Source organism: Quercus robur, chromosome 7 (genome assembly GCF_932294415.1).
Source record: "Quercus robur chromosome 7, dhQueRobu3.1, whole genome shotgun sequence".
Taxonomy (NCBI): domain Eukaryota; kingdom Viridiplantae; phylum Streptophyta; class Magnoliopsida; order Fagales; family Fagaceae; genus Quercus; species Quercus robur.
The window spans coordinates 35,859,553-35,931,641 of NC_065540.1; the positions used below are offsets into that span (position 1 = coordinate 35,859,553).

The window sequence follows — 72,089 nt, forward strand, 5'->3', positions numbered from 1 at the left end:
AGGTTAATATCAAAGCCATGAAAAAAATAAAAACAGAAAATAAGTTTTAGCGACAAATTTCTCCGTCACAAATATAGCAACAAAAAATTGTTTTAGTGACAAAATATTTCGTCGCTAAATGTAGCAGAATTTTGTAAGAAATGGTTTTAGTGACAAAAATTTTCATTGTTATATGTGCCCAGATTTTCTTAAAAATAGTTTTTGTGACGAACTTTTTCGTCACTATATGTACCCTAAAATAGTTTTAGTGATGAAATTGTTTCACTAGATATGATTTAATAAACTAAAGTGTTTTTGGTAAGGAAATATTTTCGTCGTTGAATAGTGTTTTTAGCGAGGAAAACATTTAGTGACAAACGTTTTCATCGCTAAAAGTTTTTTTTTTTTTTTTAAACAAATCGGACTTTTAGTGACGAAATTTTTCATCGCCAGGACTTTCAACTACGGGGTTTTAGCAATGAAATGAGTTTCATCGCTAATTAGTAAATTTCGTTGCTAAAGGTTCTTAGAGCATCCGTGGTGGCCTAAGGTAAATGGTATACGTTGAGGAATTTCCAATTCAAAGTAAAAAACAAGCCAACATCAAGTCTTGTATCCTAAAAAAAAGTAGAATTGTGCTACAGTACCATCACAATTTTGTGATGGTACTGTAGCACAATTGTAAAAAGAAATAATATTTTTTTATTCAATCCTTTCTCCTCCCACTCTCTCATTGTGATGGTACTGTAGCACAATTGTAAAAAGAAATAATATTTTTTTATTCAATCCTTTCTCCTCCCACTCTCTCTCACGTCTCAATCTTTGTCTCTCTCTCTCTCTCTCTCTCTCTGTGTGTGTGCTGGCTTTTATTTATGTTTTGAAATACATTTTTTTATTGTGTAAATATATTATTTTAATGTGTTGTATTGTAAAATAAAAGTTGGGATGTTGAGAGTATTGTAAAATGGTATGATATAATTGATAAAGTAACTTTTTGAGATGGTAAAATAGAATAAGATAGCATTCACCATTGTGGATGCTCTTAGCGACGAAAAACTAGACTTTTAGTGACGAATATTTTTGTTATTGGAAATACATTTTGTAATAGTGAAATTTGTTCATTTGTGTTTTGGTGTCTTTGTAGCCGTTAAGGTTGAGATAAATGTTGAAATTTTAATTTATTGTGCTAAATTTTTTATTCGAATTTATTCAAGTGTGGATTATTTTAAGTGAGAAAAATAATTTGAAGTTGCTATAGTGTTCTCTAAATCAAGAGAACTACTGTAGCAACTTTAAAAAATAAAAAAATGGAAAAGTTTTGCTTTTAAAGAATTTGTTGGAGCTGGTTTGCCCTCCAAAAAATGACTTTAGCTAATCTATTAGAGATGCTCTAAGCTAGGTTTAAGCCCTACCTTAATATTTTAATAAAAAATGAATTTGTATCAAATACTATACATACATATATATCTATTTTAACTGCACCAAAACACAAAAAAGATGGCTGCCCAACAGTGTGGGCCAAAAAATTTGGCTTCTCTCAGCTACCTACCGTGTTCATCTAAAGAATATATTATTTTATTTTGTATTTACACTTATGGATTGAATATATATATATATATATATATATATTTTTTTTTTTTCTTTCTCCTCCTTCCCCACTTCTACCTGTTGCTCCTCTCTCCCCTCAGTCGGTCCTCACACTCTTCATTTCTTCCCGTTGCAAGCTTCAATTCCTCCACCCGCCGCCGAACCAAGCCCCTGGCCAGCGCCGACAACGCCGATTGATCTCTTCGTTCTCCGCCCCTATCTCTCTGCTATCTCATTTTTCCTCTATTCTGTCTCTCAATCTTTCTCCGTCTCAAACACCAAGGCCCATGATCGCCGATCGTGGTTGGCTTCGGTGCCGAAACGGTTTGTAATAATTTAGGCCCAGCCCATGGCGATTCCTACTTGAGTTTTCTTCCCCAAAACCAAAATTCATTCCTTGTTCCTGTTCAAGTAAGGTCGTAATTGTTTGTTTGTTTTGGTCGGTCATCGAGCTTCATTCAAACATGGCTTCAAAGCTCGTCAGGCATAGCCATCTCCGAGCCCTAAGCTCCTCCATCTCCATCAACAACTACATTCGCTCTCCTCACTTCTCTAACCCTAACCGAGCTCCCCTCAGCTTCAGCTATAGGCTCTTCTCCAATGCCTCCTCTTCTTCTTCCTCTACTGGAGGATTCCAACGGTCTTCCTCTTTGAAAGACCTCGAGCTCGCTAAATTCGCCTCCATTGCTGAAACCTGGTCAGCCTTTTTATTTCCTCTTTTTTTTTTTTTTTTTTTAATCCTCTGTTTGGTTGGTGAGAAAAAAAAAAAAAAAAAAAAAAGGAGAAGAGGAAAATGAAAGAAATTTCAACTTGAAATTTTGAATTAACTTAGCTTCGGTGTCATGAATAGGTGGGATTCTGAAGGGCCATTTAAGCCATTGCATGTGATGAATCCTACAAGACTTGCTTTCATTCGCTCCACTCTTTGTCGACATTTCGGGTAAATTTTTCTGCTTTACATTACATGTATTATGTATACAATTTTTTTACTCCACCAAGTTTCTGTTGGAAATATAAATTATTGGTTTTATATTGGGTTTTGTAGTTCATTGGGTACTCTTAGAGGTAGAGGAAGACTTAAAATCTAGGATGCACGGACACAGTATGGTACAATATGGCGACACGGGCAATTTTTGAAAAATTATAACATGATAAAATAGATAGGACACCGTTACTTCATGATAAAATAGTGTTGGTGCATCTAGCTTAAAATAACACTAGTCAAAGTGATATAAAAGGAACATGTTTATTAAGGAGGTTGTAGGAAGTATGATTTTTGATAGAATAGAATGGTGGAGATATATGTAGTCGAGCCTGATTAGTCTGTTGAGGATTTATTGCCGACACTAAAAGTTTTGGGACTAAGGTTTTGTTGTTGTTGTAGTTCATTGGGTATTCCTCGCCTCTTTATTCTCATATTTAGGTAGGCTTAATGGATTAGGTTCATCAATTACTTGTCTTGCTAGTTGTATGATTGCTTATTAAGCTGCAGTTTAAATTTGGGTATACAATGTGGTTATCCTGCAAATTGTTGTTTAAATGGTGACTGATGTGGGAGTTAAATTTATCTTATAAGCAAGGGGCAGAGGGTTTTAAATATGTAGAGAACCTATGCCATTGGGCTTTCGATAATTTACAATTTTAGTTATTGGAAACCTGGAGATACTGCATTAGTTCAATCAGCTTTTATTGTTTTTCTCTCTTCATCATGTCTTTGTTCTTTTCTAGCCCTTTTTTCACCCCTTCTTTTCGCAAATCTCTCACCTTCTTTTAATTGGACTAGGGTTTCTGAGAGAGGAATTTAGTTAATTCTTTTTTCTGTTTTAATTTTCCTATTATATCTCTATGTTTTATTCTTAAGTCCTACATTTGGATAAGAATATAGCGACCCTTGTTAGGACTGTATATGACTAGACTAGATAAAGTAAATGACCCTTATTAGGACATTTATAAAAAACCAGACCATAGAATCTGACGCTGATAGTTGTCATTTTAGTTTCATCTAGCATGTAAATTGCACTTATCTATGAGTATGCACTTTCACTGCAGCCTATAATAAAAGATTGTCCTTTAGCTTTTTATAAGTATTAAGATATTCATGCTAGGGCTTTCATTGGAAATATGCCGTCCTCCACAGCTCTCTCTTTTATTGTTATGCGTGTATGTAATGGTGCAACAACAATTTCACTTCCACCTCCCCCACAAATAAATTCTGATTAGTTTTCCTTGTTTCAGTAAGGATCCTAACAGTGCTAGGCCTTTTGAAGGGCTTAAAATAGTTGATGTTGGTTGTGGCGGTGGAATTCTCTCAGAGGTATTCTTACAATATTTTGAATGCTAACATGTCTATTTTGGTTGCACATCCTTGTTAGCTACCAGTATCATCTCAGAAGAAATTATGGATAAGGCCTATTTAAAATAACCATCTGTCATGGCCCTAAAGTTTTTTTAAGATCTATTCCTATATTTCATAATTAGCCTCCTCCCCCCACCACCCCCCCCCCCCCCCCAAAAAAAATGAAAATGAAAAAGAAAAAAGAGAGAGATAGAAGAATATGAATGTGTGTGAGTGTTAGCAGTCAAGTGTCAGGTCTCCGAGAGTCCAAGTTGGAATTTTACACTCTACTCCCTATAACAAAGCTTCAAAATACCTAGTACTTGAAATTGGCTTGAAGAATCTTTCTTTTCCATGCACTCTATACCTAGGCCATCATGTTGTCCTTCAATCATATGCCATCATGTTTCCATGCAACCTATATCTGGATGTATTCACCACTGCAATCAGAAAGTAGACACAATTGGAATGCAAATGTAATTGTACTAGTCGATGCATATTATGCTGCCTTACATTACTTGCATTTGTATATAGTGGCATTAGATTTCTGCTATATATATATATTAAAATTAGATGTAGTCTTCATCTCATATTTACTCTCTTCTCTTGCTTGTTCAGCCATTAGCTCGAATGGGAGCTACTGTAACAGGAGTTGATGCTGTGGAGAAAAATATCAAGATTGCACGCATTCATGCTGTATGGTCATTCTCTGATGTAAAATGTGATATCTTAGATTGGAATTGGATTTGAGAAGTATCAAATCATTGAATATTAGCGTTTCCTCTCTGGGGATAGCTCTTTAGCATTCTCTTATGTTAGGACTTTGTTCAGATTTGTTTTGGATCTTTTTCCCTTTAAATCTTCCGTCCAAATCACCAAACGTTAGCTGACTTTCATGCCCATAGGTGGGCATGAATTTGGAAAGCACCAAAGCACTCACTGATGCGTTGGCATTTCATAATTGATCAGAGAGAGAGAAAGAGAATAGTTCACCTGTTAGAAACTAGTATCTGGGGGCCCGTGGGAGGTAGTTATGATAGAGTTAGATATTAAGTATTTAGCTAAATTGTGAATTTTTTAGGAGAGGCTACCTTTTTCATTTTAGCTGCCAGAGTGGCAAGTTACCGGAGGTTTATTCCAGGACTTTTCTTTTCTGGAAATATTTGTGTATGGTATTTTTTTGACATCGCAATATGCACAAATTCTGAAATTATTTGATAATGTAAATATGGTTTCCAATTTTTGCAACGATCTCTTATAATCCACTGTATTGTTTTGTACTTATGTGGGCCATAGATGACTAGTAAAGATTTTTTCAATTTTTTTAACCCTTAATTCCCAACTAATTGAGGTCAGCTTGTCATCCCAGATTCTAAATCTATATTTTCTTGAAGCTTATGGCCTTTTTTTTTTTTGGATTTTAAATGGTGTATGAAATTTTTTTAGTGGATTGAGAATATCTTGAATGATTATTCTATAACGTTCGGAACTATCTTTTGGTGCTACCCTCTCTCTCTCTTTGCTTCTTTTTTCTTGTTGTGTATTCTTGAATTCTTCTGAGCAGAATATATTATGATAAAGTATTTCTGAATTATTTCCAATAATTTCCTGATTAATTCTTGGATTGCTAATTGCTAACAGAAATAACTTTTGGAGATCTTAACAACTTGGTTAAAATGTATCGTTCATCTATGAGAAAAATCTTAATAAATTGCAATTTGGGTTTTCAAGGATTACATTTATTTTGTTCTTCTAGATTGTATAGACTTTAACATGGAAATTTGTTAACACACAGGATTTGGATCCAGTGACTTCAACTATTGAGTACTGTTGCACAACAGCTGGTATGTGCCAATCTTGTTTACTACCTCTGTAGGACAGGCTTTATGGTAATGTCATTCCCATGGAGCATTCAGATTGCATTGCTTCTCTGTTGTAAGCTGTGGCATCTTTTACAATGGATGGTTACATCCCTTTTCAAGTGGGACTAAGTGGCTATGTGACATAGACTAAGTAACCTAATTGACATTGTTTTGTTGTGTCATATTATTGCAATCTGGTATAAAGTTTTTCTGAATTTGATTTTTGGACAGAAAAGCTAGTAGAGGAAGAGAGGAAGTTTGATGCTGTGATTGCTCTAGAAGTATGCTCTCTCTTTCTCTCTCTCATTCTTTCATATATGTGTACACATGCTTGTATTTATAAATATTATTATGTAGTTCGTTATTCATACTGATTACAGATACCCTATGTAATTGTCTTACTTATTTTATGTTGGATCTAAAATCAAGTTCGTTTTACCTAGCACATTTGCTTCTTTTTGAAACATTTAAGTGATATTGCATATTATGTATACTTCTACCATATATTTGCCCTGCTATAGTTATGATATGGCCAAATGATTGGTTGATATCCATTTATTTCTGGTTTTGCATATAATCTTGGACTTCTTCCCTTCATTTACTTATCATGATGAGCATACAAGAGTTTTGAAGTTGAAACTTGAAACTCAAAATTCATGAGTTGCTGGGTTCAAGAGATTTAAAAAATACAAAAATGAGATTTTGATATTAGATGGCAAAGTCCTCTCATAAGAACTTTTTTGTTGTTAAGTCTTCTCTCAAGACCTTTTGAAAGACTATTATGCTAGGATTCAAGTTATTAAAGGTGATTAAAGAATAAAGCAAAAGAATACTGTAAACAAATAGCAAGAGGATTTAAGATCTATTTCTTTTTTTCTTTTTTTTTGGACCATGCAATAGGATTTCTGGGATTCAAGAAAATAAGAACGCAAATCTGAAATTTTACCATTTGATGGAAAAGTTTCTGGAAAAAGACTCTTCAAAGACATCTCACCCCCCCCCCCCCCCCCCCTCTTGATTGGTAAGTTACTCACACACCTAATGGGTCTCGATCCCAAGGCCTCATCCACCATCTCATTATTATGGGAGGAAGAAGTGCCAGTTAAGCTATAGCTCATTGGCAACTCTTCAAAGACTATATATGCTACATTTTGAGATACTCCATGATACTAACCTTAATAGTTGATAGTGCTTGATACATATAGCCTTTTAACATTTGACCTTGAAGCTCAATAAACGTCAAGCTTGTAACATTATTCAATGCTTCTGCATTATCAAATTGGATCCCTTGAGTTTGGAAGTCCTCTGTAAATACAGGACAGTTAAACATAAATTACGCAAGATAAATTTAGATTTCCGCTAAAGATAATATGAGTATCCACCTATGAAATTGAAATTGAAGGAATATTTGTGATGATTAATGGAACGTTTTAACAAAGGTATAAATATAATGGTGTTCCCAAAACTTTGGGTTTTTCTCAGTACACTTTTCTTCATGCTTCTCTAGAGTGTATTCAAACTGTTTTTAAGTTACGTGTTACCTATTTTTGACCATATGCAATTTGTTTGCAATTGGAATTTTACTTAAGGTAATTGAGCACGTAGCAAATCCTGCTGAATTCTGCAAGTCTCTGGCAGCATTAACTGTTCCTGATGGAGCTACTATAATTTCAACAATTAACCGTTCTATGAGATCATATGCAACTGCCATTGTTGCAGCAGAGTACCTCCTCCATTGGGTATAGTTATTTCCATCATTCTACAGCTTAATATAGCTTCTTGATTATCTATGTAGCACCTCTTGCACTGCTGGATATGCCTTATTTTGAAACTTGGTGACATGCTTTGAAATTTACTTGTGTCTATTTGAGATCCAACCTTGATCTCTATATATGTTGATTATCTATTTCAGAAATAGGTGTTATCCTTAAATCATGCTACAGGATACATGCCATAGTGGTAAACTGGTTCTTTATACTTGGCAACAAGTTTGTTTTCCTTAAACAGTTGAGGTTTTGTTTTTAACAAGTTGGTTCACGTTGATATTTTTAAGTGTATTCTAGATGACAAGAACTCGATACATATGAGCGTAATGTGGATGATTCAATGAAATGAATCTTTTCTTCTAAAGATTTGAATATTTTCATACAAAGCGTTCTCATCTATGGGTCTGCTGAGGTCATCCACTTTTCAGTTTGATCTATATTAAGTTAGAATTGATCCATACTATTAAGGAATGTTACAATGCCCATGGAATTTAGATTGTTCCATTTTCATTGCCTTCACAGGAACAATTAATAGAATTTCAATTAGTCAAATCTGGAGGTGAACTCCACTTGCAAACGGAAAAGTAGATAATTTTTAGCTAGAATTGATAGTCCACTATCAGATTATCATGAATTTCATGTAATTTGGTTTTTCAAAAATAAGGCTAAGAAAACTATGAAGCATGTTTTCCTAATGCTGCAGAAACATTTCACGTAGACTATCTGTAAAAGTTTGAGATGCTTCTTGGGTTACCTTGGAACTGTGGTTACCTTATGAAATTGTTAGTACAGTCAAACGCTTTCAATATACATTGGTTTAATACCTTAGTTAACTGATCAAGTTATTTATATTTTAATTCTGGATTTTGCACCTATTAGCACCATTTTGATGAACTTTATATTTTACAGCTTCCTAAAGGTACACATGAATGGTCAAGTTTTCTCACTCCTGAAGAACTAGTCCTGATCCTTCAACGTGCCAATATAACTGTGAGTAAAATATGTTCATGATGTTTCATGAATATCTGCCTCATGTTTTAGCGTTACTAACCTCCGCACATTTTAGTAAAGCTTGTTTGCTGTCTGGTTGGCTTTTTGCAGGTCAGGGAAATGGCTGGATTTGTTTACAACCCCTTGACTGGAAGATGGTCTCTATCTGATGATATTAGTGTAAATTTCATTGCTTTTGGTACAAAAAACTGCCAATAGATAAGAATATACCATTATAATTTTCCTAGTTTGTTCTCTTCCTTCTTTTTTGGTTTTTTGTTTTGGTTTTGGTGGGGGATTGGATGAAATTTTTGTACTTGTTCATGCAAATAATGATGGGTAGATCCAACACATTTACGACAAATATTGATTTTTATATGGGCCATTATTTTATCATGAATAATACTAGAGATAATGCAAATATGTTCTTTGATTATAAATTTAGGGTGTTTCACATAACATATAAAAATAACACCTTGGTTTCTCTATGCCGATGAAAAAATTATAGCCAACATTCCAATAGCTCATACACAAATTTGGGCATAATATGAATTCACATAATGATCACATACTAATTAAATCAATTACTTATTACTTCACAACTCAATAGACAGTTCATTGAAGCATTTCATCAAACACATAATTTGCATTCCACAAATGAAAATAGAAATAGAAAATAAAGACAAATCCAAAACAAATATTTCAGTCATATAGCAATATTCAACAATACCCACAAAAAGAAAAAAAAAATCAAGAAAATTCCAAAACTTGCTTCAGAGGCTGCGTTAGATTGCTCATAGCTTCCTCGATGACATCGGCGGCATCTGAGTTTTGGGTTTTTGGGATTTGATTTTGGGGAAGGAGAGGGTTTTTGCTCATAGCTTCCTCGATGACACCGGCGGCATCTGAGTTTTGGGTTTTTGGGTTTTGATTTTGGGGAAGGAGAGGGTTTTGATTTTTGGGGAAGAAGAGGGTTGCATGAAAGAATCTGAAAAGAGAGTGGAGGGCATCGGGTATTTTGGGAGAAAAAAAGAGTACCAGATTTAGAAAAAATATATATATTACCGGTAGCGGTTTAGGCGGCCTGATGTTGATGAGCGACTGGGTTGCCGGTGGATGATAGTCTGACACTCCGACGATTCTTTCTCAATCTCCTTTTTTCTTTGTCTGTTCTGAGGAAGAAGATGTTTTGGTGAAAGAAAGGGTAGCGCATCGTGAAAGAGAAGGCAGAGCATTGGGGGTTTTAGAAAGGTTTTATTATATTTATATTTTTATTTTTTAATATTATGCTGATGTGGAAAATTGTGGGAGTTTCAAAAGTTTCGGTTTTATATTTTTTAATATTATGCTGATGTGGAAAATTGTGAGAGTTTCAAAAGTTTCGGTTTTATATATATATATATATATATAGATTATAATAAATAATAAGTTACCAATCATAATGAAGTGGCAATGCTAAGTATGTGAGTGAGGATGTGAAAAATTCAATACCCTAATAAAACTGTTTAAAAGAAAAAGATCCCTAAAAAATGGGACTTTAATAAATTTTATTTTTAGAAAACCTAAAAAAAGGGACTTGATCCATGTTATGTCTATAATATTTTTATAATAAATCATAGGTGGTTAATTATTAGTGGTTTTAATTTGAACCTACCACTGAAATTACTTTTCTATCCCACCAATAACAACCTGTTATATAAAATTTATTGTAAAAATATTGTGAAAATGTTGTAGACAGCTACCACTTTGTCACTAATTAGTATTACTAATTATCTATAACATTGATTGATTACAAAGATGTAGGAGTAGTATAATTAATTAATAATAAAAAGAAAAACCTTTCTTACAAAACTCCCACGTGGCTCACATTTTTCTCTCACTCCAATGCTCCATTGGACGAAGTGGACAGCTACCACCTTGTCACTAATTAGTATTACTAATTATCTATAACATTGATTGATTACAAAGATGTAAGAGTAGTATAATTAATTAATAATAAAAAGAACAACCTTTCTTACAAAACTCCCACGTGGCTCACATTATTCTCTCACTCCAATGCTCCATTGGACGAAAAGAAAGCCGCTTTTTTTTTTTTTTTATTAAAAGAGAATACTTATGGATTTCGATTATGGTTTAATCAGTTGAGCTAAAATTACTCTTTACCCATTAAACTTTAATATAAACATGAGAAATATAATGTACCTGTTTGTGAAACAAAAACCAAAAAAAGCAAAAACAAAAACAAAATACCACTGTTGAGGGCCGAGGTTGTTATTGTAATGTTGCTTCTATTTTCAGGGAAAAAAAATGGATAAAAATATATATAACATTGTTTAATCCTGAGCTCAAAATCCAATTCCAAACGAGCCATATTTAAATATAAATACTAATACTACTACCATATAAAAGTTTTCATCGCTCTTTTCTTCTTCTTCTTCTTCTTCTTGACTTTGATAACAGAAAGGCAAAAAAAATGTGAGGCGTGTCAGAGATATCGAGCGTGGTGGCGCGAGGGCGGTTGGCGGTGCTGACTGCGCACTTAATAACCGCCACCTCCTCCAATGAGCTCATTGAGGTGGCGCCATCTCTCGAGCCAAACAGCCTCTCAGCTCAGGTCTCACCTCCCGGAAACCTTGCAGGCTCCTTGACCGTCGTTGATGGAAGGACCGGCAAGAAGTACCAGGTACCGGTCTCTGAGGATGGCACTGTCAAAGCTACTGATCTTAAGAAGGTATGTCTTATGTTCTTACGTGAATTGTTTTTGCCTTTTGAAAAGCTCAACTGGGTTTGATTTGGTTTTGTTGTGTTTTGGTTTGTGATAGTTGTTTATGATCTGGGTTGTGGTTGTTGGGGAAATTTTTTTTCAGAACAGAGAAAAAAGATAGGATTTTGGAATTGGGTTTTGAATTATTGGTTATGTGGGCTAGTTTTTATTTATTTATTTTAAAGTTCTGATCCGATTAGCTTTTTGGGTTTCATTTGGACTTGTTTTGATTTGGGAGTGATTGAATTTTAATTTTGACGTGTTTTTGTTGAGAAAATCATAGATATAAAGGAGATTTATTAATTAAAGGATTTTTTTTTTTGAGAAAGTATTAATTAAAGGATTTGATATTAAGTTTCAATTCATCACGATAATTTTTAATGTTTGGCTGCTGGACATGGCATCAATATATGTTTGTTTGATGTGATTATTGGCATTGTATTTTGCTATGTTGATGAATTAACTTCAGGTGTACTGATTTTATTGTTTTCAATGAAATTTTAAATTTTGCAATTGCTCATGTGGATATACAGATTACAACTGGGAAAAATGACAAGGGGCTCAAAGTTTATGACCCAGGCTATCTGAATACAGCTCCTGTTCGGTTGTCGATTTGTTATATTGATGGTGATGAGGGTATCCTTAGGTATAGGGGCTACCCAATTGAGGAGTTGGCTGAGAATAGCACCGTTGTGGAAGTGGCCTACCTCTTAAGTAAGTTCTCTGTGGAGATTCCTATATTGTACTAGTTTCCTATATTGTACTAGTTTCTAATGACTAACAATCATTTATGTTATAATATGTTCTAATTTACTAGAATCATTTGTTGATAACTTTTTGATAATAAGCCAATGAGTCAATGAGCCCTACTCAAATAGCACTTCCTCATCTCACAAGTGTGGGTGGAGGATGAGGCCATGGGCTCAAAACCCACTTGGTGCATGTGTAATTACCAATAAAGAAAAGAATAATTGGTGGAGAAAATGAGGTTTGATAAAATAAATGAATTGGGATTTTAGAAGTACATACGTAAATCTTGTTGAAGGATTGTCTTCTTCTTCTCTCTCTCTTCCTCTTTCACACGCACACTGTATTGCCACTATAAGTATGAACAAGTATTATGCACTTTTATTTTCTGAAGGAAAATATGCCATTATATTGATATGTATGTGATGTGCTGGACATGCTAAAATGAAATTATGTTATAGTGATTAATTAAACCTGAGAATTTCTATAAAAAAGTTTTATTTAGTATAGAATTGTTTTGATTCCTCAAAAATTATATTTATACTGTTTGTATCTTTAATTATACAATGTTCATCTCTGTGTGTTTACTTGCACTCTTATGTCTACTTTCTTAATTCAATTTCTGTATCTGAAACTCTTTTTTTTTTTTTGCCCAGTGTATGGGAATTTGCCTTCTGAAAATCAGCTAGCAGACTGGGAATTTGCTATCTCTCAGCATTCAGCCATACCACAGGGAATTCTGGTATGCTTTACTTTCTTTCTCGTTTAAAAAAAAAAAAAAAAAAAGATAGTATGATCCTAAGTTCTGGTTTTGGTAAATTTGTTTTGTAGGATGTAATACAGGCGATGCCTCATGATGCTCACCCAATGGGTGTACTTGTCAGTGCAATGAGTGCTCTCTCCATTTTTCATCCTGATGCCAATCCTGCTCTCAGAGTAAGTTTGATAATTTTAGATTGATGTAGTGAGTTTTGTAGTACTCTTTTGATTAGCTAAAAGAAAATTCTTCTCTTTTTTATTTTTTATTTTTTATTTTTATCAGGTATCAATATTTTACAGGTACAAGTATCATGGCATAGGTTTTATATATGTACTGTTACCTGACACTTCTTCTATCTTGTGAAAAACTTTCCACACCCAATTTTTCACTAAATTTCAAGGAATATCTCTAATTTAACTTTTGGAAATAAAATTCTGGTATGAATTTCAAGCCACTTGATGAAGGGTTCCATTGATTGATAAAGAAAAAAAACAAAAACTGTTTTCTATCAGTTTATAGTCACTTGGTAATCGTCAAGGATTTTAACTCCACCACTTATTTTATCCTTGCAAGAAATACTTTGCCTTAAGTCTCATCCTACATTAATAGATTAATGTGTTGTTGGGAAAGTTGGGACAATTTTTCCTAAACTTTTTGTAAAGAGTAATGCTAGATCCACAAACTACTCTACAAACTTTTTACAAACTGCTGAAGGAGCATGGTACATGTCATCTAAAAATAATGAGCTGGACTAATTAGTCAGATTTTAAGTATAAAAATTCATTATAATTTTTAATTATACCAAAAACTTAAACAAATTCTGGTGACTGTTCAGCTCCTCCCTGAGTTCAGGCAAGTGGCAGCATGGTGACTGGCGCGTGGCGGTGTGTGGAGAAGAAAATTAAGATTTTTATCAACTTAGAAATTATAGGAGAAGAAAATAAGACTAAAAAAAAATTATAAAATAATAATGATGTGGCAAGCTCTAGAGAAGTCAACAAAAGTCAAAGATTTCAATTTTATATATAAAATATATAGATTATTTTTTTTTTTCTCACGTGTTCTATTCAATGTGCTACTTAGTACTTGCCAATCGGCTTTGATGGTCTCATGACCCTCATCGAAGGTACGATCATGGTGAAGTTTAGAAAAAGAAGAATGTATATATAATCATGGCGAAGTTTAGAAAAAGAAGAAGAAAAAAAAAAAGTTTGGAAGGTAAAATATCACTTTTGGCCCATATATATATATATATATAAAGCCCATGTGGACATCTAGGCGAATGGCTTGAGAGTTGAAACTGCTAGAAAATGTAGAGCAGATAATGAGTCAATGCACATAGTAATAGAGAACACAAATGCAAACAACCCGCCTTAGTCATGGTTGCCTAATACGTGACTATTACTTTGAACATGTGGATGTCACTTAATTTATAATTGTTCGAAAAATTTTATTAAAAAAAAGTTTTAAAATAAATAAAATTCTACCCATCTTAGTCAAAAGGTTATAATAGATTCTTTTTTTAATGAAAAAATATATGTATATACAAAATATATTCTCTTATATGTGTTTATTGTTGAACGGTTTTTTATGGGATGATAAATTGATTAGTATTTTTTTTTTCTATTTATCAACAAACAAAATAGGAAGATCTTTTCTATATATCAAGAATCAAATAATTTGGAATCAAAATATATAAAAGGGAATTAAAGGTTTGAAGAGAAAAAGATACCAAATAAAAGATCGTAACCATTTAAATTTGAAAAATGATAAATTTTTTTTGTTCATGAAACTTTATGTATAAATAATTAAATTAGTACTACTTCATATGTTTATTATTTAATTATTTTTAATTTATACAAATAGTAATTATTAGTGACATCAATGTATATGTATATTCTTTTAAAAAAAAATGTATGTGTATAAGTGCGTACACGTGCGTATACACACATATAATTATAAACTTTGTTCTTTATTCTTCCCCCCACCCACCCACCCCCCCCCCCCCCCCCCCCCCCTTGAGCCAAATCCTGACTTCGTTAAAGCTGTTTTTATATGTTTTCAATAATGTTGTTTTTGTATGTTATCTTACTAAATCATAACCATATAATCTTTTGATATGCAATCTCAACATTGTTATTGTACACAAATTTTATGCTTAAAAGTCACACAGTAACAAAAGCGTGCAACAAATAATCAATTTGTATTGACATTATATGAAAGTGTGTATAATTCTCTATATGATTCTTTGTAATAAAGGAATACTATAAATTTCTCTAATTCGATTTTTGCAATGCTTGATGATCCAAAGGACTATGAAGCTTGATCTTGGATTGTGTCTTAAAGTCTCCAAGTTGGGTGTGTAGCTTGAAATATTTGATTTAATATGGAACTAAATCAAATGGAAATTGTTGGGAAATTTCCTATTTTGATTGAGAGTAAGAATATGTCTTGATTTTGAATGAACAAGAGTGCTCTTTTGGACTTAGAGCTTTATTTCTTAGCAAAGCACTATTGTGATCTTTCTATCTTTGTCTTTTTTTCATATGGACGAGCAAGAAACAAAATTCCATATCTTTGTCCACTGTTGAAGCATAATACATTGTTGTAGGCAATTATTGCACTCAACTTCTTTGAATGATTATGACTATCCATTGTGACAATAGTGCCATTAACATTATCAAGAACCCTGTCCAATATTCTTGGACCAAGCACATCGATGTTCAATATTGTTTCATTAAAAATCTTTTAGAAAATCATGGTGTCTCTTTCATCCCAAAACATCACTCGGTGATTTTTTCAACAAACCACTCGATGGCCTTTGCATTGAGTGCCCCTTCGGAAGGTTATCAGTGTCTGTCCCATGATCTGCTAGTTCTTCTCCTAGGATGTGCATTCTTGTTCATCATTCATCCTAGGAGTTAGTGTTTATATACATTCATGCATTTCTTTTTAGCTTATTTTCATTAATTTAGCATTACGTTTTTGCTTTTATTATAAATTGAAAAACATCAAAGAAATGAAAGAGTGCAAAAAAAAAAAATCCAAAAATTGTGAAATATAGGAATAGATCTTAAAAAAACTTTAGGGCCTCGACAGATGGTTATTTTAAATAGGCCTTATCCATAATTTCTTCTGAGATGATACTGGTAGCTAACAAGGATGTGCAACCAAAATAGACATGTTAGCATTCAAAATATTGTAAGAATGCCTCTGAGAGAATTCCACCGCCACAACCAACATCAACTATTTTAAACCCTTCAAAACGCCTGGCACTGTTAGGATCCTTACTCAAACAAGGAAAACTAATCAGAATTTATTTGTGGGGGAGGTGGAAGTGAAATTGTTGTTGTACCATTACATACACGCTTAACAATAAAAGAGAGAGCTGTGGAGGACAGTATATATATTTCCAATGAAAGCCCTAGCATGAATATCTTAATACTTATAAAAAGCTAAAGGACAATCTTTTATTATAAGCTGCAGTGAAAGTGCATACTCATAGATAAGTGCAATTTATATGCTAGATGAAACTAAAATGACAACTATCAGCGTCAGATTGTATGGTCTGGTTTTTTTTATAAATATCCTAATAAGGGTCATTTACTTTATCTAGTCTAGTCATATACAGTCCTAACAACGGTCACTATATTCTTATTTAAATATAGGAATTAAGAATAAAATATAGAGATATAATAGGAAAATTATAACAGAAAATTAAAAGAATGAACTAAATTCCTCTCTCAGAAACCCTAGTCCAATTAAAAGAAGGTGAGACATTTGCGAAAAGAAGGGGTGAAAAAAGGGCTAGAAAAGAACAAAGACATGATGAAGAGAGAAAGACAATAAGAGCGGATTGAACTAATGCAGTATCTCCAGATTTCTAACTAAAATTGTAAATTATCCAAAGCCCAATGACACATGTTGTCCACATATTTAAAACCATCTGCCCCGTACTTATAAGATAAATTTAACTCCCACATCAGTCACCATTTAAACAACAATTTTCAGGGTAACCACATTGCATACCAAAATTTAAATTGCTGCTCAATAAGCAATCATACAATTAGCAATTCAAGACAAGTACTTGATGAACCTAATCCATTAAGCCTACCTAAATATGAGGATAGAGAGGCAAGGAATACCCAATGAACTACTACAACAACAAAACCTTAGTCCCAAAACTTTTAGTGTCGGCAATAAATCCTCAACAAACTAATCAGAGTCGACTACATATATCTCCACCATTCTATTCTATCAAAAATCATACTTTCTACAACCTCCTTAATAAACATGGTCCTTTTATATTATTTCTACTAGTGCTATTTTAAGCTAGATGCACCAACACTTCATTTGGAGTGCTGTAACCATGAAGTAACGGTGTCCTATCTATTTTATCATGTTATAATTTTTCAAAAATTGCCCATGTCGCCATAATGTACAATACTGTGTCCGTGCATCCTAGATTTTAAGTCTTCCTCTACCTCTAAGAGTACCCAATGAACTACAAAACCCAATATAAAACCAATAATTTATATTTCCAACAGAAACTTGGTGGAGTAAAAAAATTCTATACATAATCAATGTAATGTAAAGTAGAAAAATTTACCTGAAATGTTAACAAAGAGTGGAGTGAATGAAAGCAAGTCTTGTAGGATTCATCACATGCAATGGCTTAAATGGCCCTTCAGAATCCCACCTACTCATAAAACAAGTTAATTTAAAATTTCAAGTTGTAATTTCTTTCATTTTCCCTTTTTTTCCCTCACCAACCAAATAGAGGATTTAAAAAAAAAATAATTTGAGGAAATAAAAAGGCTGACTAGGTTTCGACAATGGAGGCGAATTTAGCGAGCTCGAGGCCTTTCAAAGAGGAAGCTCGTTGGAATCCTCTAGTAGAGGAAGAAGAAGAGGCATTGTAGAAAAGCCTATAGCTGAGGGAAGCTCGGTTAGGGTTAAGGATAGAGAAGTGAGGAGAGCGAATGTGGTTGTTGATGGAGATGGAGGAGATTAGGGCTCGAAGATGGCTATGCCTGACGAGCTTAGAAGCCATGTTTGAAGCTTGATACCGACCAAAACAAACAACGAGGAATGAGTTTTGGGTAGGAATGGCAACGGGTCGAGTTCGAATGAAAGCAAGTCCTGTAGGATTCATCACATGCAATGGCTTAAATGGCCCTTCTGAATCCCACCTACTCATAACACAAGTTAATTTAAAATTTCAAGTTGTAATTTCTTTCATTTTCCCTTTTTTTTCCCTCACCAACAAAATAGAGGGTTAAAAAAAAATGAGGAAATAAAAAGGCTGACCAGGTTTCGACAATGGAGGCAAAATTAGCGAGCTTGAGGTCTTTCAAAGAGGAAGCTCGTTGGAATCCTCCAGTAGAGGAAGAAGAAGCGGCATTGGAGAAGAGCCTATAGTTGAAGCTGAGGGGAGCTCGATTAGGGTTAGAGAAGTGAGGAGAGTGAATGTGGTTGTTGTTGGAGATGGAGGAGCTTAGGGCTCGGAGATGGCAATGCCTGACGAGCTTAGAAGCCATGTTTGAAGTTTGATGACAGACCAAAACAAATAACAAGGAATGAGTTTTGGGTAGGAATGGCAACGAGTCGGGTTCAAATGAAAGCAAGTATTGTAGGATTCATCACATGAAATTGCTTAAATGGCCCTTCAGAATCCCACCTATTCATAACATAAGTTAATTTAAAATTTCAAGTTGTAATTTCTTTCGTTTTCCCTTTAGTTTCCCTCACCAACCAAATAGAGGATTAAAAAAAAAAAAAAGGAAATAAAAAGGCTGACCAGGTTTCGAAAATGAAGGCAAATTTAGCAAGCTCTAGGTCTTTCAAAGAGGAAGCTCGTTGGAATCCTCTAGTAGAGGAAGAAGAAGAGGCATTGGAGAAGAGCCTATAATTGAAGGGAGCTCGGTTAGGGTTAGGGTTAGAGAAGTGAGGAGAACGAATGTGGTTGTTGATGGAGATGGAGGAGCTTAGGGCTCGGAGATGGCTATGCCTGACAAACTTAGAGGCCATGTTTGAAGCTTGATGACCAACCAAAACAAACTGCAAGGAATGAGTTTCAGGTAGGAATGGCAACAGGTCGGGTTCGATTGAAAGAAAGTCATGTGGGACTCATCACATGCAATGGCTTAAATGGCCCTTCAAAATCCCACCTATTCATAACACAAGTTAATTTAAAAATTGCAGTTGTAATTTCTATTTTTTCCCTTTTTTTTTTCCCTCACCAACCAAACAGAGGATAAAAAAAAATGAGGAATAAAAAGGTTGACCAAGTTTCGGCAATGGAGGCGAATTTTGTGAGCTTGAGGTCTTTCAAAGAGGAAGCACATTGGAATCCTCCAATAGAGGAAGAAGAAGAGGCATTGGAGAAGAGCCTATAGCTGAGGGGAGCTCGGTTAGGGTTAGGGTTAGAGAAGTGAGGAGAACAAATGTGGTTGTTGATGGAGATGAGGAGCTTAGGGCTCGGAGATGGCTATGCCCGACAAGCTTAGAAGCTATGTTTAAAGCTTGATGACAGACCAAAACAAACAACAAGGAATGAGTTTTGGGAAGGAAAGGCAACGGGTCGAGTTCGTATGAAAGCAAGTCCTGTAGGATTCATCACATGCAATGGCTTAAATGGCCCTTCTGAATCCCACCTACTCATAACACAAGTTAATTTAAAATTTCAAGTTGTAATTTCTTTCATTTTCCCTTTTTTTTCCCTCACCAACAAAATAGAGGGTTAAAAAAAAATGAGGAAATAAAAAGGCTGACCAGGTTTCGACAATGGAGGCAAAATTAGCGAGCTTGAGGTCTTTCAAAGAGGAAGCTCGTTGGAATCCTCCAGTAGAGGAAGAAGAAGCGGCATTGGAGAAGAGCCTATAGTTGAAGCTGAGGGGAGCTCGATTAGGGTTAGAGAAGTGAGGAGAGCGAATGTGGTTGTTGTTGGAGATGGAGGAGCTTAGGGCTCGGAGATGGCAATGCCTGACGAGCTTAGAAGCCATGTTTGAAGTTTGATGACAGACCAAAACAAATAACAAGGAATGAGTTTTGGGTAGGAATGGCAACGAGTCGGGTTCAAATGAAAGCAAGTATTGTAGGATTCATCACATGAAATTGCTTAAATGGCCCTTCAGAATCCCACCTATTCATAACATAAGTTAATTTAAAATTTCAAGTTGTAATTTCTTTCGTTTTCCCTTTAGTTTCCCTCACCAACCAAATAGAGGATTAAAAAAAAAAAAAAGGAAATAAAAAGGCTGACCAGGTTTCGAAAATGAAGGCAAATTTAGCAAGCTCTAGGTCTTTCAAAGAGGAAGCTCGTTGGAATCCTCTAGTAGAGGAAGAAGAAGAGGCATTGGAGAAGAGCCTATAGTTGAAGGGAGCTCGGTTAGGGTTAGGGTTAGAGAAGTGAGGAGAACGAATGTGGTTGTTGATGGAGATGGAGGAGCTTAGGGCTCGGAGATGGCTATGCCTGACAAACTTAGAGGCCATGTTTGAAGCTTGATGACCAACCAAAACAAACTGCAAGGAATGAGTTTCAGGTAGGAATGGCAACAGGTCGGGTTCGATTGAAAGAAAGTCATGTGGGACTCATCACATGCAATGGCTTAAATGGCCCTTCAAAATCCCACCTATTCATAACACAAGTTAATTTAAAAATTGCAGTTGTAATTTCTATTTTTTCCCTTTTTTTTTTTCCCTCACCAACCAAACAGAGGATAAAAAAAAATGAGGAATAAAAAGGTTGACCAAGTTTCGGCAATGGAGGCAAATTTTGTGAGCTTGAGGTCTTTCAAAGAGGAAGCACATTGGAATCCTCCAATAGAGGAAGAAGAAGAGGCATTGGAGAAGAGCCTATAGCTGAGGGGAGCTCGGTTAGGGTTAGGGTTAGAGAAGTGAGGAGAACAAATGTGGTTGTTGATGGAGATGAGGAGCTTAGGGCTCGGAGATGGCTATGCCCGACAAGCTTAGAAGCTATGTTTAAAGCTTGATGACAGACCAAAACAAACAACAAGGAATGAGTTTTGGGAAGGAAAGGCAATGGGTTGGGTTCAAATGAAAGCAAGTATTGTAGGAGTCATCACATGTAATGGCTTAAATGGCCTTTTAGAATCACGCCTATTCATAACACAAGTTAATTTAAAATTACAAGTTGTAATTACTTTCATTTTCCCCTTTTTTTCAACCACCAACCAAATAGAGGATTAAAAAAAAAAAATGAGGAAATAAAAAGGTTGACCAGGTTTCGGTAATGGAGGAGAATTTAGCGAGCTCGAGGTCTTTCAAAGAGGAAGCTTGTTCAAATCTTCCAGTAGAGGAAAAAGAAGAGGCACTGGAGAAGAGCCTATAGCTGAGGGGAGCTCAGTTAGGGTTAGGGTTAGAGAAGTGAGGAGAGCGAATGTGGATGTTGATGGAGATGGAAGAGCTTAGGGCTTGGAGATGGCTATGCTTGACGAGCTTAGAAGCCATGTCTGAAGCTCGATGACCGACCAAAACAAACAACAAGGAATGAGTTTTGGGTAGGAATGGCAAAGTGTTGGGTTCAAATGAAAGCAAGTCTTGTAGGATTCATCACATGAAACGGCTTAAATGGCCCTTCAGAATCCCACCTATTCATAACTCAAGTTAATTTAAAATTTCAAGTTGTAATTTCTTTCATTTTCCCTTTAGTTTCCCTCACCAACCAAATATAGGATTAAAAAAAAAAGGAAATAAAAAGGCTGACCAGGTTTCGGCAATGAAGGCGAATTTAGCGAGCTCTAGGTCATTCAAAGAGGAAGCTCATTGGAATCCTCTAGTAGAGGAAGAAGAAGAGGCATTGGAGAAGAGCCTATAGCTGAGGGGAGCTCGGTTAGGGTTAGGGTTAGAGAAGTGAGGAGAACGAATGTGGTTGTTGATGGAGATGGAGGAGCTTAAGGCTCGGAGATGGCTATGCCTGACGAGCTTAGAAGCCATGTTTGAAGCTTGATGACCGACCAAAACAAACAGCAAGGAATGAGTTTCGGGTAGGAATGACAACGGGTCGGGTTCGATTGAAAGCAAGTCATGTGGGATTCATCACATGCAATGGCTTAAATGGCCCTTCAGAATCCCACCTATTCATAACACAAGTTAATTTAAAAATTCCAGTTGTAATTTCTTTTATTTTCCCTTTTTTTCCCTCACCAACCAAATAGAGGATTCAAAAAAAAAAAAAAAAAATTAGGAAATAAAAAGGCTGACCAAGTTTCAGCAATGGAGGCGAATTTTGCGAGCTCGTGGTCTTTCAAAGAGGAAGCTTGTTGGAATCCTCTAGTAGAGGAAGAAGAAGAGGCATTGGAGAAGAGCCTATAGTTGAGGGGAGCTCAGTTAGGGTTAGGGTTAGAGAAGTGAGGAGAGCAAATGTGGTTGTTGATGGAGATGGAGCAACTTAGGGGTAGGAGATGACTATGCCTGACAAGCTTAGAAGCCATGTTTGAAGCTTAATGACAGACCAAAACAAACAACAAGGAATGAGTTTTGGGAAGGAATGGCAACGGGTCGGGTTCGAATGAAAGTAGGTCTTGTAGGATTTATCACAAGCAATGGCATAAATGGCCCTTCAGAATCCCACCTATTCATAACACAAGTTAATTTAAAATTTCAAGTTGTAATTTCTTTAATTTTACCTTTTTTTTCCTTCATCAACCAAATATAGGATTAAAAAAAAAATGAGGGAATAAAAAGGCTGACCAGGTTTTGGCAATGGAGGTGAATTTAGCAAGCACGAGGTCTTTCAAAGAGGAAGCTTGTTGGAATCCTCCAGTAGAGGAAGAAGAAAAGGCATTGGAGAAGAGCCTATAGCTGAAGTTGGGGGGAGCTCGGTTAGGGTTAGAGAAGTGAGGAGAGCGAATGTGGTTGTTGATGGAGATGGAGGGGCTTAAGGCTTTGAGATGGCTTTGCCCGACGAGCTTAGAAGCCATGTTTGAAGCTTGAAGACCGACCAAAACAAATAACAAGGAATGAGTTTTGGGTAGGAATGGCAACGGGTCAGGTTTAAATGAAAGCAAGTCTTATAAGATTCATCACATGCAATGGCTTTAATGGCCCTTCAGAATCCCACCTATTCATTACACAAGTTAATTTAAAATTACAAGTTGTAATTTCTTTCATTTTCCTTTTTTTTTCCACCACCAAATAAATAGAGGATTAAAAAAAAATGTGGAAATAAAAAGGCTAACCAGGTTTCGGCAATTGAGGCGAATTTGGTGAGCTCGAGGTCTTTCAAAGAGGAAGCTCATTGGAATCCTCCAGTAGAGGAAGAAGAAGAGGCATTGGAGAAGAGCCTATAGCTGAGGGGAACTCGGTTAGGGTTAGGGTCAGATAAGTGAGGAAAGCGAATGTGGTTGTTGATGGAGAGGGAGGAGCTTAGGGCACGAAGATGGCTATGCCTGACGAGCTTAGAAGTTAGAAGCCATTTTTGAATCTTGATGACTGACCAAAACAAACAACAAGGAATGACTTTTGGGTAGGAATGGCAACGGGTCAGGTTCAAATGAAAGCAAGTCTTGTAGGATTCATCACATGTAATGGCTTAATTGGCCTTTCAGAATCCCACCTATTCATAACACAAGTTAATTTAAAATTTTCAGTTGTAATTTCTTTCATTTTCCCTTTTTATTTTCTCACCAACCAAATAGAAGATTAAAAAAAAAAAAAAAGGAAATAGAAAGGCCGACCATGTTGACGCTGCTTATGCCGGAAGCGCCTGTATTTGTCCTGAGTTTCGGCACTTCATCGATGGTGTTGAGGGTGCAAACTCATTTAGTCTCAATGCACACAAATGGTTCTTAACCTCTTTGGATTGTTGCTGCCTTTGGGTAAAAGATCCGAGCGCCTTGATAAAGTCACTCTCAACCAACCCTGAGTTCTTGAGGAATAAAGCCTCGGATTCAAAGCAAGTGGTGGACTATAAAGACTGGCAGATAACCCTAAGCCGAAGATTTCGTTCCTTGAAATTATGGTTTGTGCTTAGAAGCTATGGTGTAGCTAACCTTAGGAGCTTAATGAGAAACCATGTGAAAATGGCCAACCTTATTGAAGGGTTTGTAGCTATGGATAAAAGGTTTGAAATCGTGGTACCTATAAATTTTGCCATGGTTTGTTTCAGGATTTTGCCATCGGCACTAAGTGAGACAGTATACAAAAATGGTAAGCTTGACATAGTAAGCGAGGAACTTGCGAATGAGGCAAACCGCAAATTGTTGGAGTCCATTAACATGTCGGGCTGTGTCTTCATGACTCATGCTGTGGTCGAGGGAGTATAAGTGATACTATTTGCCGTTGGTGCAACTCTAGTCGAGGAACGACACGTTATCACGGCTTGGAAAGTGGTGCAGGAGCATGCAAATGTCATACTAAGCACTTAATTAGTTCTTGTGTAAGCCTAGCTAGGCTGAATCTTCTTTGCATGCAGCCAGTAAAATATTTTTTTTTTCGTACAATAAATGGGGGTAAGGATTTGAAATCTAGTTCTTCCCATGAGAAGAATCAATCCCCTCCACCATTTGTTAAAATATTACCAATGTAATTTTGAATTTAAAAATAAAATCATGAATTTGCTAAGTGTGTTTGCGGAAAGATTATAAACTAGATTTTTATTTTGAGTATTGTTTGTGGTTCTATTATTACTTTTTGTATTAACTTTATTTCAATAATCAAATTTTCAATTTTTTGAAATATGCTAACTTTTAGTTTTTTGTCCCATATTATGCAAATAATCTATTGAAAATAAATAATTCACAAACGAACTTCCATTTGAGAACAACTTATCTATAACCTTTTGATGAAATCATTTGTTAAAAGTATTGTAGATAAAAGTTAACTTTTAGTTTAATTTTCAGTTTTTTAGAAATATACTAACTTTTAACTTTTTATCTCATATTATGCAAATAATCTATAAAAAATAAACAATTCACAAACGGACTTCCATTTGAGAACAACTTATTTATAGCTTTTTGGTGAAATCATTTGTTAACAATATTGTATATAAAAGTTAAAAACTCAATATAATAGGTTAATTGTTTATTTTTACTAAAAATACTCTAGCAAAAAGAGTTGAGTCAAACCCGCAATAATTAAAAAGTAACTAACATTTGTGCAAAAACTAGAGCATGAGACCTACAAACAATCAACTTTACCTTACTTTTTAAACAAAAGGTTATAGTGGGTCCCCCAATGTGCCAAGCCGTTGACTAATTAAGCTCACCTAAGCCAAAAAAAAAAAAAAAAAAAAAAATCTTTTTCTTTGCGGCACCGGCAAATAATAGAAGTAATAAGTAATAAGCTAGCAGTTTTAAGGGATAAAATGGGCTTTTGCCCTTTTCCACAAAACTAATTAGCCTTTTGCCCTTCTTCCCAAACTAAATAGGGAAATGCCCTTCTTTTGAAACTCGACTTTCTCAAAATCGAGTTAAAAAAAAAAAAAAAATTCTAAAGCCCTATAGTGACGTTTTTAAGGACCTATAGTGACGTTTGAAGAACCTATAGTAACGTTTTATAACTTGATATTCACAAAATCGAGTTATAGGCAATTTTATTGCCTATAACTCGATTTTATGGATATCAAGTTACAAAACGCCACTATAGGTCCTTAAAAACGTTACTATAGGTCCTTAAAAACGTCACTATAGGGTTTAACTCGATTTTGAAAAAGTCGAGTTTCAAAAGAGGGACATTTCCCTATTTAGTTTGAGAAGAAGGGCAAAAGGCTAATTAGTTTTGTGGAAAAGGGCAGAAGCCCATTTTGTCCCAGTTTTAAGCTATTTAAGTGCATCCCAAATGCACACTTAGAGCTTGGCAAAAACTTTTAGCTTTTTAATCAAGATCTATAGATAAAATTGCTCTTCTAATAAGCGAATAAGCAAGTTGGTTGCCCTCCTTTTTTACATGTCTAAAACTATATATATTTATGAAAAACCTTTGATAGAATCCAAATCTCTTCAATAACATGACCAAACATAGTTTTTGATGGCATCTGGTTGTTGATTGCTGTGACCAGACTCCTCGGTTGCACATCTCTAAGAGGTTTTCATTGCACATCAAGGAATTCATTGAGTAGTTCCTTAGCTTTAAATGCCACTTCTTTCAAAGCCCATGTTGGTTGCTTTTCTCTGATCCTATTTCTGCTTTGCCAAAGGCACCAGGTGATCATAGAAAATAATGCTATCGTGAGAGGAGGAGCTTGTTCAATCACTGTACTAGCCAATTCAAACACTTGGAACTTACCCAGCTCGATAAAGCTTGATCTTGTTAATGTTATGCGTATAATTCAGGGTTAATTATGGTTATAGGTTTCCCTTTGAATAAAGGAGAAATTGAGATCGACATGGTTTTGTTCCATCCACAAAACTGATTAAATTATGACTTTTCAAATAAGGGAGGAATTGGCAAGCCACAAAATATGATTTGTTTGATCAAGCTTGATCAACACAAGGTGAGAAAAATTGTTGCAAGACTTATTTTTTATATATATAAATTTTTTAGGGAAAGGGAGATTTGAGCTATGATATTCCCGTTAAAAATACCAACAATTATTAGTTAAACTATAAGACTCTTGGTATTGCAAGAGTTATTAGACTCTTACACCATGAAAGAAAAGTAACACAAGTTTTTTTTTTTTTTCTTTAATAATTCGATATTTACAATATAAGAGGGAATTGGAACCCTAGATGTTATGAACAAACTAAAAGATACCAAAAAGTTGAAATGCAAACTCTTGATAGTAACACAAGGTTTTAAAATGGGCTTTCAAGGTTTTAAAATGGGCTTTCAAGTTATAGAATACCTTCCCAAAGTATTTGTTTATATACAGAAAATAAATATTAGCAAATATTCAAATTTAAAATATAGAATTAAGTGTGATTATGTAACCGATTGCTTAACTTGCTATCATCATTAGATACTTGATTCTTGCTTAGAAGCTTTAATACCTTTATCCTTCCTATGATCTTGTTCTTTGTCAAAACGTTCAGTCGCAGTCCCTTTCTTCCTTATCATCCCAATCTTTGATTTAGTCTTCAATTTATAATTTAAGAGTAAGAAATTATACAGGGGTTAAGAACTAAGGGCTACGTCTAGGCCAAATAAGAAATGAGTGGAGCTATCATACTTGTTTGAGGTCCGCTTAATTTGTTCTTCTGGTTTTACAAGTAGTAGTTTTGCTTTATTTTCCCAATGTCAAGTTAACACACAATTTGCATTTAACAAGAAGACATAAATGTAAGAAGATATATATATATATATATATATATTTTTTTTTTTTTGGTATATAAGAAGAAATTTTATTTAAGAAACTGGAGAACCAGCAGTATAAAAAGAAATCAAGAGCTGACAATACTGCCAGCTGCAAAAACACCAACATAAATACTGACTAATTAGTTGATTTAAAGCAGAAGTTGACATTATTGTTGTCAAGTAGCAAGGGTTGTGACAACTGTTCTCCCTTCTTACCATTTTATACTTAAAGAATCCTTTATTTTAGCTAATGAATCCGCTTAATGAAGAAACTTTGAAATCATGTTCTAGCTACTAGGAGCTCTTTAACATTAAAGCCTGAAAGATGTAGTAGCATATGCAAGGAGCTCCTTGTCACATTCAAATTTGGCCATATCTTCCTCGTTCAAGTTTATCCATGCCTCTATTCCATCCCCAAGTTTGGTGTCTGAAAATGTCATTAGATTCTTGAAAGGTAAACTAACCCAACCAACCAAAAAAGGCTCTCCCCACCCAAAGTCAACGTCATATAAAGGAAACCCGCACAATGCAGTGAAATTTAATACAACATTATCTTGTGTCATGATTTTTCCACTCAGCTCTTTGAGGATCTCCAAGTGTTCACTACCTTGTAGTTTTTTCACGTAATCCTTGTCAATTTTTCCTTTTGCATCTCTCAACTTGACCACAATGCCATAACAATCTTCCCGGCTGGTTTCTTTAGACACGATGGCTATTGTGACTTGGAATAAATTTCCAAAAGAATAGTCAGATAATGGGGGATCCATTCTCGTTCTCAAATTCACTGCATGAAGAATTGTGGAGCCTTTCAATCTTAGACTTCAGTCGATCAGTGGCAACTACATATCGACTCCATATAAAAGCCAACAAGGCCTCAACACGGCTGGGGTATACCGGGTATTCTAAGCTTGAGCTTTCTACATATTTTGCTTTAAGTGCCTCAATTGAAGCAGAACTAAACACAAATCTCTTTAATACAAGCTTCTATTTTGTCATAATAGCTTTTGAACCAATTCCAGATAAAGAAGTTATAGGTGGGAAGAGAATGGATGATTGAAATTGTGAATATATCTCACACTCACCTCTAGATGTGGCTACCCAATTTTTCACAAATGTGCTAAAGGATGAGCCATCAGCAATCTTGCGGGAAATGCATGCACCAATGGCAATACCACCACAAGTGAAGTAGTTGACTTGAGCAGCAAACGCTAAATGGTGTGCGCCATCAATATCACATGGAAGAAATTTCTTCAACTTTGCAAGATTTGGATCAGCAGCAATATCTGAAAGCTGGCACTTGACTTGGGCTTCGAGATACAAGATGCCTTCATCGTTGCAGTCTACAATAAGATTGTCTTTAACGCAGCCAGTTAAAGGGTAGTAGCACTTTAAGACATCGGACAATGATTTCTTCAGCACACTAGATTTGGCAGTTTCACTGCTGAATTTTGAGTAAGCATCATTCTTATTGTAGAAGCAGATAGAAGAAATATACACCGAAGGCATTATTTGTGTTAGGATATATGTGAATCATGTTAGGAATATATGTCAATATTTTATATAATTGGCTAATTCTTTGACAAAACGTACTTTACTTGTAATTGGATAAATCTAAGATGTGTTTAATGTTTCAAGGAACAAGATTTCAAGTTCAAGTGTTAAAACCATGCAAGTCTGTCCAAGAAACAAGTGAAGAAATGCTGGATTTTAAAGCTCGACAGTTATTTCAACAGCTAGTATCTATCGAGGTTTAAAAGGCTGCTGAAGCCTGATGCTCGACAGCTTCTCGATAGATAGGGTATCTATCGAGATTTATGAAATTCAGTTTTTCAGAGCTAATTTCACTCTATTCCGTGAGTATGTGTTTATGCTTTCTTTTCTCACAACTCTAAACATATATAAGGATTATTTTTGTAAAGTTGTAATTTACAACTACGTGTTTTGTTGGCTTTAATTCCGTGCCAAATTTGATTGTAATTATGTTCAATCTTTTATACCCTGTATTTCATGTGGGATTTCATTGTAAGGGTTGTGTGTGAGAGAGTGTGTGTGAAGACTCAAGGCATGAAGACTAAATCTGTTTTCGCAGGTAGCTTACGACTAAGCATCCCGCGAAGTGATGCATGTGACTTGCACATGAATAAAATGCGAAGAGTCAGGACAGGATAGAGACAATTGGTTTTCGCAAGTATCTCGCGGGTAAGGCCTTCCTGCGAGACGTACCCATGAAACATTTTGTTTTACCAGACTGTCATTTCTGATACACACTTTCTGTGCCTACGCTATTTATAGCCACATACCCACAGATGTTAAGGAGTGCTTTTGAGAGAAAACCCTACCCACAAATCTTGAGAGTTAGAGATTATTATACCCACATTTCTCTACACAATTGCTTGTGGATTTTCCTCAACTCCTACCTCTCCATTTCCATACCATTGAGAGGTTGATAGTCCAAACACTTATCACATCCTTTTAGAGTGTCAAGTGAGGTTTTGGTGATGCTAGGCAACATTGGAAGAAGCCAGACTTTGGCGGATGCAATTGGGCGTATTGCGGGATCTGGAAAGTTAGACAAGACATGGTTCTGAGAAGCCTTGTTGGAGTAGGAGCTTGGAGGGCTTAGGTGTATCGGGTAGATTAGGCTTTGAGGGTTTCTTATTAACCCATGTATCCCAATTGATTGTCTAGTGGATTGATTACCGCTTGGAGGGCGGCGGAGAAATTTTTCGCCGAGTTCTTTGGTTTCCTCTTCGATAATACATCAGTGTGTTATCTTATGTTTGCATTATTCTTCCCTACTTTTTTACCTTTCATTTTACTGTTGCGTTATAATGATTATGGGTTAGAGTAGCTTGTTTGTTTATCCACTCGCATTTACTCTATTCCGCACTTAGTATTAAGTTAAAGTAAAATCTATCGAGCCGTAACTTTAATTTGAGGGTCTAAATAGCTCTTGTGTTTTTAACACATTTTCGAGCATTCAATTTTAAGGGCTGTCAAAGGTTGCGTGAGTGTGAAGCAAAGTTTTGTTCATGCAAATTGTGACTGGTGACAGAATTTGCTTTAGTTCATCTTTCTCTTGAAGAAGCTGTTGCATTTGTACGCCGTTGGGTTTTGTGATAAAGAATTTTGCAGCCAACATATTTCTCAAGTTGGTGATTAAGTCGCATACCGGGATTCGCGCATTTATTGGTTAGTCACGTATTGGGAGCCATGCATTACAAGGAGAGATAGTCACTACAGAACATGTCCAATTGGGTATTGGGATAAGGGTTCAACTGTAGGTTGGTATAACGTACTGAGATTCCTTTACTTGTAACGGCTTGTTGTGATAATAGTGGATTCTCGGGAGTAATGACCTTAAAATCACTTGGTGAGATTTTTGTCGTGTTGGTTTTCCCCATTCGTAAACAAATCATCGCGTCATTTAATTTCCACTGCATATTTAGTTATTTGGTGATTTGTTTGTGTTACCACACGATTTGCATGTTAATTAACTTAATTAAATTCACTTAGCTAAATTAATTGGTTAATTTATCACAAGAGGTCAATACATTCTTGGCTTGTCAAGTGGTATCAGAGCAAGCACACTCTGATTAGGTTTTAATCTTTGTTGTGAGATCCATTGACCCCTGTTTGTCATGGATAGAGGACAATTTCTTATTATACCTTATTTATTTGATGGCACTAACTATGCATACTAGAAAATACGCATGAGAGCTTTCTTACAGTCTTTAGATGAGAAGGTGTGACAAGCTATAGAGATTGGTTGGATTAAGCCAAAGGAAGTGCCGGTCGATTGGGATGATGCTAAGATCAAGGCGGAAAACTTCAACAATAGGGCATTGAATGCTTTGTTCAGTGCAGTGATTAATAAGGAGTTCAAAAAGATATCCTTCACTAAAACTACGAAGGAAGCATGAACCATTCTCTAGACAACCTATGAGGGAACCAAGGTTGTCAAGGATTCGAAGTTTTAGAGGCTCACTACAAGCTTCGCAGAAATCAAGATAGAGGAGGATGAGTCTTTTGATGAGTTCTATGCCATGCTCAAGGACATAGTGAACTCAGCCTTTAATCTTGGGGAAACCATTCCTAAACTCAAGATTGTTAGAAAGGTGCTTAGATCTCTACCCAAGAGATTCCATGCCAAGATCACTGCAATTGAGGAGTCAAAGGATATTGACAAAATTCCTTTGACAGAGCTGGTTGGTAATCTGTAGACCTATGGCACTGAAGTCCAAGAGCAGTGACACGAATGAGTCTTCAGATGATGAAGATTCTAAAATGAAGTCATACATCATGAGGCAATTCAAGAAGTTCATGAAAAATGCCAATGGGAAGGGCTTTGACAAGGACCGTTGGCAATCTAGTTCTTCTTAGTTTAAAAGACAAGACAAAGGGAAAAAGGATGCTAGGGATGGCGGTCAGTACACTGTTCCCTCAGGACCAAAGTGCTTTGGGTGTCAAGGTTTTGGTCACATGAAACAAGAGTGCCCAACATATCTCAAGACCATTGGGAAAAGAAAAGCACTTGTTGCTACATTGAGTGACACTGAGCTTGAGGATGACTCCGATAATGAGGATGATGGGATCCTAAATGCCTTCACTGCCATTGTAAATCCTACTGAGGGGATTGTTGAAGATGTGGATTGTAACGCCCCAGCCTAAGTCAAAAAAAAAAAAAAAAAGGTGGTCAGATTTTTGACTCACGTGAACCCCACCCACCTAACCCTTAATTCCCTACCACTCCTTTTTCTCTCAAAATTTCTCCCCTTTGGCCGGCTGGCTCTCCTCTCTTCTCACTTTGCTCTATTTTTCTATTTCATTTTGTCTCAAACACCCACAATCCTCTTTCACACTCCCTCACTCTCCCACCAGTGCATCAATCCACCGCCTCCACCATTATCTTCTGGCGAAAAAGCTCCATAAAAACCTCTTAAGCTCCTACATCTCATCTTATTTAAGGTAAGAGCTTTTATACTTTTTGTGGGTTTTCATATTTTGCTAGAGGTTTTTTGTAATCTAAGTTTTGAAAGTGATATTCTTGTGATAATGTTTATGGGTTTTGCTTTGGTGGACCTATTTGGGTGAATGGTTGTGGATTTTGTACAATGGTAGCCATTTGAGATTTACCCATAGTAAAGATTTGGGGGTTTTGACTTTCTAATGTGAAACAATTGATGAATCTAATTTTTATTGTTTATTTGGAGCTAGTGGATGATTTACATTTGGGGTTTGTAATAGTGGATATGGTTATATATGTTGTTGTTTTGTGGATCTCTTGAAAATGACATGTATGTTGAGGAAGAAATTCATATAGTGTTGGGATCTCTTATGGTAAAGAAAAGGCTTTGAATGATATGATTATAAATTGGAGTCTAAGCCTTGTAAATGAAATTGTTGATAAACTTTGGAAGTGAAATACATTATTTGTGAGGTTAAGTACTTAGGCTTGCCTAATTAATTTCTTATCTAGCGATTTATAATTCGTAGCTAGATAAAATGTCAAACTTTATGCTTATTGTGATAGGTTTGTTTGGTATTGTTTAGGTTCTAACTAATCTCCTTTGGAGTTTTGGAACTAAGCTTTTTGCGGGTTGCAAGGTAAGTAGCTTTTAATGGGATTTTTGGAAAATAACCATGTTGTATAAACATTGTTTTCGGGTCAAACACATTTTGGAAAATTAATGGTGGAACTATGTTTTTCTAAAAAGTGTTATGTTGTGACCCTACTATATATGATTATATATGAAAGTGCATATTTTTATTGCATATGGGGAATTGCATGATTTGTTAGCATGGAAAAGACTAGCATCTTTGATTGAATTTTTGAGAATGCGTTTTATGGATTCATTGCATTATTTGCAAATTCTAAAGATGCTTTATCTTAGCTTGTATTATTTGGGAAATTTACACAAAATATTTATGTCAAGAAATAGTTTAGAGGACTTTGAGAATATTATGGCTATTTGGTTATTGAAATATTTTATAAAACTACTTGGAAGTGAACTGTGTATTTTAAATACATTAACTTGTGAGCTTTTGACATGGTTTTGTCATTGTGCCATGATATTGGTGATTATCCTGTCTGTGTGACGACCCGTTTGTGTGACGACCCCATCTGTGTGATGATCCCGTCTATGTGACGAACTGTTTGTGTGACAACTCGTCTTTGTGACGACTCGTCGGTGTGACAACCTTGTCATGTGGCCTTGGGTGTGGTTTCTGGATTTGAAATGGTATTGGATATTTTATGGCTCACAATGAATAATATGTAGTTTCATAATTACTTTGAGAAGCTTGGTGCTACAATATGTCTATTATTCTTGTCATGATGTTAAGGAAATTTATTTTGCAGAATTCAAATGGAAATTCCCAAATTTTAGCATGTCTGTAAAATGTTCATTGTTATGAAACTTGCATTTCCCCCACCCCTATTAATTATGCTACTTACTGGACTCTGTCTTATCCCATTATTTTATAAACTTTTCAGAGTAGGCAACAATCTTTTGAGACAGCTTTTTGGTGGCTAACAGTAGTTAGACCAACTACTGATGGAGGTTGAACTTTTGTAATGGGTATATTAGATGGTGTACATCTTAGAATGGACTTGACTCATTCTTTTGTATATTATAGTGGTTGTGACGTTATTTCCATTGATGGGACAAGCTGATGATATATAATTAATTATTTAGACCTCTATTCTTCTGTGGCCAATGGTCCTTGTAATTTTTGCTTAGAGCTCTGATTTACTTTGAGAGTATATTCAATGGAATTATTATAATAATTCTTGATGTTGGTACTTGATATGATTTTTGTGGATTAAATTGTTAAAAAGGAAGGAAAAAAAAAATCTACAGGTACTTTGAGACATGTTTCTCATGCTTTGGACCCTTTAGGGTTTGGGGCGTGACATGGATGATGAAGAGGACTTGTTGGACTCTAAGTTCGAGAAAATGGAAGATCAAGATGATATTCATACAACCTATGAAAAGTTTTATAAAGTTTTTGAGACGCATGAGAAACTTTATAGGCTGGCTATCAAGAAGTTGAGTGATTTGGAACTTGATTGAGAAGAGCTTTCCACAAAGTTTAATGAAGCCAATCAGACCATTGGAGCATTGTGATTTGAGAACAACTTCTTGGCGGAAAAGACTAAAAAGCTTGAGGCAAAGTTGTTCCAAGTTAGAGCTTAGCTAGAGAGGGCTTCAAGAGCAAAGCTTGATGAAATGCTTAGTCTACAGAAATCTGCTTCTGATAAAATCAGTTTAGGGTATGATTTCTCTTCTCCTAGTATTGCTTCTACTAGTACTCTTGTTTTTGTCTCTCCTACTAATAATGTTGTTTCTGAGAACAATGATGTCAAAACTATTTTAGTTAGTGAGAACACAGACAAAGGTAAATCTATCTTAGGAGCACCCCTTAAACTTGTTAAGAAAGAGAATAAAAACCCTAAGGCTAAGAAGGGTACTGCCCAAAAGCCTAAACAGAAGAAGTAGCATCTCTGTTATCATTGTGGAGCAGCTGGACATACTCGACCAAATTGCTATAAGTGGTTAGCCACTCAACAGAGCAACGGTATGATCTCATTGGGAAATCAGAATCAGTTCTCATCCTCCTTTGCTCCTCTTGAAGATCTTCTCAAAGCTCTTATGTTCCTTTCGAACTTGAACGGTTTCAATTCTTTCCCCTCACCGCAAGTTCAAGGGCTCGCGCAAAGGAAAGGTTCTTCCAAGGTGTGGAAGGAAAAAGGCTCAAAGTGATTTAGTCACTTTTTATCTCTCTCCCCTTCTTGCTTTCGTTTTGCATTACTTATGTGTTTTGCTTTCTTGTTTTGAGTCAGTCTAGTTTTATGCATTGCTTTGTTTAACATGTTTTTGTTTGTTCAATTTTCAGTTTTGCTTTATTTTGTTTTTCATAAAAATAAAAAAAAAGGGAAAAATTGAAAAATACAAAAACAATGTGTGTTTGTGTACATTGGTACTTGTGTACCTTGGATGACCATTGAAACAAAGTTTTCTAAACTTTGTATCTTTTGTAGCTTAGATGAGCATTTCTATGCACAACTAAGCAATTGAGTTTTGTGGCTCGTGTTTGTGATGAGTAAGATTAAATTATCTCTTGTACTTAACACTTGTATCACTCTTTTTGACGGGAAGGATTGGAAAATTCTAAGAGAAAGGCATAAATAACCATCTCACCATTGTTGCCCGCCAATCATGAAAAGACATTTGTATGCTTGAGCATAACAAAAGTGCAATGTCAAAAGCTTAACATCATTGGGTATTTCTTTTCTCTCTCTTATATGCCCATGCATGATATGCTTTATAAAAGAAATAATATGCAAAGAAAAATAAAAGCAAAAAGAATAAAATGCTTCATATATGATTGCAAGCATGTCTTCTAGGAGATGTGGAAGTTATAGAATGTACCTCGAAGGTGATAGTCCCCATCAAACAGTTATGATTGTGTGTGAGTTTAAGTGATATTCTCATATCTCAAATCGTCATAACATGTAGACACTTATGCAATCTTGCGATGTTTTTCACACACAACACGCAATATTCTTTGCTACTCTTGATACACGTGCAGGTACAATGTGATTTGGTCATCACAAAAAATACATGTGTTAATGTATGATCACTAAATTGTCTTAACTCTTTTTTGAAATATAAAAATTGGTTAGACTTGTTTAGTGTATGTTAGGACATATGTGATTTAATGTTATGAACATATGTCACTATTTTATGTAATTGGCTAATTTTTTGACAAAACGCACTTTACTTGTAATTGGGTAGATCTAGGATGTGTTTAATGCTTCAAGAAATAAGGTTTCAAGTTCAAGTGCTAAAACCATGCAAGTCTGTCCAAAAATCAAGTGAAGAAGTGTTGGATTTTAAAGCTCGATAGTTATTTCGACAGCTAGTATCTATCGAGGTTTAAAAAAGCTGTTTCAGCCCAAGGCTTGACAGATAGGGTATCTATTGAGATTTATGAAGTTCAAATTTTCATCCAATCCGTGAATGTATGTTTGGGTTTTCTTTTCTCACAACCCTAAACATATATAAGGATTATTTTGAGAGTCGTAAAAGGTTACGCACAGTTTCACAAGAGTACAATTCCACAAGTGTGAAGAAAAGTGTGACCAGAAATCTAGTTTGTCCTAATTCTTCTTTCTCTTGAAGAAGCTGTTGTGTTTGTATACTACAGGGTTTTGTGACCAAGCAACTTCATGATTTTCATCGTGTGATGAACAGAAGAACTTTGCAGCCAACATTCTTCTCTAGTTGGTGATCAAGTCACGTACTGGGAGCCGTGCATTGAAAATGGGAGATTGTCATTACAGAACAAGTCCAATTAGGTATTGGAGTAAAGGTTCAACTATAGGGTGATATAAGGTACTGGGATTCCTTTACTTGTAACTTCTTGTTTTGATAATAGTAGATTTTCGGGAGTGGTGACTTTAAAATCACTCGGTGGGGTTTTTGCCGTGTAGGTTTTCCCTATTCATAAACAAATCACCATGTCAATTTATTTTCTACTGCATACTTTAGATAATTGGTGATTTGTTTATGCTACTACGCATTTTGCATGTTAATTTGATTAATTAATAAACTTGGCTAATTAATCAATTAATATATCACAAGGGCTCAATACATTCTTGGCCTATCAAGTGGTATCAAAGTAGGCACACTCTGATTAGGTTATAATTTTTGCTGTGTGATCCATTGATCCCTGTTGTTATGGTTGCAACTGGCTTGAAGAGATCTTTGTTTTCAAATACATCTTATTTTTCTAATCTCTACTTGTTTGAGTGTATCAGAAAATGCAAGTCTAAAAGTTATTTGAATTCTATTATGATGACTATTGGAAAAGATCTCAGTTTGACAAAGAAGAAACTAGACTGTCTTAGAATGAAAATGTGCAAATGAGTTTGTTTGAGAAGAGTGAAAGTTAAAGTTTTAGTTCATTAAAGGCAGATGAGAGAAAACACCATTCCCACTGATCTGTCATCTAAGCATGAAGTGTGCTTCATGATGAAGTCCGCATTTAAGGTTATGAACACGTGTTTGTGGTACCTTGACAGCGATTGCTCAAGACACATGACTGGAGACCGATCTCTCTTCAAGGTTTTCGAGTCTAAGAAAAGTGGTAATGTCACTTTTGGTGATGGGAGCAAGTCACAGATTAAAGGAAAGGGAATCATATCTCTACCTGGACTGCCAGACATTGCAAATGTTCTATATGTAGAAGGTCTGAGAGTGAACCTGTTGAGCATAAGTCAAATATGTGATCAAGACTTCATGGTATTATTCTCAAAGGGAAAATGCCTTGTCATGGATGAGTCTAGAAAGAAGCTCATAAGTGGTGTTCGCACTCTAGACAACTATTATGGCTTGGTTCTTGATGCTGAAATTGTGTGCAATAACATTCGTTTACCAAATGAAGATCTATGGCATCAAAGGATGGGACATGATAGTTTTAAACATCTTTCAATTGTATCTAAGCATGAGTCAGTTTTGGGGATACCAAAGCTCAGTAGAGTGAGAAATGTGGTGTGTGGACCATGTCAGCTTGGGAAGCGGACAAAAGCTAAACATCCGGGCACTCAGACATCTGCTACATCCAGACCATTGGAGTTACTACATCTGGATCTCATGGGTCCAACCAGAACCAAGTCTCTTGGTGGAAAGAGATATATCATGGTTGTGGTAGACGACTTCACTAGGTACACTTGGGTCATTCTTCTACAATCCAAGTCTGATGCTCCTGAGCACATTGAAGCTTTGTGCACAAGATTGCAGAATGAAAAGAGCCTAAAGATTGATCGAATTTGATGTGATCATGGTAAAGAATTTGAGAACTCATATATGGGGAAAAAATTGCCAAATGCCCTTTTCGGGAAAAAATAGCAGCTCTTTGCCCCCTTTCCTAAACTAATTAGGGAAATACCCCTCTTTTGAAACTCGATTTGTGATAAATCGAGTTAGGCCTTATAGCGGCGTTTTTAAGGAGCCTATAGTGACGTTTTCAGGACCTATAGTGGCATTTTGTAACTCGACCTCTATGAAATCAAGTTATAGGTAAAAAAAATTTTAAAAATTGCCTATAACTCGATTTCATGTAGGTCAAGTTAAAAAACGCCACTATAGGTTCTTAAAACGTCACTGTAGGTCCTTAAAAACGCTGCTATAGGGCTCTAGAAATTTTTTTTTTAAAACTCGATTTATCTCAAATCGAGTTACAAAAGAGGGGCATTTCCCTAATTAGTTTGGAAAAGGGGGCAAAATGCTGCTTAGTTTGGGAGAAAAGAGCATTTGCCCATTTTCTCCTCATATATGGAGTCCTTTAGTACAAGATTAGGAATATCTCAAGAATTCTCTACTCCTATTACTCCTCAGCAAAATGGTGTAGTAGAAAGGAAGAACAAGGTTATTTAAGAGATGGCTAGAGCCATGTTACACAACAAGGATGTGGCTAGAAACTTGTGGGGAGAAGCCGTCAACACTGCTTGTCATACGGTTAATAGGGTGTATTTTAGACTCTGTACCAAGAAGACTCCATTTGATTTAGGGAAGGGAAGGAAGCCAAATTTCAGAATCTTTGGAAGTACTCGTTTCATTCTCAAGGATAGAGAGAATGTGGAAAAATTTGACTACCGAAGTGATGAAGGAATATTTCTAAGATACTCCTCTACAAGCAAGGCTTATCGGGCATACAACAAAAGAACCATGAAGGTAATGGAAATAGTAAATGTTGTTATTGATGAATCTTCAGATTCCGGTTCTGAGAAATTTGGTGAAGAAATCCCCAAAGAGATTCTTCCTCTTGAGCCCAGGGAAGTTCAAGAAATTGTTGAACAAGAGCCTCCATCTCCTAGTACTCCAGATACTCCAAGTGTTGTAGAAGATTCAGCAGACTTATCTACTTCACTTGATTTTGAAACCCATGAAGAGAAAGGACCTTCTTCTAGGATCAAATTGAATCATCCTCCTGAAGTCATTGTGGGAAACATGAATGAACTTACACTAAGGAAGCGTACAATTGATAAATGTGTTGCTAACTTTGTGTCTTATGCTTGTTACTTGTCGCGGGTTAAACCCACTAAAGTTGAGGAAGCTCTTCAGGATGAAAGCTAGGTTGAAGCTATGCATGATGAACTGCTTCAATTTCAGAGGAATGATGTCTGGACTTTGGTACCTAGATCGGAGGGTGAGCACATTATTGGCACAAAGTGAATATTCTACAATAAAATTGATGAGGAGGGTAATGTGATCCGTAACAAGGCTCGTCTTGTAGCTCAAGGATACTCACAAATGGAAGGAGTAGACTATGATGAGACATTTGCTCCGGTAGCCCTTATGGATTCCATCAGAATTCTCCTAGCCTTGGCATGTCACTTGAGGTTTAAGCTCTATCAAATGGACGTGAAGACTGCATTCTTGAATGGGCTGCTTAAAGAAGATGTCTATATGGCTCAACCAAAAGGATTCATTAATCCACACTTTTCGAATCATGTGCTATACCTCAAGAATACATTTTATGGGTTAAAGCAAGCCCTTAGAGCTTGGTATGATCGACTCACACAATACCTGGTGTCACATGGGTTCACTAGAGGAAAAGCAAATCAAACTCTCCTTATAAAGAGGGAAGATGACGAGTTGATAGTTGCTCAAGTATATGTTGATGATATCATCTTTGGGTCAACTAAGGCTGAACTTGCTCATAGCTTCTCAAAACTCATGCAGGCCAAGTTCGAGATGAGCATGAAAGTTCAATAAGTGTATAAAATACCTTGAATGTTTAGACCCCTAATTTACAAATTACCAATTCAAGCTTAATATTAAATAATTAATGTGCGGAAAATGAACATAAGCTTAATACAGAATTGATAAACAATCTAAACCAAATAAATTCACATTCACAACATAAATTAAATGGAGAAGATTAAGGGAAGAGAGATGCAAACACAAGGACAACACTCGATGTGTTATCGAAGAGGAAATCGAAGCCCTCGGCGTAAAACCTCTCTGCCGCCTAAAAGCGTATTCTAAATAACTAAAATATCCAAGTATCCATAACACAAAGTATCCAAGTATTTTAAAAACAAAATACTAAAGCCATAGAGTACTAAAACAAAGTGCTATGAAAACCATAATAAAAACCATAAACCATAAACCATAACATCCATAGGCTAAAAACCAACTAGCAACCAATGCTGTTTACTCCTCCTCAATATAAGCTCCCCCTCAAGAGCTACCATACTACTGCCCCTTTTTGACCAAAATAGCCAAAGGGCTAAGGCTGGTGAGTAAAGTTGTCAAACTTAGCTGCCAACACATTGATTTGGTTCTGGATAGCTTCAAGTTTGTTGGAATGCTCATCTGCTGCATCCCAAAGACCTTCAATCCTCTCAAGTATAATCTAAAAAGCATCGGGAGGAACTAAAGATGAAGATGATGCTCCTCTCCTACGTCGACCACCACCATGTGTTGGAAGATGTTGTTGTCCTTCCACTTCGGTCTCTGTATCAGCAGGAGGTGCTTCTTCAGTCTCTTCAGCATGTTCATCTCCAGGAATTCGAATCCTACTTCTTAGGATTGATTGAGAGTCAATGAGAGAAGTTGGAGTCATTAGGCCTATGTGTTATGGAGTCTCCACACCTTTGTTATGAAGAATCCTCATTATAAAATTTAGGACAACAAGCTTTGATCTTGAGGTCGTCTTTGTGGACTCTACAATGATGTTGTACAAGTGTGCACTAATGTTAATGTAGGTGTTCTCATGAAGCTCCATGAGGAATATGGCTCTAACATTGTTGATGGTTGACAACTTCTTGATCAGATACAAGTTGAACATCATGATATATGCTAGGCATCTCAAGTTCGGGGGAAAGGAGGTTGTGTTGAGGCTTCTTCCTTCCTTATAGCCACCAAGGAAAAGTTGCACAGATTCTAGAGATATCATTCTATCCTTGAATGGAGTGAACCCTTCATGATTTTGTTCTTCAAATTCAAGCATAGCGTCAATGTCAAGAGTGAACTCATGACCTCTAACCCAGCACTCTATGTGTTCCTCTTTAAGTGATGCATTAGCGTAAAACTCTCTGATCAAAGGATCACAAATCATGGGGAATTCACCAAGAAGTTTATCCCAGCCCCGTCCTTTAAAACAACTAGGAATGAAGGAATCCTTAAGATCATTAAGATACACTTGTCTCTCCTGAATGATTGGAGCTGTTTTGAATTAAAGAGCATATCTCTCAAAATGTTGAGGGAAGTGAAACAAACTGCCATCATAGCACTTTCTCTTGTCACCACATTGAGCAATAGATTTTTGTGGAGCTATCTACAAAACATGGTAGCAAAGACTACAAAAACAGAACACAATGAATGGCAACAAACTCGGTTAGACACAAATTAGTACCAAAAACAAAAGCTACGAATTAAACCCTAAAAACTGAAATTTAAAGAGCAATTAAAAAAAAATGACATGTGAAGATGCTAAACATCAAAGCATGATATAATCATGGCATTAGACATACAACATGTCAAAAATTTTGTGTGTGTGCATCACATGGAAAAGTGTGCATATAAGAGGCATGAAATCATGCAAGGGGCAAAGTGTGAAACACATAACCATTAGTTGTTCCAAACATGAAAACATGATTATTCCTAAATTTTGTACTCGACAGAGTCCAAAATTACACACAAAAACATCTAAATAGACATTTTATCAATAAAAATGTATGCACACCACAACACAAAACATAGTATAATGCATGAGCATGTAATAATCTTGACAAAAACATGAAAAACAAGCATTATACCATCATTCTCAACAAAACCCATATATCAATTTCATCAAAAACTACAAAAACCCATGTTCTTCAACAATATTTCAATATCTCAACAAAGCCAACAAATCCATGAAATAGAATGCTTTAAAATTGAAATAAAGTAAAACGGAGTGAAAAACCATACATTTTCTTGGATTTGGAGTGAAGATTGATGAGAACAATGGAGGTTTTTGGAGTGAAAATGGTGGTTTTGAGAGAGGGAGAGACGGAGAAGACTAAGTGACAAACACGTGATGCAAGGGAAAGTGAAAAGTTTTGAACTGACTTTTAACCTTATTTTTGCAAAACACACGTTTTTTGTGACTCAACTAACTCGCGAATGAGTTGCCAAGTGAGTCACCAAAAACCCTTAAACCTAGATTTTGAAAAAATTTCTAAGTCTATTTCGCGACTCGCCAACCACTCGTGAGTAAGTCGCGAATGCCTCGGGTTGGAAAAACTAAAAAATCAATTTTTTTGAAAAATTTAAAAATTTTTCTAAGTTTTTTTCGAGACTTGAGTAGACCACTCGCGAGTGAGTCGTGATTGAGTTGCAAAAATGCAGAGTTACAAATTTTCGGATTTTTGTGAAACTTTTCAAATCAAAATACTTTCCAAAAACAACTAAAACACTCAAAATTTTTTTTGAGTTTGATCAATAGATGTTTGAGCATGTACATCACATTTTAATCAAGTACAATCACACAAATTAATAAAGCATTCATTGAACATAGACATGTGTGATGTGGGTGGGTTTCAATAATGAGATAGTCCTTAGTCTAATGTGAAGTTTCAATGATCGATTCAACCAAGTCATACACAACTAGCACTAAGTAGAGTGACCTTTCTCAATTGTAGAAATGAACATACATTGAGTTAGAAGCTTTTTAGTTTGCTTCTTTTCTTTTGATAACATTTGATCATTTTGATCTTTACATCTCTTTTTGAGATCGATGCCTGAAATTTTAGATATTTTAATTTGATGAGTAAGTCTTTGGCTTTTGGCACCATACATTTGTAAATACATGTCGCTTTCCCTTTTTCCTAGTCAAATACTAGTTTGTGCGACGGCTTTTTCAGCTCATTATCTCTTTTCGAGATTTGACATTGGTTGAGCTTTTAAAAAAAATGAGTGGGAAGACATATAGGCACAAGTCTACGCATGTCTCAAGATCAACAAAACTATTGACTAATCATTCATGACAAGTTCGAAGATCTATTTACAACAATCACATAGATGTCAAGATATTTCTCACAAAGATACAAGTGCATAGAGAACAAGCTAAACTCATTAATGCACAAAGCCATTAGTATAGAGGTACAAGGCTAAACATGCATGTGACAATGCACAACACTACCGATCAAACTTTTTGGATTTTATACTTTTTATGTGTTTTTGGATTTTTTACACAAAACAAAGTAAAGAATGATAAAAAACAACAAACAATCAAAGCTTTCAAACATCAAAAACAATTAAAAATATGCTAGAATATAAAAGAAACAAGGAAACAACAATGTCACATTATATAGAAAGAATTAATGCATGGACATGTTATAATGCTTATACATGAGTACCCTTCTTCACCTTTACGGCACATGCGTTCGGGGTGATATCCTTTGAGGATTGGGTACTTGAGTCATGATTCTCAAACTTTAAGGTGAAGTTGGCCAAACATGAGGTGATGGTGTCAATCATCTTCATCACATCACTCATAATAGGTTCTCCTTCTTGCCCTTTTGGTTGCTTGGGTTTCCCATGGCCTTTTCCTTGACTTCTTGGATTTTGAAGATCTGCAGTCTTCAATGCTTGGAGCTTGTATCAATTTGGTCTAGTGTGCCCTTGGATTCCACAATGATGGCAATAGTGTTGTGTTTGTGGACCTCTTTGTCTCTTAGGAAGAGACTTTCCTCTTGCCTTGGGCTTAGCCATAATTGGCTTGGGATACTTCGTCAACACCATTTGATTCACCACATTTGGCTTCTTTTCATATTTTACATTTTCAACAAGAGGAGTTGATGCTTCTTTAGCCTTGACAAACTTCATTTCCTTTGACACTTTAGAGTTTGAGATACCTTCTCCGGTATACCCTAAGCCACTTCTATCTGAAGAGGGCTTTTGATAGGCAAGCACTTCATCAAGTTTCTTGGAAGCAACACGCTCCACTTTGGCATTTGCTTGAATAACTTCAAGCTCAAGAAACTTTATCTTGGAATAGGCATTGTTTAGTTCTTCATTTAACCCTTCAACTTCACACTTGGTCTCTTTGTACTGTGTGAGGACGCTTTTATAGTTCTCTTCAACTTTCTTCATCTTTCTAATGGCTGCCTTAGCCACTCTTGCATATTCTCCACTCTTTTCAAGAAGTGCACTATAGGATTCTTACAATCTGTTTGTTCTTTCATAAATGCACTCTTCATCATCATCATGGGATTCATCTCCAACACCAATAGATTCCACTTCAGTATGCTCACCAAGCTCTTCCTTCAGAGTACTTAAATCTTTCGAAAAATCTACAGGTGCTATGGCCATGAAAGCGGAGTAGTTTCCTTCCCCATCACAGCTTTCTTTAGAATCGGACTTTGAGCTATTTGAATCACTAAGGGTTGTAGCAAGAGCTCTACCCTTTCCCTTCAAATAGGTAAGGCATTCTTTCTTCAAATGACCATGCCTGTTGCACTCGTAACAAGTGATTCCTTGAGAAGGGGAAGATTCTTTGGAATCCTTCCTTTTGAAGTCCTTCTTGTCTTTCTTGAAATTGGAGAATTTTCTTTTCTCAAACGACTTCCCATCCTTTTTGAACTTCAAGAACTTGTGAAAGTTCTTTGCAAGGAATGCCACCTTTTTTTCAACATCATCCTCTTCCGAGGAATCTTGAGCTTTAATTCTCTCATTGATCATCTTAAGAGCAAGGGATTTGCTCTTCCTTTAAGATGGTAGAGTGAGCTCATATGTTTGAAGAGAGCTGATAAGTTCTTGGACCTTTATCTCATCAAGATCCTTGCTCTCCTCAATGGCGGTCACCTTGGCTCGAAAGCTCTCTGGCAATGATCTAAGGATCTTTCTTACTATTTTGGAGTCTTCCATCTTCTCACCCAAGTTCAATTTCCTGATTACCACTTCGTTCAACTTTCCATAGAAAGAGTCGAATGATTCATCTTCGCACATCTTCAATTCTTCAAACCAAATGGTAAGCATTTGAAGCTTGGTATCCTTCACCTTCTTGGTGCCTTCGTAGGTAGTTTCCAAAATTTGCCATGCCTCCTTGGCAATTGACACATGAGAATTCTTGTGAAATTCATCCGGTGAGACACCACAAAATATAACATTAAGTGCTTTGCTATTAGCATTAGCTGCTGTGAGAGCTGTCTTATCCCAAGTGGATTTGATAGCCTCTAGCCTTGCCTAACCAATTTCTACAGCATCCCACACACTCTCATTAATGGAGCACAAAAATGCACACATACGCACTTTCCAAAATGCATAATTACTCCCATCAAAGAAGGGAGGTGCATTAAGGGATTGAGATCAATCCATCCTAGGGGTTAAGGATCACACTAAGGATATAGAAATTCGACAATGTGTACTTGCTATGATACCAATTGAAAACTCACTTAGTGTATAAAACACTAGACTCCCAAATACAAATTTTCCAATATAAGCTTATATTTGAACAATATATGTGCAGAATATGATATATATGCAATACCTAAATTACCAAACTACTCTAAACCATTAATTAATCACAACCAACAGAAATTAAAAGCTAAGAGTAAGGCAAAGAGAGATGCAAACACAAGATAATACCGGCACGTGTTTTCGAAGAGGAAACTAAAGAACTCGGTGAAAAACCACTCCGCCGCCCTTCAAGTGATATATGATCCACTAGAAAAACAGTTGGGATATATGAATAGCAATAGACCTTCCAAGCCTAATCTACCTAATGCACCTAAACCCTCCAAGCTTCTTGCTCCAACAAGGTTACGCCGAATCGTGTCTTCTCTAACTTTCTAGATCCCGCAATTAGCTCATTGAATCAAACAATATGAATTGTTTCTCTCTTGAACTACTTCCCAAACACCAAGAACCTTCTCACTACTCTGAATTTGGTGAGGTAAGGATTTGGTTTATGATCCTTTCATGGGTATGACAATGGAGAGGGTGAGAGTAGAGGAATTTGGAAAATCAAATGTATAAGATTGTGGATAAATCAATCTTGTTTTTCTCTCTCAAAATTTTCTCTTGAAACTCTCTACATTTCATGGGTATAAAGGTATTTATAGTAGGGTATGAGATGGAATGTGAAAAGTTATTTTTTAGCAAAACAGGGTGCACTAGCGAGTCACTTCGTGACTGGGATGAGTTGCAAGTTCCAGTCGCTAGTTACTAGCCTAGGCCAGACTGTACATATTATCCTATAGTGATCCAGCTGGCCTAATTCTTCATCTTCCTGCATGCTTCACATGTGTGCTTCATTTTGGCAAGTCACCACTCGCGAGTTAGTCGCGAGTCCAGTCGTGAGTCACCTTCTTATTGCACACTCTTGATCAAATCTTCACACTCTCTCACACATATCACTTACATTATTCCCACCTAAATACAGGGTTTCTAAATGCTGACTTACAAGCAAATTTGGCTCGAAATAAAGTCAACACATAATTGAATAAATTCAACTTTACAACCTAAACTTTAATTCATGCTCATAAGGTGTATGAAAAAAACAGAGATTTTATAACATAATTTTTTTTAAAAAAAAAAAAACTGAGATATTATTTAATCTAAACTTTAATTTATGCTCATAAGGTGTATAAAAAAAATAGAGATTTTATAATATAAAAAAAAAATCAAAAAACTGAGCTATTCTTTCAATTTTTCATTGGTTCATTCTTTATTAGCAATTATGCATTTGTTGAATTGGATTCATGACGTCAGGTGATTTATATATATTATTTTGGCAAAAACACTATTTTGGTCCCTACATTTTGATAACGGTCAATTTGTTCCCCGTTATTTTTAACTTATAGTCAATTTGGTCTTTATCGTCAATTCACTAACGGAAAATACTCACATGGCTAACGGTGTGCATAGTTGGTACACTTCATGCCTATGTGGCTTATAAAATATTGTTAAAAAGTTCCATGCAAGCATTAAAATTGAAAAAAAAAAACAAAAAAAAATTATTTATGTGTTTAAAAGATAGAAAAACAAAAATGAAAGATCAATCCCAAATTTTCTTACAATTTCTTGCTAACCAAACACAAAAACAAAAAACTCAAACTGAGATTTGGACTTGATTTGAACAAACTCAGCAATTAACAGTCACTCTTGTATGTTTTGCTCAAACAAATACACAACCAATCAAATTTAACACTAAAACAAATTAAATTTATAAATCTCAGAAATGAAAATCAACCAGCAACTAAATCAAATTTACCAAAAACACAAGAAATTTTGAACAAAGCCATATCTATCCAACTAGGTTCGTCTTTAACTAGGGAAAGAAAGTTTGTCTTCTTCTTTGTTAGGCATAAGCACAGATGGCTTCCCTCTAACGCATCTCTCTCAAACCCTTCGTAAAAGCTATATATTCTAAAACGGATGACATCCCACCACTGTTGGGTTCAAATCTTTGACTTGCTTGGTGAGCTCCGGACCATGTAGAGATCGAGATTGAGAGGGTGAGAAACAAAGAAGGGAAGAGAGTGAGTAAGGACTTTGGCTATGGTGTTTTTGCCTATTATTTTAAACTTTAATTCATGATACATTTTACCCTTTGAAATTTAAAATAATTGTTTTCATTATTTAAAAAGCATAAACTAATGATTTTATTCTCAAACATGTCTAATTGAGCTATGACATGTGAATTTAGTTTGGCTATATATGTCATTCTTCCCTTAGAGATATTTAATCATATGGATGAGTTTGGTGGGCATTTTTGTGTCTTGGGCTGAATTGTCCCTGCTATACTACATCCCTATGATTCTAGGGTAGGAGAGTCAGGACTGGCCTAACTGAAGCACACCTTAGGCCATCTTGTGCGCAAGTTGGGCCTTTCTCGTGCCAACGCGCCCTAGCAGGAGTCTTGAGTGTGTCACATGCTCACGACAAGAAATACTATTACAAAATGTTATAGATGTAGGAAAAACACAATATGGCAAGATGAGTATAACATTTTAACTAAAATATTTTTTGCTAACAACAATAATACATGAATAATTCCACAAAGGAAAAGTATCACAACATGATTATGGCAAGAAGTCACGTTAGTCCTTAATCAATCATGGGAAAAGAAAAGAAGGTTAGTCTACTAAAGGAATGGGCTTGAGTCTTCAGCATATTCAAGTCCAAAAAAGGAGAACCAATCTCCAATGTGGGTAATCTCAGAGGGAAATCCTGTTGTAGAAGTTACTCACTTTGGAAAATGGACCTAAATGGCTTAATCTCAAATTTTTGACTTGTTAGAGAGTGGGCTATTGAGAGGGAGAGAAATGGGTAGCCTATTGATGCATGCTTTTATTCCTATCACTCATACTTTCCTTCATTACTCTTGGTTTTTTGTTTTTCTTTTTATTCTCTTACTCGTTTTTCTTTGTTTTCTTTCTTTTCCTTCTCCCTTTTTCCTCTCTCATCGTGTCCCCTTTTATTGTGCACGACTATGGCCTTTTTATACTATCTGTCGTGACAAGATTTGCCATTTTTACCCCTTAACAGCTTTTGGCCTTTTGTGGGTGTCCTTCCAGGACTACCCATTGGTCTGCCAACTGTCTAGCCACCACCACTACACTGTGTTGGCCGTGCCACTCCTCATTCCCAGACAAAAGTGGTTTTTTTTTTTTTAACTCCCCTTAACACTCCCATTCGAATAAGGGCTAGACTTCTCCCTTACCAACCTCTATAGCATGCACCTAGTGATTCCAACTTATGTTTACCTCTTTTTGGTGAGATGTCATCCCAATAGGACATTTCCCCCAAATGACCTTGAGCGGGAACCCCAAAATAGGCTTCCCCTTCTCCCCACCATCAGACCACACCCTCTCTTACCTCTAACTCCTAGACCACCTCCCCATGTATTGGCTGGGTATAGGTAGGTGGTGCTTGGGCCTTTGTGTGTATGCTCCACTTCCATATGAGTCTATTGCTTTTCTGGCACTCATGCGTTTGCCATTGCCTAGTAGTTTGTCTAACTCTGTTGCAGGCTCTGGTGCTTGTTTAACTCTTGCAGCGTGAATGAATTCTTGAGTCTTCATTCTTTGCATCTCATTTCTTCTTTGGGCTGGGCATTGCTTGGGTTTGGGCTTTCCTTTATTTAATTCTGCCCATGTCCCCTTTTCCTCCTTTGTCCATGGGCTAGCTGGTGTTTCTGCCATGCCACTACATTATTCCTACTATGATATCATTCACCCTTGTTTGCCTTTTGTTACTTCTAGGCCTGCAGGCTAAAGTGCTTGTCATGCCAATTTCTCATATTATTCCTTCTTTTAGTCTTTACTGCCCAACATTCCTACTGGGCCAGTTCATTCAACACCTTGGGCTTCCTCAGCTCATTTCATTCTTTGGGCATCCTTGGCCCATTTCATTCTTTCTTGCCTCTTTCATTCCCATGGGCTTTTGCTAAATCCTTTGAGCTTCCCTGGCGCAATTACCACATCCCTCGCCTTTGGGTTTATTGGCCTTCAAACCAATCCCATTTACCAATTCCTTTCTTTGGGCTCCTCCGGCCCATTTTTGCTTTCTTTCTATTTCTTATGATTCTCATGGGCTTACTACTTCATTCTTTAGAGCTTCCTCAACTCGTTTGCTTTCTTTGGGGCCACTTATTATTTTGTGGGCCTATGGACCATTATTCGTGCCATTCTGGCCCAATGGTCTTTACTTTGCTGCTTTCTTTCTCCACATTTTTTCATGTTGTTGGGCTTCTTCTGCCTTTTGGCCCTTTTGTCAAAATATGGGCATCAACAATTAGAAGTTATCATTTTATGTAAATTAGGGACTAAAAATGTCCACTTCAAACTTCAACTTCTTTAAATGGCTATTGTAATAATAAAAAGATGCCACCTTTCCCTCGTTTCTATATCATATTGAACCTGTGTTTCTCTCTATCTCTCAATTGGTTTAGGTTTAGTCTACATGACTACATGTGTGTCACATGAGTGATGTTAGTTAATTTAAATGGCTAACTAATAGATTCCTCAATTTAGCACATGTATGAAGTTTAGAGAATAAATTAGCTAAAATAAAAATTCAAGGGTAATAATCACTTTTCCAAAGTTTAGTGGGTATGTCTTGGCATTTTTCCTTGGTATATATCAAGAAAATTTTGTTTTGGTAAAATAAAATTACTAGATCCTATCATTAGTATTTCCTAAAAATTAAAAAAATAATAATAATAAAAAGATCCTATCATTAGTACACTTAAAACTTCCACACACAAAAAAAAAAAAAAAAAAAGTACACTTATAACTTAACTAAGCCTTAGTCCCTACTAATTGGGAATAGTTACATGGATCATTTTAAGCCACTTGAACCTATCTAGGGCCATTTCCACTCTTGAATTAACTCTTTTTTTTTTAAATGATTCTAATATTCAAGGCTTTAACTGCAATATACAGTCGTAGTCTTTTTACTATTTATTTTGCTACTATTCATGGGCCCCATTGCACTTTTTGGTACTATTCTTGGGTCCCCCTGTACTATTTCAGCTAACTTTTACCTTTATCTACAGTACTTTCAACAAAAAGTTTTTAGTATCAGCAAAATAAGTGAATCCCAAATAAACCTTAATATGGAATGATAAGGGAGAGGTCATGGTAGCAATGATGTAGATAACACGGTTACTTTCATTAGTGGAATGTGTGGAAGCACTGCTACAAGAAGAGCAGTCGTGATCATTAAGGAATTGGGGATGGATAGAGCAGTGTTCGAAGGTGACTCGGCTGTTATTAAAAAAGTTCTATCCAAACCATAGCCTAACCAATTTAGCTATGGATATGTTATTCGAGAAACAACAGTCTTAGTAGCAACAATGGGTTAGCATCATTTTAGTCATGTTAAATGCCAAGGCAATGTTGTGGCCCATGAACTGGCTCTTGATTTAATTGTATGGAAGGACCTTCCATCATAGTATTACCATGTACTGATGTTTGGTTTGATTACAATGAAATTGACTTGCCTTTTAAAAAAATTTAGGTCTATCCTATTGTAAGGGGGTGGGCTGTGCTAGTGGTGTTGGGCTACCTCCTGCTGCACTAAGCCCAAGTTTTCTGGATAAAAGAGTTGAGACCGGCTTAGCTTCAGCTTAAGTTGGTTCGGCTTGTGCGTAAACTAGGCTTAGTTTTCTAGGGACGTGTTCACAGTAGGCGAAACTGTTTCGAACAAATCGTGGCAAGCAGACATAATAATAATAAAATAAACAAAAAATATCTAGCCACTTAATGGGGAATTGACCAAACAGCCCTTAAAATCAATTACAACATTAATACTAATTGTTTTCTTTTTTGCGGAAGAGAAAAAGCATAACAAAGGATATCAAATGTTAATGCGCATGGGTTAGTCAGAATATTAGGGAAGATCGATCAAAAATCCAATCTGTAGGAGCAGAGCCACAAAGGGAAGAACGTTCCTTCTCAATGCAGTCAATCTCTTAGGAAAGAATCTTGCCGTGGAGAGTAACCACCCTGAGGGAAACGGGTCTGAGTGATTTTTCTGCGTAGATACTCTCGAGGTTTTCATAGAGGACCAGATTTCATGAGGGAGAGAAGGGACCAATCTACCGGTGCATGCCCACTATTCTAATTCTCACTATTCCTTTCTTTCTTCTCACTCGTTTTCTTTGCTATTTCTTTTAAGTTTTCTATTTCTTAGTCAAAGTTTCCGTTGTTCCTCCTCCCTTCTGTTCACGGCAAGACCCTTCTTTTATAATGCCTGCCGTGACCAGATTTTACTATTTTAGCCCTTAACTCCCTTTGTCTGGTCTGGGTGTACTGGCTGACCATCACTGTTCCGTCTGTGTGTCGCCTTCCCATCGCCAGACAAGGAAGAGTATTTTGTTTGCTAGTCTGCTATGACACCCTTTCCTGCTACGGTTTGGGCTATTTCTCTCTCCTTATCCCTCATGGCATGCACCTAATGGTTCCAACTCAGCTTGCCTATTTTGGATAGTAAGCCATCCCAGCAGGACACCTCCCTGAAAGAGCCTGAGCCGAAACCTTCAAAATAGATTTTTCCCCTCTCCCCACCACCAAACCATGCCCTCTGAATCTCTGACACTCTGGCCTCACCATGCTCTGTATTGGTTGGGTACAGGTTGGTGGTGCCTGGGCCTTGCACGTGCCTTCATTCCATATGTGTCCAAAACTTGCCTACTGCCCATTCGTCTGCTGTGGTCTAGAGGCTCGCCGTCCTTATTTTTTGACCTCTTATGTGGGCTGCTTTTTGTTTTTCCGCTCCTTTCAAGAGCTGGGCTTTATTTGGTGATGGGCCTTACATTTCTTTGGCCCATTCCTTGGTTTCTCTTATTTCTTGCAATGTTGTTCTATTATTCCTACTGTAATAATTTAATCCTGCTGGGCCTCTTTTAGACCGGCCATTTATTCCTTCTTCTAGTGGCTTAGCATGGCCACTGGTTTGCTTTTATTTATGGGCTCCTATATCCCTTTTGGCTTTCCCTTGGGCATCCTTGGCCCGTTTGCTTTCTTTGGGCTTCCTCGGCCCTTTTGCTAATTCTGCATTCCCATGGGCTTTTTACTAACTTCATTGGGCTTCCTCGGCCCAATAACCTTATTTTCATCATTGGGGTTTATGGGTCTGCCATAAACCCCTTACTTTCATAGTTTGCATTACTTTGGGCCTGCGGCGGCTCTTTCTCTCTTTTCTACCTCATACACTACCCATGGGATGCTATTTCTCTCTTTCCGGGCTTCTTCAAGCCCACTTGTCTTTTCAAGACCCATTTGTTTATTTCTTGGGCCTGTGACCCAATATTCCTGCCGGTTGGACCTAATGGTTTTGCTATCAATTCTTTGTTGCCCTTGTTATTGGGCTTTCTTTCTTTCCACCTGGATTCTTACAAATGGCCCTCAACACTTATATTATACCCAAACAACGACCATTCATTGTTCTCACAAGTCCCAACCAGGCAAAGCATAAGCTTCAATTGCTCTAACTTTTGCTAATTTGTAGTTAATCATCCTTTTTTTCCCCCTTTTTCTTTTTCAATTTTCGAACATTAGAAACCTTTCAATGCAATTTGGATTTCTTTAGATGGAATTTTTAATTTAGGACCATTAAGTATTTAGGTTTTGCAATGTAAGCCAACAACTGCATCTCCTAAACCATGGCAATTACAGCCACCTGTTTCTCCTCATCTTAAGGTGAATATGGCACTAGCCTTTTTCAAAACCACCAATTCTACAGGTTTGGGCATTATTGTTAGAGATATTCATAGTTCTCTTATTATAGTCCATACTGAATTAATTCCTTGCCAAGGAGACCCACTGTGACCACGATCTGTTGAGAGAGCTACACTTCTATCATGAACTGGGGGAGTTTGCCAACTCATAGTTGTTGGCATTAATTCACTTGGAGGAACCATGCTTGAAGGAGATTTCAGATGTATTAGACTAAATAGTGTTTTAAATTAGCATATGCTCTAGCTAATCATGCCAAGGAGTTAAGGGAAATCTCAACTTGGATCGAGGGATATCCATCTTTTCTCCTCTTTATTGTACACTTGGATTCTTTTAGGAGTAAAGATAGACTACCACGCACCTTTGGTGTGGTGGTCACTCTACAAGTATAAATGCTTATGGAGTGTCGGGGGCAAGGGCCGGGGTTCAAGTTTCTAGGAGGAAGCTTCACACACATATATACTTAGATTAGGCTAAAGTAGAAATTCTATTTTGTAAGAAAAAAAAAAAAAAAGGAGTAAAGACAGATATGGAAATTCAAAAAATAAGGGATAATAAATGATATGGTAATTAGCGTTAATGGGTTCATATTTTTTACCGTTAGATCTACTTAAATCTAACGGTGAAGAAAATGTATTACTCTAAAGAGTTACATCAAATTAAACAATATTAAAATTAAACAAAATTAGAGAGTTTTACATGATTCCATCACAAGACTTATATTTATGGGACAAGAACCCCAAAGTTTCATAATTTAAATTTTATCCCCTGAAATTATATTTTGTTTGCACTAGTAATCCCTCATTCTATATTTTTCATTGAGTGCCACATAAGCCTGTTACAAGTATTTAATTCTTCCAATAAAATGATGTCACATCATTTTTTTTTTTTTTTTTTTTTCTGTTGGCGACCTAGCTGTGGAGGTGGAAGAGCCGTGGAGGAGATAGAGAGAGATACTTGCAAAGAGAAAGAGAGAGAGATGTGCATGGAGAGAGAAAGAGTCAAACGTATAATTTTTTTTGGGTTTAGAAATAAGTATGGAATGTATTAAATAAGGGATAATAAATAAGATCAATTAGAATATTTGCATTAATGATTTTTTTTTTTTTTACTGTTGGATTTACTTAAATCCAATGGTTTTAAAAAAGTGTAACTCTTTAGAGTAAAGAGTTACACCAGGTGTAACTTGAACCCATCTCTATATATATGTGATTGGTGGAACAAAAAATGGAATACAAAATGTGGTACAAAGGATTTGTATTACATCTTATATTTCTAGTTTGCTACATTTTTGGAGATATTTTAGTGCACTATTTATATATTGAGGTTGAGGTTGACAAAGTAAATATCGATCAGTTTAGTCATGTACTTGAACTTATGTGGTTTGGGCTGTTTGGGTTTGGGTTTGTGTTTGTGTTTGACAAGATCTACTTGTGTCAAATTTATTAAAAAATATATAAAAAATAGAAAAGCCCAACAAAGCTAGCGGTTAAGGAAACTCTCCAACTGTTTATAAGGCAAATAAAATTTATAGCTATATACCACTAAGATTTATACTTATAAGTTAGTGAGTAAAAATTATAAATTACAAGTAAGATTTTAAAACTAAAGATAATAAATAGAAAATAAAATAACTCTATAATTATCTTTTAAAGTTCATTAAATTTTTTCTTCTTCATGAAAATTTTTTATAAACATTTAAATCTAATTAATTAACATATATATTAGCAATTTTTGTTTCTATTATTCGTTAATTATTGAATCTAATTAGCTAGTTTGTGTATAAGCATATGTTATGTTTATGTTTATGTTTTGTCTCCATTTATATTTATTTTTAGTTGCGTCTTTGTGCATGCATGTGTGCGCTCCTATATATTTGCACATACTTTTTGACACTAACATTTATTTTAAACTAGAAACAAAAAAAACCACCCAGATGACCATCACCTTGAGACTATTAGTCCATCTTCCATTTATATCAACATCAAAGTCATTGTCTATTTAAAGCAAAGTTACATGAATTATCTCTACCCCAAATTAGTATATAATAAAATTTACCAATACAATAATTTTAATTTTTTTTGAAAAATGATGACAAATTAAGAAAGGTAAAGGAGATGATCCAAAATTATGGTAACCCCTATTGCTAATTATAATAATAATACTTATTGACATCCAAAATTAAGGTAAATACAAGTCGTCATGGTTATCCTCCAATTATACAGTATTAAATATATTGATTGAAAAGAATAATTTTTGTAGATTATGGCGCTCACATGTATTTTTTTTTTTTTTTTAATGACTGAAATAGCAATAGCCTTGCTCATTTCAATTGAGAAGGATAAATGATTGAGTGCCTTCTAAATAGTAAATCTTCTTTTTCATTAAATCATAAGATATTTATCTCTGTATATGTTAGCATCACATTGAGAAGATTGGTAAACAGTAATATTTTCAAGATAATATCAACGACAATGTCATTCAAACTATTTTATTAGCTTTAATGCTTTATCTTTATTTCATTTCAAACTTATTTAGTGTTTTTCCAATTCAAGTTATAATTTTTTTTTTCCAATCACAATTGTAGGATTTTTCTGCTAAAACATTAGTCATTCACTAACATTTAGGGTCTGTTTGGATACCGCTTATTGCTGAAAACTGAAAAAAGAAAACATTGTAGCAAAATAATTTTTAAACGTGTAAATAGTGCCATGGGACCTAGTTTTAAAGTTGATTTTGTCAAATTCTGTACTTGCGGGTCCCGTGAACAATGTATGGGACCCACAGAAAACGCAAATGCAAGCTATTTCAACTGTATCCAAACTCTCTCTTATACATATAAGTTGGTGGGTAGAAAATGATATAAATAAGTAGTGTTATAAATCAAAAACAAAAGTGCAAAATAAAATAACTTTATAATTTCCTATTAAAACCTATTAAATCTATTCTTCTTTATTAATTTTTGTATGTAAACATTTAAATTTATGTTCTTAAAGTATATTGTTACTCAATTAGTTGTTTTTTGTTTCTCTAAATTATTAATTGTTGATTTAGTTTGTTAGTTTTTGTATATGTATAAGTTTTTGTTTTTGTTTTGTTCATGTTTTGGTGTGTTTGTGGACTCTTGCTTTAGCTCTGTCTTTATTCTAAACTACTCGTGAACCTTCTCAATGTGCGGGTAAGTCTCAACTCATTCGATTAGATTTTGACAATTTTTATTTGTAATTTTTATCTTTCGAAGTTTTCATTATGGTTGGGTATGTGAAGCTCTCCTTTAGTAAAATAAAATAAAATAAATAATAAATATATAAATATATTGTTATGTTCCCAAGTTTCTAGACATATAGCTAGTTTTTAGTTTAAGCATTTCCTTCTATGATTCTTGAAAAATACTAATCAACGAAGAGTGGGGAACCTCTAGCTGGTTTTTGTTTAGCAAAAAAGAAACAAAATGTTTGATAATTTTACTATTAAGTTGCACAAATAAAAAACTTCATCAAGAACATGTTAAATAATGATTGCAATCAAGTTATGATCTAGACAAAAATATAATGATGAACTTATCAAGTTGATATTACTTATGGATGAAACAACGTTATTTAAAACATATAAAAAAAAAAAAACATTATTTAAATAATGTTTCTTTAAGTTCAATATAAATCTCCAAGAACACATGTAATGTGACTAAAAAAGGAGAAAGAGACATGAATGTTACATTGTGTTAGCCAAAAAAAAACTCTAGTCAATTTATATCATTCTCTAGTGTTGCATGCTCAAGTCTTAGTTTGTCAAAATAAATAAATGGAGTCTTTAAGATTTTCAAACCATAAAATATAAAATTTTAAAAAAATAATCCCAAGATTTTTCTCTTGCTATATAAGCACTAAAAAAATTACACTATTAATAGAATTTCTTCTTGCGAAATGGAAGTCCTCCGTTTTCCCAATCAGCAAGCATATTTGGTAATTCATCTTATTTTTTTTGGTAATTTCATCTTTAAGATAGAAGCAACAGAGAATAAGAGCATTCACTTTAAGATAGGAGCAATCGAGAATATTGAAATACAAAATTTGTTAGTACTCCTGTTATAACTTATAAATATAAAGCCGTTATATAGCAATATTTGGTAATTCATCTTATTTTTTTTGGCAATTTCATCTTTAAGATAGAAGCAACCGAGAATAAGCATTCACTTTAAGATAGGAGCAACCGAGAATATGAAATACAAAATTTTTTAGTACTCCTGTTATAAATATAAAGCCGTTATATATATAAAATTTTAAAATATATAGCAATATTAATTTTTTTTAGTGAGAATTATAGTAATTTACTATAACCAAGTTTATAGTCAAATTTTCTCAATACAAAAATGATAATTTTGATATCCTAATTAAGTGACGAGGAACATGCTAATTAGCTTAATTGTTTTTCATAACTTAAAAACTTCCAAAAATATGTTCTCATTTTCGGTGACTCAAATTCAAAATTTAGAGCTTTGAGTTATAAAGACTGAAAACAAAAATTCAGCCAAAAATATGTTCTCATTTCCAAATTCATTGAAGATTTGGCAGTGGGTTAGTTGTAGGACTTTAGAATTGGTGGAGTGACACGTTTATCATGGCCTGGAAAGTGGTGCAGGAACATGCAAAGGTTGTACACTTGTACTAAACCCCAGGCTGGAAAGTTGTGGAGTTAGTACCAATGCTGGTGTGGCTAGGAATTTATCTTTGGGGGCTATCTATAAAATTTTTTGTATATATATGAAATCTAAAATAGTAATATACAATATTTCATAACTTAATATGTGCTATAAACAATAATTAAATACATGTTAATATTTTTTGAAGTGCTAAATACATGTTAATATAATAGTATATGCTTTATATTTTAATCAAACTAATCAAGTACATTTATAAATTATATTGCCATACGGTATATAATATATTAATTATTATAATAACAAATAATGTATTATAAGGAATAAAAAAAAAAAAAAAGCAAATGAAAAGTAAAGTATAGAAATCAAAAAAACACAAATGAAAAGTAAAGTAACATGCACAGGAGCATTATACATGGGTAAGGGGTCTACAGAAGCTTCAAACTTGTCTTTCACTATTTCTTGTCTAGTTTGAGAGAATTTCAGCCTATGGTCACGCTGAACTTTTACTTTTTATGCTGTAAACACAAAACTGTAGTAGCATTAATATTACTTTTTCATTTACCAATTACTATTCATCACATCAGCCATTTGTAATATTTTTTGTAAAATAGTTTGTATCTCTAGTATTATTTTTCTATTTAAATGAGAGTTATGTTTATTTTTAGACTTTCTTAAATATATATGTATATTATTGGGTATAGGAACCAAAATGATAAGGTTCTTTTAAAAATTTTCAAATTATTTATGATAATTCAAAAAAAAAAAAAAAATCATTCATTTTTTTCAAAAAATTGGGGGGGGGGGGGGGGGGGGGGGGGAGGGCGGCCAAGGCCCCTTCAGTCCTTGTGATGTCCGCCACTGGTTAGTACAAATGTGACACGTTTAATTAATGTTTGCTAGACTGATAGTTGTGGAATTAAATTTTTTGTCAGTCAAGTGATAGCTTTAGGATTCAATTATACATTTGGTTGCTCAGTGCTTGTAGCTCTAGCATTTAAAAAAAAAAAAATATATATTTAGTACTTATTTTATCATAAAATAATTGAGTTATTTGGTGTAATTGTGTAACCACGAGATAAAGTAAATATTTTAATAAATAGTAAGTCACGTAATAAGTTATCTATTGTACATCATGTAACACATGCGTTTTGTCATTGGCACAATCACAATTTCTAAAGCGTAACTTTTATTATATTTATATAGTATATCACAAAAAATTTGATAAGTTACATTTTAGGATTTAAGATTTAAAAATGTCCTAATCAAGTTAGTAATTCTGTAATTTTACCATTATAACTTATAATTCTTATTTGTGAGACAAAATTTGGCATGGTCACATAAATGCTCCATCTTAACAAGCTCAAAGAATTTGATTCTCACTCAAAAAACAAAAAAAAACAAAACAAGCAGGCCTAAAGAAAATATCATATTGTATGGTCTCTTTTGGTTGATAATTGTAATTGTATGTAACAGTATTGTAACTACATTTTGGTCTTGGAATGTGGAGCTGATCAATGGCTTTTCTCGTGAAGGCAACTGTTGAGCTAACCTTTTAACTCTAGCCGAGGGCAACAGCAACAACTGGAAAACATACTGGCCGACCTTTTTGGATTCATCCCACTGGTGCGCCCAATGACGTATGAATCAAAATTTAATTGAGCGGTTTGGCATGAACTGGGGGAGTTTGCCAACTCATAGTTGTTGGCATTAATTCACTTGGAGGAACCATGCTTGAAGGAGATTTCAGATGTATTAGACTAAATAGTGTTTTAAATTAGCATATGCTCTAGCTAATCATGCCAAGGAGTTAAGGGAACTCTCAACTTGGATCGAGGGATATTCATCTTTTCTCCTCTTTATTGTACACTTGGATTCTTTTAGGAGTAAAGATAGACTACCACGCACCTTTGGTGTGGTGGTCACTCTACAAGTATAAATGCTTATGGAGTGTCGGGGGCAAGGGCCAGGGTTCAAGTTTCTAGGAGGAAGCTTCACACACATATATACTTAGATTAGGCTAAAGTAGAAATTCTATTTTGTAAAAAAAAAAAAAAAAAAAAAAGGAGTAAAGACAGATATGGAAATTCAAAAAATAAGGGATAATAAATGATATGGTAATTAGCGTTAATGGGTTCATATTTTTTACCGTTAGATCTACTTAAATCTAACAGTGAAGAAAATGTATTACTCTAAAGAGTTACATCAAATTAAACAATATTAAAATTAAACAAAATTAGAGAGTTTTACATGATTCCATCACAAGACTTATATTTATGGGACAAGAACCCCAAAGTTTCATAATTTAAATTTTATCCCCTGAAATTATATTTTGTTTGCACTAGTAATCCCTCATTCTATATTTTTCATTGAGTGCCACATAAGCCTGTTACAAGTATTTAATTCTTCCAATAAAATGATGTCACATCATTTTTTTTTTTTTCTGTTGGCGACCTAGCTGTGGAGGTGGAAGAGCCGTGGAGGAGATAGAGAGAGATACTTGCAAAGAGAAAGAGAGAGAGATGTGCATGGAGAGAGAAAGAGTCAAACGTATAATTTTTTTTGGGTTTAGAAATAAGTATGGAATGTATTAAATAAGGGATAATAAATAAGATCAATTAGAATATTTGCATTAATGGTTTTTTTTTTTTTTTTTTTTTTTACTGTTGGATTTACTTAAATCCAATGGTTTTAAAAAAGTGTAACTCTTTAGAGTAAAGAGTTACACCAGGTGTAACTTGAACCCATCTCTATATATATGTGATTGGTGGAACAAAAAATGGAATACAAAATGTGGTACAAAGGATTTGTATTACATCTTATATTTCTAGTTTGCTACATTTTTGGAGATATTTTAGTGCACTATTTACATATTGAGGTTGAGGTTGACAAAGTAAATATCGATCAGTTTAGTCATGTACTTGAACTTATGTGGTTTGGGCTGTTTGGGTTTGGGTTTGTGTTTGTGTTTGACAAGATCTACTTGTGTCAAATTTATTAAAAAATATATAAAAAATAGAAAAGCCCAACAAAGCTAGCGGTTAAGGAAACTCTCCAACTGTTTATAAGGCAAATAAAATTTATAGCTATATACCACTAAGATTTATACTTATAAGTTAGTGAGTAAAAATTATAAATTACAAGTAAGATTTTAAAACTAAAGATAATAAATAGAAAATAAAATAACTCTATAATTATCTTTTAAAGTTCATTAAATTTTTTCTTCTTCATGAAATTTTTTTATAAACATTTAAATCTAATTAATTAACATATATATTAGCAATTTTTGTTTCTATTATTCGTTAATTATTGAATCTAATTAGCTAGTTTGTGTATAAGCATATGTTATGTTTAGGTTTATGTTTTGTCTCCATTTATATTTATTTTTAGTTGCGTCTTTGTGCATGCATGTGTGCGCTCCTATATATTTGCACATACTTTTTGACACTAACATTTATTTTAAACTAGAAACAAAAAAAACCACCCAGATGACCATCACCTTGAGACTATTAGTCCATCTTCCATTTATATCAACATCAAAGTCATTGTCTATTTAAAGCAAAGTTACATGAATTATCTCTACCCCAAATTAGTATATAATAAAATTTACCAATACAATAATTTTAATTTTTTTTGAAAAATGATGACAAATTAAGAAAGGTAAAGGAGATGATCCAAAATTATGGTAACCCCTATTGCTAATTATAATAATAATACTTATTGACATCCAAAATTAAGGTAAATACAAGTCGTCATGGTTATCCTCCAATTATACAGTATTAAATATATTGATTGAAAAGAATAATTTTTGTAGATTATGGCGCTCACATGTATTTTTTTTTTTTTTTTTTTTAATGACTGAAATAGCAATAGCCTTGCTCATTTCAATTGAGAAGGATAAATGATTGAGTGCCTTCTAAATAGTAAATCTTCTTTTTCATTAAATCATAAGATATTTATCTCTGTATATGTTAGCATCACATTGAGAAGATTGGTAAACAGTAATATTTTCAAGATAATATCAACGACAATGTCATTCAAACTATTTTATTAGCTTTAATGCTTTATCTTTATTTCATTTCAAACTTATTTAGTGTTTTTCCAATTCAAGTTATAATTTTTTTTTTCCAATCACAATTGTAGGATTTTTCTGCTAAAACATTAGTCATTCACTAACATTTAGGGTCTGTTTGGATACCGCTTATTGCTGAAAACTGAAAAAAGAAAACATTGTAGCAAAATAATTTTTAAACGTGTAAATAGTGCCATGGGACCTAGTTTTAAAGTTGATTTTGTCAAATTCTGTACTTGCGGGTCCCGTGAACAATGTATGGGACCCACAGAAAACGCAAATGCAAGCTATTTCAACTGTATCCAAACTCTCTCTTATACATATAAGTTGGTGGGTAGAAAATGATATAAATAAGTAGTGTTATAAATCAAAAACAAAAGTGCAAAATAAAATAACTTTATAATTTCCTTTTAAAACCTATTAAATCTATTCTTCTTTATTAATTTTTGTATGTAAACATTTAAATTTATGTTCTTAAAGTATATTGTTACTCAATTAGTTGTTTTTTGTTTCTCTAAATTATTAATTGTTGATTTAGTTTGTTAGTTTTTGTATATGTATAAGTTTTTGTTTTTGTTTTGTTCATGTTTTGGTGTGTTTGTGGACTCTTGCTTTAGCTCTGTCTTTATTCTAAACTACTCGTGAACCTTCTCAATGTGGGGTAAGTCTCAACTCATTCGATTTGATTTTGACAATTTTTATTTGTAATTTTTATCTTTCGAAGTTTTCATTATGGTTGGGTATGTGAAGCTCTCCTTTAGTAAAATAAAATAAAATAAATAATAAATATATAAATATATTGTTATGTTCCCAAGTTTCTAGACATATAGCTAGTTTTTAGTTTAAGCATTTCCTTCTATGATTCTTGAAAAATACTAATCAACGAAGAGTGGGGAACCTCTAGCTGGTTTTTGTTTAGCAAAAAAGAAACGAAATGTTTGATAATTTTACTATTAAGTTGCACAAATAAAAAACTTCATCAAGAACATGTTAAATAATGATTGCAATCAAGTTATGATCTAGACAAAAATATAATGATGAACTTATCAAGTTGATATTACTTATGGATGAAACAACGTTATTTAAAACATATAAAAATAAAAATAAAAAACATTATTTAAATAATGTTTCTTTAAGTTCAATATAAATCTCCAAGAACACATGTAATGTGACTAAAAAAGGAGAAAGAGACATGAATGTTACATTGTGTTAGCCAAAAAAAAACTCTAGTCAATTTATATCATTCTCTAGTGTTGCATGCTCAAGTCTTAGTTTGTCAAAATAAATAAATGGAGTCTTTAAGATTTTCAAACCATAAAATATAAAATTTAAAAAAAATAATCCCAAGATTTTTCTCTTGCTATATAAGCACTAAAAAAATTACACTATTAATAGAATTTCTTCTTGCGAAATGGAAGTCCTCCGTTTTCCCAATCAGCAAGCATATTTGGTAATTCATCTTATTTTTTTTGGTAATTTCATCTTTAAGATAGAAGCAACAGAGAATAAGAGCATTCACTTTAAGATAGGAGCAACCGAGAATATTGAAATACAAAATTTGTTAGTACTCCTGTTATAACTTATAAATATAAAGCCGTTATATAGCAATATTTGGTAATTCATCTTATTTTTTTTGGCAATTTCATCTTTAAGATAGAAGCAACCGAGAATAAGAGCATTCACTTTAAGATAGGAGCAACCGAGAATATGAAATACAAAATTTTTTAGTACTCCTGTTATAAATATAAAGCCGTTATATATATAAAATTTTAAAATATATAGCAATATTAATTTTTTTTAGTGAGAATTATAGTAATTTACTATAACCAAGTTTATAGTCAAATTTTCCCAATACAAAAATGATAATTTTGATATCCTAATTAAGTGACGAGGAACATGATAATTAGCTTAATTGTTTTTCATAACTTAAAAACTTCCAAAAATATGTTCTCATTTTCGGTGACTCAAATTCAAAATTTAGAGCTTTGAGTTATAAAGACTGAAAACAAAAATTCAGCCAAAAATATGTTCTCATTTCCAAATTCATTGAAGATTTGGCAGTGGGTTAGTTGTAGGACTTTAGAATTGGTGGAGTGACACGTTTAACATGGCCTGGTAAGTGGTGCAGGAACATGCAAAAGTTGTACACTTGTACTAAACCCCAGGCTGGAAAGTTGTGGAGTTAAGACCAATGCTGGTGTGGCTAGGAATTTATCTTTGGTGGCTATCTATAAAATTTTTTGTATATATATGAAATCTAAAATAGTAATATACAATATTTCATAACTTAATATGTGCTATAAACAATAATTAAATACATGTTAATTTTTTTTGAAGTGCTAAATACATGTTAATATAATAGTATATGCTTTATATTTTAATCAAACTAATCAAGTACATTTATTAATTATAATGCCATACGGTATATAATATATTAATTATTATAATAACAAATAATGTATTATAAGGAATAAAAAAAAAAAAAAAAGCAAATGAAAAGTAAAGTATAGAAATCAAAAAAACACAAATGAAAAGTAAAGTAACATGCACAGGAGCATTATACATGGGTAAGGGGTCTACAGAAGCTTCAAACTTGTCTTTCACTATTTCTTGTCTAGTTTGAGAGAATTTCAGTCTATGGTCACACTGAACTTTTACTTTTTATGTTGTAAACACAAAACTGTAGTAGCATTAATATTACTTTTTCATTTACCAATTACTATTCATCACATCAGCCATTTGTAATATTTTTTGTAAAATAGTTTGTATCTCTAGTATTATTTTTCTATTTAAATGAGAGTTATATTTATTTTTAGACTTTCTTAAATATATATGTATATTATTGGGTATAGGAACCAAAATGATAAGGTTCTTTTAAAAATTTTCAAATTATTTATGATAATTCAAAAAAAAAAAATTCATTCATTTTTTTCAAAAAATTGGGGGGGGGGGGGTGGGGTGGGGGAGGGCGGCCAAGGCCCCTTCAGTCCTTGTGATGTCCGCCACTGGTTAGTACAAATGTGACACGTTTAATTAATGTTTGCTAGACTGATAGTTGTGGAATTAAATTTTTTGTCAGTCAAGTGATAGCTTTAGGGTTCAATTATACATTTGGTTGCTCAGTGCTTGTAGCTCTAGCATTTAAAAAAAGGGCAAAACTTAGATACAGTACTTTTGGGTACTGTTCCTTAGGTACCCCTTTTAAAATTCTGCCACCTGTCTAGCCATTTAAGTTTGCAAACGGCGTTAAGTTGGTCATTCGTATTTTTCTTTTTTACTTTTCTTGTTCTGCTGAAACCCAATTTGCCATGAAAAAAACAAGAAAAACCTTAAATCTCTCTCTCTCTCCAGAGAAAAAGAAAAGTTTTGCTACAAGAAATCCTCTATGGACGATTCCACCTGTTCAAATGTCACCCATTCAATCAGCTTTGAGAACCCTAACCCCACTATCTTCCTCTTCCTCTTCGTCTTCATTTTCGCAACTAAAGCGGTAGCACAGAGCTGTCAAGAACTAACACGCGAAGGTGAAGCAGCAACATGGAGCAACAACACAGAGTGTCTCTTAAACTTGAACTAACACACGGAGCTGTTAAGAACAATCTATTTAGATCAGCTCATACCCAGTAGATCTAAGTCGAATTTTGTGCTTTTAGACTTGGTTTAGTTGAAGGCCGGGTTGATTTGGATTTGGAATTTGTGAATTGGGTTTGTGGGATTTATGATTTTTTTTTTTAAAGAAAAAAGAGAGAATTTTGTATTATAAATAGAAAAGAAGTATACAATGGGACCCTGGACTTAGCAACAACGTCCAACCCAAAAAAGATGAAACCATAAAACAGTGGTCTTACAAGAACAGAATAAACAAAATGCAGACTAAAAATTTTGGGTTTTTTTTTTTTTGGATATGTAGGTTTTGGATGCTCTAGCATTGTAGGATGATTTGTATCTCAATATTATAGATTAGGTGTGAGAAATTGGGGTTTGGAGTTTTCTGGAATTTTGAATGGCTTTCACAGGAGAAGAGAAGAAGAAGAAGAAGAAGAAGAGGAAGATACGGTTGGTTAACGTCGTTTACAAACTTAAGTGACTGAACACGTGGCAGAATTTTAAAAGGGTACCTAAGGAACAGTACCTAAAGTACTGTATCTAAGTTTTACCCTTAAAAAAAAAATATATATATATATTTAGTACTTATTTTATCATAAAATAATTGAGTTATTTGGTGTAATTGTGTAACCACGAGATAAAGTAAATATTTTAATAAATAGTAAGTCACGTAATAAGTTATCTATTGTACATCATGTAACACATGCGTTTTGTCATTGGCACAATCACAATTTCTAAAGCGTAACTTTTATTATATTTATATAGTATATCACAAAAAATTTGATAAGTTACATTTTAGGATTTAAGATTTAAAAATGTCCTAATCAAGTTAGTAATTCTGTAATTTTACCATTATAACTTATAATTCTTATTTGTGAGACAAAATTTGGCATGGTCACATAAATGCTCCATCTTAACAAGCTCAAAGAATTTGATTCTCACTCAAAAAACAAAAAAACAAAACAAGCAGGCCTAAAGAAAATATCATATTGTATGGTCTCTTTTGGTTGATAATTGTAATTGTATGTAACAGTATTGTAACTACATTTTGGTCTTGGAATGTGGAGCTGATCAATGGCATTTCTCGTGAAGGCAACTGTTGAGCTAACCTTTTAACTCTAGCCGAGGGCAACAGCAACAACTGGAAAACATACTGGCCGACCTTTTTGGATTCATCCCTCTGGTGCGCCCAATGACGTATGAATCAAAATTTAATTGAGCGGTTTGGCATGGTTTTAATTCATTATCAGCCCTTTACTCACCACCCCTTTCACAACCAGGGACGGAACTAAGCTTGGGCTTTGGGGGGCAATGGACCCCCCTGATTTTTTTTTTTTTTCTAAAAGATATTAGTATATGTATATTGGTATTAATTTTAGCAATTTTGTTTTTATAAAATTACACTTTGCCCTCTTAACAATATCATTGATTTTTTTTTTAAAGTAATAATATAGTCACAAACTTTTCTACAATATTTTTACAAAGTGTTGAGATAGCAAATTCTTATTGGTTTGTATCTAAGCTCATAATTTATATCATTTTTTTTTACTTATCAATAACACTCACCACATCATTAATTTATAAAACAAGTTTGTATCCTTCACATTTTTCTATTTTTAAAGGTCATAAAAAAATTATAGAACTAAAATCTAAAACAAAATATACAAGCTCAAAAACATTAGCGCAACAACAAAAATTACTAATAGCAAAACTAGCTAAAAAAATTTAAGTCCAACCAACAAATTTTACCCAAAACAAACAACTTGGCCCTTTAAAAAAATTTTAGTAGAGTAATTTTGTCCTTACCTAGCAGCAAACATACACATCAAAGACCTATAATAAAAAAAAAAAAAAAAAAAAAAAAAAAAACCCACAACGTCTAAGCAGCAAATTAAGTTGGAGGTTAGAGTTATCGCACGTAATTATAGCTGCCCCTAACACTAAGTCCTAGCTCTGGACCTGTTCACAACCACCATCTACTCTTCATTTAACATACATAAATATATATCCCTCTGATGCTGTAAATGACTTGGGCAGTCTTGTGGCTAATGAGACAATGGTGGTCTATTCAAAGAAAATCACGGTGAATTTTATTCCTCACGTAGCTCCCTGACATATATATAAACTCTCCATTCCCTTCATTTCATCTCATCAGCTACAAGATAGTCTTTAGTTTCTCGTTTCACTTTTTCCTTTCCACAGTTATAACCCTTCCACCAGAAAACCAAAGAATCCTGAACCATTTCTTTTCCCCATAGTACATATATATATGGGTAGCGTCAAGTCTGACCATATGCCCAACCACACTTCTTCCTATAACAATAACCCATTAGACCCCGAGGAATTCAGGCGGCAAGGCCATATGATCATAGACTTCCTTGCTGATTATTATCGCGATGTAGAAACATACCCGGTTCTAAGCCAAGTTGAACCAGGATATCTCCGGAAACTCTTGCCAGAGTCCACCCCAAAAAATCCAGAACCCATTGAAACCATTCTTCATGATGTAAAAAAGCACATAGTTCCTGGTTTAACACATTGGCAAAGCCCTAACTTCTTTGCTTACTTCCAATGCACTAGTAGCATTGCAGGGTTTCTAGGCGAGATGCTTAGCACCGGCTTCAATGTGGTCGGATTCAGTTGGATTGCATCACCAGCAGCTACTGAACTAGAGACAATAGTCGTGGATTGGCTTGGAGATATGCTTCAGCTGCCAAAGTCTTTCCTTTTCTCTGGCAATGGCGGGGGTGTGCTACAAGGGACTACGTGTGAGGCCGTTTTGTGCACAATTGTCGCTGCAAGGGATCAAATACTAAGCAAAATTGGGAGAGAGAACCTCATAAAGTTGGTGGTTTATACTTCTGACCAGACACATAGTGCAATCCAAAAAGCCGCACAAATAGCAGGGATCCATCCAATGAATGTCAGAGCCATCAAGACTTATAAGTCAACATCATATGCACTATCACCTGTCTCACTACGAGCCCAAATTTGCGAAGATGTGCAAGCAGGCCTAGTTCCATTGTTTTTATGTGCCACCGTGGGAACAACTTCAACAGCTGCCATTGATCCACTAGAATCGTTATGTGCTGTGGCAAAAGATTATGGAATGTGGGTTCATGTTGATGCCGCTTATGCCGGAAGCGCTTGTATTTGTCCAGAGTTTCGGCACTTCATTAATGGTGTTGAGGGTGCAAACTCATTTAGTCTCAATGCACACAAGTGGTTCTTAACCACTTTGGATTGCTGTTGCCTTTGGGTTAAAGATCCTAGTGCCTTGATAAAGTCACTCTCAACCAACCCTGAGTACTTGAGGAATAAAGCCACGGATTCAAAGCAAGTGGTGGACTATAAAGACTGGCAGATAACCCTAAGCCGAAGATTTCGTTCCTTGAAATTATGGTTTGTGCTTAGAAGCTATGGTGTAGATAACCTTAGGAGCTTCATGAGAAACCATGTGAAAATGGCCAAACTTTTTGAAGAGCGTGTAGATATGGATAAAAGGTTTGAAATTGTGGTCCCTATAATTTTTGCCATGGTTTGTTTCAGGATTTTGCCATCGGCACTAAGTGAGACAGTATACAAAAATGGTAAGCTTGACATAGTAAGCGAGGAACTTGCGAATGAGGCAAACCGCAAATTGTTGGAGTCCATTAACATGTCGGGCTGTGTCTTCATGACTCATGCTGTGGTCGAGGGAGTATACGTGATACGATTTGCCGTTGGTGCAACTCTAGTTGAGGAACGACACGTTATCACAGCTTGGGAAATGGTGCAGAAGCATGCAGATTTCATGCTAAGCACTTGGAAACGACGACCTCTTTTCAGTGGCGACTCCAGGAATTTTGTCCAGAGTGTTCCTATTACACTTTGAAAAAATTTTGGGTCATTTCGGTCTATTTTGGGTGTTTCGGGACGTTTCGGTAAATACCAGCCAAAATTCAAAATTTGGCCAACATGAAGTTTGTGCTTAAAATAAATAAAAAAAAGTTCTTAAAACCAAAACAAATTTGCATTTTGTACACTGAAAAACTTCAAAAGGAAAAAAAAAATGAAATGAATAAAGGTACCTATACAATAAACTATAAATTCATTTAACATATTAATAAAATTATTAATTATTGTTGTTTAGTTGTTTCATTAATTTGTTTGTCTTTTATAAACTATAAGTTGTTGTATTGTTATTTCATTAATTATTAAATTATTAATTGTTGTTTAGCCTAATATAATTTAATTTGTTTGTCTTTTATAATGTATTGCTTAATTAAATTATTAATTATTGTTTATTAGTTGTTTTCCTCAATTAATTATTGATTAATTAAACTATTGTTTATTAGTTGCACTAGCACACATAGAATCTATGTGCACATTACACTAAAAGAGCTAGCCATGTGCACATTACACATCCCATGGGCTGATGTGCACATCATACTGCTTTAATTATTGTTTACCCGGCCCCATGTGTTCATCCAACCAAAGGATCAAACCAATAATATTCATTCTACCAAATGGTGCCACAGTTATTAGGATGTGACTCAATTAATTTAAACATATCCACCATCACCACCACCTTCGCCGGCAATGCCACCACCACAGACTCTGTTGGAGGGGGTCAAGGACTATGGCCATGAAGATACTTTTGCTCTGTGTGATGAGCTCTCCGCTGATAAACATGGCCTTCTCATCAAAGAAATCGAGATCATTTTTTACCCTTCCTCCCTCTAAAAAAAACAAGTGGGATTAAATGAATGTTTAATGCCTAAATGAGTAGTTGCGGTTTCTATTGCTTTTTCTCTAGTGAAAAAATGTTGGAAAACAAAAATAAAGTTAGTGATTTAGAAATTGTGATTCAGGGAAGGGATCAATGCTAGCAATATTTATCCCTTCCCTGAATCTTGATAACCTCAGTTCAGTCACCTCTAAAACTACCTTCTCAGCCCCTATTGTAGACTGAATTGAATTAGCAGCCAAGGCCTCTACGATTGGTATTACTTGGGGGAGACGGATCTGCTCTGTCATAGACGTCATTTCCTAGGCTTCTGTGTTACGGATCATCGAAGATAGCACCGTAAAAATTAGCTTTGTAGTTAACCGAAGGAGGGTTACTTTCATCTTGACATATTTGCTAGGAAAGTTAAAGTTATATGTAACATACGTAAATGGTATCTAGATTCAAGACTATGTGTCCGTTTAGGAATAGTTTATTTAATTGAAACTGAAAATTTTTTACCGAAAGTACTGTAGATAAAGGTAAAAGTTAGGTGAATAGTATAGTAAAATACATAAATAGTACCAAAAAGTACAGTAAGACTCATAAATAGTAGCAAAAATAAACTGAAATTGCAAATAAACTGAAATTTTCAGCTTGTCCCAAACAAACACTATATATATAGTTCATGTAGGCCCAAGAAACTTTCTTGGAAGACCATAGATGGTACAACATAGGGTGCAAGCTGCATCCCTGGACATAATTTATATACCATACAAAATTTGGCTAACGTAGGGCCAACATTTTTTTTTCTTTTTTCTTTTTTTTAGGAGGAAAAAAGGGATTTGTAGAGGTGTGCTGATCGTCAACCCCCACCCCTCCCCCCACCGAATTTTCTTAAACCTGGTTATGAAGTGGATGAGACCACCGGCGTAATAATCGGACTTGCCACTAATCCAACTTACAACTTCCAAAATTATACGGGTGATGGATTATAACCAAGGACGGCTCCATGTTATGTTTAGGGTGTTCAAATGAATACCCTAACCTTAAAATATATATATATATATATAATCTTTTTTGAAATATTTTTTTATCATAAATAAAAAAATTTAACACCCTACAATATAGTTACAAAGACCAATAAGGGTAAACATAGTTTCAATAATCAATAAGTTGAGTAACAAAAAAATTCCTAATGCAAAAAGTCTTATCTATTTTAGCATAAAAACCTAATTTTTCTATTTTACAATACTAATTTTTTTTAAAATCCACATCAAATCTATTTTACACTATATATTATTAAAATATTATTTCTTTATCAATTGTTTACTACTCTCTCAAATCATCTCTCTCTATATACGAGTAAAGAAAGTATTAATAAATAAATTTGCATATGAACTGTAACCGTAAATATTTGCATAATTATTGTAACTATAAATGCATTTTGCACAATAATACATAAGTTGTTGTGTATAATGTTTGTGGTTGGTTGTACAAAATTTTACCCTCATGTTATTTTGATACAAACTAATATGAATGCTCTTAATGACCACCCAAGAAATAATTCCTAGAACCACCACGATTATACTCATAAAAGGATGGTTAAGCCACCACCATTAATGGACAACATAGGACCAACCTGCTTGACCAAAAAAGGAGGGTTAATTTCATCTTGACAGTTGACGTACCTGATATCTACGAAACAAGATTCTAGACCACCCTTTCTCAAAAAAAAAAAAAAAAAAAAACAAA

The 72,089-nt window shown here is 34.8% G+C and overlaps 4 protein-coding genes and 1 long non-coding RNA gene across 6 annotated transcripts; 4 read left to right on the top strand and 1 right to left on the bottom strand.

Annotated features, from left to right (window-relative positions):
- The first annotated feature begins 1,608 nt into the window (after positions 1–1,608).
- On the top strand, positions 1,609–8,959 carry LOC126693246 (ubiquinone biosynthesis O-methyltransferase, mitochondrial-like). The gene is made up of 9 exons (XM_050389160.1): positions 1,609–2,263; positions 2,417–2,506; positions 3,802–3,880; positions 4,520–4,597; positions 5,697–5,745; positions 5,995–6,044; positions 7,353–7,502; positions 8,439–8,519; positions 8,631–8,959. Exons 1-9 carry the CDS (start codon positions 2,031–2,033, stop codon positions 8,736–8,738), a joined length of 918 nt encoding a protein of 305 aa, XP_050245117.1. The 5' UTR covers positions 1,609–2,030; the 3' UTR covers positions 8,739–8,959.
- Positions 8,960–10,634: 1,675 nt separating this feature from the next.
- Positions 10,635–13,244, top strand: LOC126691304 (citrate synthase 2, peroxisomal-like). The gene is made up of 6 exons (XM_050386356.1): positions 10,635–10,650; positions 11,000–11,250; positions 11,817–11,997; positions 12,687–12,772; positions 12,862–12,966; positions 13,073–13,244. Exons 1-6 carry the CDS (start codon positions 10,635–10,637, stop codon positions 13,151–13,153), a joined length of 720 nt encoding a protein of 239 aa, XP_050242313.1. The 3' UTR covers positions 13,154–13,244.
- Positions 13,245–27,357: 14,113 nt separating this feature from the next.
- On the bottom strand, positions 27,358–28,552 carry LOC126691305 ((13S,14R)-1,13-dihydroxy-N-methylcanadine 13-O-acetyltransferase AT1-like). The gene is made up of 2 exons (XM_050386358.1): positions 28,129–28,552; positions 27,358–27,830 (listed from the first exon to the last, which is right to left on the bottom strand). The coding sequence occupies exons 1-2, from the start codon at positions 28,550–28,552 to the stop codon at positions 27,358–27,360; spliced, it is 897 nt and encodes a 298-aa protein (XP_050242315.1).
- A 3,288-nt stretch (positions 28,553–31,840) lies between these two features.
- On the top strand, positions 31,841–33,594 carry LOC126693248 (uncharacterized). Of its 2 annotated transcripts, XR_007645245.1 has the most exons (3): positions 31,879–32,014; positions 32,600–33,265; positions 33,543–33,594. It is a non-coding gene; the product is annotated as an uncharacterized LOC126693248 (long non-coding RNA). The 2 variants fall into 2 exon arrangements; XR_007645244.1 differs by lacking the exon at positions 33,543–33,594 and having other exon boundaries at positions 31,841–32,014; positions 32,600–33,409.
- A 34,205-nt stretch (positions 33,595–67,799) lies between these two features.
- Positions 67,800–69,753, top strand: LOC126693247 (tyrosine decarboxylase-like). Its single transcript, XM_050389161.1, has one exon. It carries the CDS (start codon positions 67,896–67,898, stop codon positions 69,498–69,500), a length of 1,605 nt encoding a protein of 534 aa, XP_050245118.1. The 5' UTR covers positions 67,800–67,895; the 3' UTR covers positions 69,501–69,753.
- The last annotated feature ends 2,336 nt before the right edge of the window (positions 69,754–72,089 follow it).

What these genes read in the sequence shown, in the direction of transcription:
- LOC126693246 (XM_050389160.1), top strand. Translation starts at nt 2,031, where the DNA reads ATGGCTTCAAAGCTCGTCAGGCATAGCCATCTCCGAGCCCTAAGCTCC. An exon ending in ACTCTTTGTCGACATTTCGG is followed by an intron (nt 2,507 to 3,801) that starts GTAAATTTTTCT and finishes TCCTTGTTTCAG; the next exon opens with TAAGGATCCTAACAGTGCTA. An exon ending in AGATTGCACGCATTCATGCT is followed by an intron (nt 4,598 to 5,696) that starts GTATGGTCATTC and finishes GTTAACACACAG; the next exon opens with GATTTGGATCCAGTGACTTC.
- LOC126691304 (XM_050386356.1), top strand. An exon ending in CCATACCACAGGGAATTCTG is followed by an intron (nt 12,773 to 12,861) that starts GTATGCTTTACT and finishes TTTGTTTTGTAG; the next exon opens with GATGTAATACAGGCGATGCC. An exon ending in ATGCCAATCCTGCTCTCAGA is followed by an intron (nt 12,967 to 13,072) that starts GTAAGTTTGATA and finishes TATTTTTATCAG; the next exon opens with GTATCAATATTTTACAGGTA.
- LOC126691305 (XM_050386358.1), bottom strand. Translation starts at nt 28,552, where the DNA reads ATGCCTTCGGTGTATATTTCTTCTATCTGCTTCTACAATAAGAATGAT. An exon ending in TTGGGTAGCCACATCTAGAG is followed by an intron (nt 27,831 to 28,128) that starts GTGAGTGTGAGA and finishes TTCTTCATGCAG; the next exon opens with TGAATTTGAGAACGAGAATG.
- LOC126693247 (XM_050389161.1), top strand. Translation starts at nt 67,896, where the DNA reads ATGGGTAGCGTCAAGTCTGACCATATGCCCAACCACACTTCTTCCTAT.